General features: G+C 41.8%; 1 protein-coding gene across 1 annotated transcript; it reads left to right on the top strand.

Annotated features, from left to right (window-relative positions):
* Positions 1-14,258: 14,258 nt before the first annotated feature.
* On the top strand, positions 14,259-65,209 carry LOC140486216 (organic solute transporter subunit alpha-like). The gene is made up of 8 exons (XM_072585043.1): positions 14,259-14,449; positions 34,944-35,098; positions 39,310-39,383; positions 40,746-40,904; positions 46,929-47,040; positions 54,035-54,181; positions 62,015-62,120; positions 62,609-65,209. Exons 1-8 carry the CDS (start codon positions 14,374-14,376, stop codon positions 62,761-62,763), a joined length of 984 nt encoding a protein of 327 aa, XP_072441144.1. The 5' UTR covers positions 14,259-14,373; the 3' UTR covers positions 62,764-65,209.
* The last annotated feature ends 6,880 nt before the right edge of the window (positions 65,210-72,089 follow it).

Here is a 72,089-nt window from a genome sequence, read left to right as displayed (position 1 = left end):
AAAGTCACCGGAGGATACTGGCAGGTACCTTTGTCAGAAAGAGCAAAGGCACTTTAAGCTTTCGCAACATCGAATGTCTTGTGCAAATTTAAGTTTTGGAGTTCAGACCAAATCTTGTTAAAGATTGGTTTTGTGATCATGATATCAACCTCAATTACAACCAGATGACCATTTAATCAGATGTTTATTTTGATTGGTTCTAATTTGAATGTTGCTAAGTAATTTAACTGTTCTAAATCAGATATAGGTAGACTTTCCAGGGTGTACATTTTCCTGCATACCAGCCCAAGACTTCTCTTACTCAATTTAGGTCTAGTGAGGCTCTCACTGTCTCAAGTCCACATTCCGGCAGCAACCATAGTGCCTAGTAAAATGGATAGCATTTCAGAACTAGAGGAGGTTTGATGTTGTAATATTCCTTAACTAAATCAGTCAACACTTGAATGGTTTTAATATCTGGTACCTCATAGAAAGTTAGGCTCCAAAATAGCTGTGCGTCCACAAGCTGTCAGGAGAGTTACTTGTTGCTTGTCATTTGCCCAAAAAAATTGCATTCTTTCCACTTGGCCCAGTTTTCGACAGCAGGATTGAATAAGTCAAGCACCCAAATAATTGCATGATACCAGAAATGCAACTCAAAGATGACTACTGTGAGCTATATCTTCAGGATTGTGCTTTTCTCTCAGCGCCACTGAAATAACTCCACAGAGGCTGGTATCCTATCACCAAATCATCCTTTATTTACATGTGGGTGTCCTTGACACTGACCCAGCTCCCTCCATGCCAGCTCTGAGCGAATAGGATGTGTGACGCTCCTTATCTGTCAGCCAGGGTTCCCTGACTGGACCAGGATAACAGCCCCAACCAGGGAACTCATATTCTGTGACATTCCCCTGGCTGATCTCGTTACAATCACTACATTATCCTATTATTAAAGTCTAATGTTCTTTAAAGAAGATTGTCTGTTTAATCATGTCTCAGTATTCCGAAATATTAACTATGCTTTTTTTTCCACAGATGCTGCGAGATCTGATGAGGTTTTCCAGCAATTTTTGTTTGTTTTTCTGATTTTTAGTTCTTTGGATTTTTTTAACATTTATTGAAGACATGCTGCACCCAGACTACTTTTCCAATAGCTAAAGGTCTATAGAAGTCAAAAATAGTAACAAGTGTGAGTGATCAGATCAAAGGAAGACAACGTAAAGCTAAATGTCATTTTGTTAAAGCTGCCAAATCATTGCCAGAACTGATAGCTCTTGCACATAAAGCAGCCTTAAATTTTACCAACACAGCAAAGAGCTAAGTGATAATCAGTCCCAGTGGTTAACCTTTCCCTCAACAAATGCAACAGTTCAGTGCCAATTACCACAATAGCAACATTCATCATGGCACTATTTCCCACAGAAATCATGTTGCTACAGGAATCTACAGGCAACCTATCAATAGTATTCAGACATAATCCCATTTCACCATAGATTAAGGCTCACAGCTTCTCCAAGATAATTCTGACATTCCAAAATATTAAGTGGAACTAATATGTGGAAGTCTTGTCTCCAGTTTGAACATCCCCATATTCTCTGATAGTAAAAGGGGCAGGGCACGTATCATACATGAGGGAAACCCAGATTTAGCTGGCATTTCAAATTAATGCCAAACAAATGTATAGTCTGCCTCTATCAGAGAGGTAAAATTATTCACATTGTGACATTATTTAAATATACAGCCCTCTACAAAACTTCTTAATTTCATCAGTATGAGGTTGAAAAGAAATATGGTCCAGTACTTTTGTTGTCATACATCTGAGGACTAGTGATATGTCATTTTTATTGCTTGACTGGTTTCCACAACTTATAATTATCCTCCAGTAGACCTACATTTATAGTTTAATTGACAGATCAAAGATGTTTTTAAGGGATTAATGACTTGAGGTTTTTTTACAATGTTTTTAATGATCTTTCATGAATGGGAGTTGTAACCGATATACAGAACTTCATTTCTGTTATTGATGGATACTAGTTGAGTGGCATAGTGGATGTCCACAAAGCATGGTGGGCGAGTTGATAGTATTTGCCATTAAATTAAAATTGAGGTTTTAAGCATGAGTGGAAGATATGAGGTGGCAGCAGGACTGGAAGGTGGTTTAAGGGCAAGACAACCTATAATATGAGTAAGTAACTAGGATATAGTTGCATTGAAGTCAAGCAAGCCTTTTAAACAGTTGATCGCGACTCTGTAATCCTTGCAATTAACTCAAATCTGCATATTGGGACAGTGGGCCCAATTCTATCCATAAAACAAAGATCATGCTATATAGGGGAGTTTATCCAGAGGCAAGTGTAGCGAGCTGGGAAATTTTCTAATCCGCACCATCTCAGAAGCCAAAATCTGGGCCTATTTGCACAATAAGTCTGTAGTGACTGACTTGTTCTTTGTAATCTGTAACAGTGCAATCATTTTGTTCATGTGTGACTTTCTGGGGCTATGTATATCAAGTAATTTGAATGCTTGTGACCTCTGATTTTATGTAAATAAAGGTTTTGGACAGTAGCCATTTTACAAACTACATTTCAATCTTTATAGTGGAAATCCATGCCATAACAGCTCCCAAGTTACATGAAGATGTATTTATTTAGCTGATACAATTCTAAAAAAGTTGTACTCCTCTGCAGGTAATTTAAAAGTCACTTCATTGTATAAGCACTTCTAAGAAAGCAACAAAAGAACTTTACAGATCTTGTTCCATATCCTTTCAATTGGGATTTCTATTCCATCTTAACTTCCACATCCCAGATTTCTTATTCACAGTTTGTGTAAAACAAATGTGTAGGTTTTCCATGTATTAAGTAATTATTTTATTGATACATTTGTGGTTGAACTTTCCATTGTTTTTTTTTCTGTTAAGAATGATTCATGATTTTGTTTCTAAATTTGCTTCAGTGATTGTAGTCTCTTTTTGAATCAGAATGCTTGTGTCCCACTCCAGAAACTTGAGCTCATAATATGTGCTGACATTTTATTAGGATACGGTGGCAGTGTTACATTGTGATTCACTTGAGGTGTTAAACTGTGGCCTTATAGACCCTCTCAGACAGCGTAGCTTCTTTTTTTTACATAGTTACTGTGGTCAGGAGGCAGCACCTTGATTTATAGTCAACTTCAGGGTTAACATATCTGTAATCTCATTTAAAAGGCTGCTATGATTTCTTTAGAGACCTGTAACTTTTGAAAGGAAATTCCAAGTTCTACTTGATAGCTGAAAGAATAACAGGTCAGGATTACACTTTTAAAACTAACTTTCTCCTCTTAGACTTGATGCACATCACGCACACCATTGAATTACAACTTACCATAAATAGTCCACAGTTGCTTGCAGTTTCCAATGGGTTCCCATTTTCCCACAGTCCCACAAAATATTTTCAAGTAACAGTCTCCAGGTACTTTTGCAGAGATGTTGAGAGTTAAAAATCCACCTACAGTAAAGTCTGTTCCAATGATCCTTATTCCCCTGCCCATATCAGAATAAACCTCCAGTAATCTGTCAAAGGATGCGTGTCATCAGTGAATGGCTATCTCCTTCCTGGATCTGGTTGTGGTAGCTCACACAGTTTGGCAGCCTTTTCTCTCTGCTGCTTATACAGAGCTGCTATCCATTGCTGACATTCATTAGCTTTCAGGGAAATGTATAATCTGAACTCAAAAATAACTTTCTCTGTCCTCTTTCCCATAACAACATGAAACACATTAATCTTGCATCCAAGTAGAGATGCTAAGTGGTTATAGGTAATCTCAAATCATCTTTCCTAAGAGTTTTCCTAATCAATGTGTACAAAGATGTTATGACCCTCCTCCAGAGCAGGTGGGACTTAAATCTGGCCTCCTAGATCAAAGAGCCACTACCATTACATCATAAGAGCCCTAATTGTTTTTTATATATCACAATATATAGGTGTCTCTGGCCAGGCCAGCCTAATTCATCTTAGAGATATTTTTAATTAAACTGTTCAGAGATGTTAAGACACCATTCTAGAGCAGGCAGGACTTGAACCTGGGCCTGCTTAGAGGTCGGGACATTACCATTGTGCCACATGAGCCCCCAATTCATCTTCGATACAGTTTCACAACAACACAAGTATTACGCCGTGTAACAGCCATTGTAGATATTGACTAATTAACCTGCGTAGAGCTGCTATTACTTCTGGACTAGGTGTTATTTGATCTTGGGCATTCTGGCCCAGAGGTAAGGAAGCTGCCACTGCACCACAAGAGCCTGCTAACTCAACTTAGATTTTTCATCTAATTTCAATCTGTAAGATTCTGTTTATAAACTGCACGGATCCCATTTCTACATTTTGTCAACTTATTCAGACATATTTTGGCACACCTCTGCAGTTGGTGGGATCAGGACCCCAGGCCTCCTGGCTCTGAGTTAGGGACAGTAGCATTGAACTACAGAACCCCCAATTCCCCACATACGCTACTCATCTTAAATATTTTCTAATCAATCTGTACTAGAAATGGTTCATTCTAGAGATATTTTCCTAACTAACCTATTGAGAGATGTTATGACACACCACTGGAGTAGGTGGGATTTGAACCCAGGCTTCCTGGCCCAAAGGTAGGAATTCCACCACTGCACCACAACAGCCGCAAACTGACAGATACTTTCTAATTCAACACTGTTACTGCACCCATCTGGAGCAAGTCAGACTAGAACCCAGGCCTCCTGGCTCAGAGTTAGGGGCACAACCACTTTGCCACAAAGCCCTAGGGTTCATCTTAGTTTTTTATAGTTAATCTGTTCAGTCATGTTGTGACACATCTCTGGAGCAGATGGGACTTGAACCTATGCATTCTGGCTCAGAGAATAGGGATACAACCAGTGTGCCTCAAGAATCCTATGGTTCATCTTAATTTTCTTTTCTTTCTATTAACCTATTTTCCTAATCAATCTGTTCAGAGAAATTATACCTACCTCTAAACCACAAGAGAGCCCATGGTTCATCTTAATAAACCTTCAAATAGGAGAGGATGGTTTTGATCAATCAACCTCTGGATTATGGGATCAGGGTGCTCCTGCTGCACCACTTTGCTAGCATTGTTCATCTTCGAAATACATGGACCATGTATAGCACACCGGTGTACAACATTATGTCAATAATACCTTTATAAGCCTTTGAGAGACTTTGGGTCTATTCATGGCAAACCCAGAGATAACTTTCACTGTCTTCAGTCACTAACAAAACACTTCATATTAGTTAACCATGATTTATGGTAACAAATCTACAGTGTCTTTCTTTAAATAATCCACCACGTCCAAATTAATTTTATCTTCTGAGGTTAAACTGACTGGCCTAAGTTGCAGGTTTATCTTGCATACTTGTTTTTTAATAAAAGTGAAACATTTTGAAATTCTCAAGTCCTTTAGTATCAACCTATACCTAAGAAGAATTATGAGAATATAGATTTTTGTTCCATCAACCGCATGGCTGTGAATTCAACTCCTGCCCTCAGAACATTAGTTTTGATTTATAGGTTACTAGGCCAGTGAAGAAATCACAATGCAGCCATCTCTTTCAAAAAGACTGAAAGCAAAAATGAAAATAAACCCCAATACCCAGTGACTGGTTTGGATTTGGGATACACGACTTGAGACAGTATTTCACACAGATACACCATGGCTTTCAAAAGAGTTTTAGATAATCCTTTGATAAGTAAAGATTTGTAGGGGCCCCAGAACTAGGGGTTTGGAACTAGCAGAACTGCTATTGCAGAGAACTGGAAAGGACATGAGTGGCCAAGTGGCTTCATTCTGTGCTATAACCATTACAATTTACCAATTCTAAACATAAATGTTGATGCAGTTGAAACATCATTTTGTTGCAGTAGTTCTGTTGGCTTTATAGTATTAACCTTTTATTTGAAACAGGTAAGAAATTCAGACAGAAATGACAGGCTATCAGTTGTAATTTAAAGTGAAAAGATTCAACGTGGCATGGTTTTGTCTTCGTCAAATACAACAGAAACACGCTCTCTTCTGTAATATTCAAACCAGGAGTAGCTAAGATTACAAGTCGAGTTTTTGATAAATTTTATTTTAACTAAGTGCCTAGTTTATTATTTAAGCTAGTGGCTTAGTTGCTAGATAAAAATGATTAAGTCTTAGATATTTTATCCTAACTTTTGGGCTCATAATCTGAGATTTTGTGTTTCTTTGATGGAAATGGAAGATCATGAAATATATGTAAATTATTCCTTTTCACATATTGGTCCAATTTACTTTTGAAAGCCAGGCTTGAATCTGCCTCATTCTGAAGGAGTGTATTCCAGATCATAGCTACACTCAAAATAAAATAGCTTTTCCCCATGTCGCAATTGCTTTTTTTAGCAACCACTTTAACTTTGTGTCCTCTGGTTCTTGGTTGTTCCACCAATGGAATAATCATCAGCTAGAAATGTCACTTAAATGATCTATCTTGGCCTTTACCAGAGGTCCCATCATCAAAGATGCCAATCTTCAGCCATTTTAATCACTCCATGTACTATCAAGAAATGGCTGAAGACATGAGGTACTGCATAGCAACATTTCATTTAAGCTGCACAGTCACACAGCCACTGGGGGGCTCCATGAATGCTGGCCAGCATGCTAGACATATTGGCTTCCACCTGCAGAAGTTGCTGCTGTGCATGGATGGGAAGAAAATGTTATAGGGTATATTGCTGCATCAACTTCGGACCCTGGCAACAACATTTGAGCAATAGAACTGAAGATTTATTCTTCAGAACAAGCCATGCCCCAGTTACTCTGTTCCAGGGCAGCTACAATATAGGTATCTACCTGCCAATGTGCAACATTGCCCAGCTATGTCCTGTTCACAAAAATAAATTTACCACTTTTACCATTGTATCAGTAACTCTCAATGAGATATTCATAAATGCATTCAATGATCAGTAAAGTGGTGGTAGAGATTATCAAGCAGTACTTGCAAAGGAATAAGGAATATTTACTCATTAATGCACATTACATGTGTGCCTCAGCTACTCAGCTCTTAACCTCATTGCAGTCTAGATACAAACATAGACAAAAGGCTGAACTCTCACGGTGAGGTGACATCAAGGCCGCATGTGGCATCAAGGAGTCCTAGCAAAACTAGAGTCAATGTGAATCTGGGTGAAAATATGCCACTGGTTAGAATCATACCTGGCACAATGGAAAATGGGTGTGGTATTGCAGGTCAGTCATCTTAGCTCTAGAGGTTCCTCAGAGTAGTGTCCTAGGCCTAACCATCTTCGGTAGTTCTATAAATGATCTGCCCTCCATCATTAGGTCAGAAGTGGGGGTGTTCCCTGATTATTTGCCCAATGTTCACTATAATTTACAACTCCTTAGATACTGAAGCAATCCATATCCAAATGCATCAGGATTTGGACAATATCCACGATTGAGCTGACAAATAGCAAATAATATTTGTACCACACAAATGCGAGGCAATGACCATCTCCAACAAGACAGAATCTAACCATCACACTTTGATTTTTTTTTAAAGATTAGATCCTCTACAGTGTGGAAACAGGCCCTTGGGTCCAACCAGTCAACACCGACCCTCTGAAGAGTAACGCACCCAGAACCATTTCCCTCTGACTAATGCATCTAACACTATGGGTAATTTAGCATGGCCATTTCACCTGACCTGCACATCTTTGGACTGTGGGAGGAAACCCACACAGACACAGGGAGAACGTACAAACTCCACATAGTCGCCCAAGGCTAGAATCGAACTTAGGACCCCGGTGCTGTGAAGCAGCAGTGCTAACCACTGAGCCACCGTGCCACCCCAAAGACATTAATGGCATTACTATCACTGAATCCCCACTATGCACACCCTGGGAGTTACTTTTACAAAAACTGAACTGGACTGGCCATTAAATGCTGTGGCTAGAAATGTTAATCAGAGACTAGGAATCCTCAGTGTGTATCTCAGCTCTTTATTCCATGAAATCTTTCCACTACGACAAGGCACAAGTCAGGACAATGATCCCCAAATGTCTGGATGGATGCAACTCTAACATAAGAAGATAAAAAACAGGTGCATGATTAGGCCATCTGGTCCCTTGAGCCTGCTCCACCATTCAATAAGATCATAAGTCAACTCTCTCAACTCCAGAATCAACCTAGTGAACATTCTCTGCATCCCCTCCAGTGCCAGTACATCCTTTTTCAAGTAATGAGACCAAAACTATACACAGTACTCCAGGTGTGGCCTCACCAGCACCCTATACAGCTGCAGCCTAACCTCCCTGTTTTTAAATTCCATCCCTCTTGCAATGAAGGACAGTATTCTACTTGCCTTCTTAATTACCTGCTGCACCTACAAACCAACCTTTTGTGATTCATGCACAATGACATCCAGGTCCCTCTGCACAGCAGCATTCTATAATCTTTCACCATTTAAATAACAGCCCATTTTGCTGTTATCACTCCCAAAATGGAGAATGTCACATTTACCAGCATTGTACTCCATTTGCCAGACCCTTACCTACTCACTAACTTACCTAGATCCCTCTGCAGACTTTCAGTGTCCTCTAGGAGAAAGTGAGGTCTGCAGATTCTGGTGATCAGAGTTGAGAGTGTGTTACTGGAAAAGCCCAGCAGGTCAGGCAGCATCCGAGGAGCAGGAGAATCGATATTTCAGGCCAGAGACCTCCATCAGGAATAAGGGCTCTGGCCCGAAATGTCGAATCTTCTGCTCTTCAGATATTGCCTGACCTGCTGGGCTTTTCCAGCAACACATTCTCCACACTCAGTGTCCCCTGCACACTTTCCTCTACCTCTCATTTTACTGTCACCCGCAAACTTTGACACACTACACTTGGTCCTGAACTCCAAATCATTTGTGTAAATTGTTGAACCAACACTGATTCCTGAGGCATACCACTAGCCACTGATCACCACCTGGAAAAACACCCTTTTATCTCCATTCTTTGCTCCCTGTAAATTAACCAATCTTCTATGCATGCTAATACATTAGCCATACTACCGTGCATCTTTATCTTATGCAGTAGCCTTTTGTGTGGCAGCTTGTTGAATTGCTTCTGGAAATCCAGATACACCACATCCACCAGTCCCTGTTGTCCACCATGCTCGTAATATCCTCAAAGAATTCCAGTAAATTAGTTAAACATGACCTGCCTTCCATGAACCCATGTTGCAACTGCCCGACGGGAAAATTTCTATTCAGATGTCTCACTATTTCTTCCTTGATAATAGATTCAAGCATTTCCCCACTACGGAAGTTAAGCTAATGGGCTTATAGTTACTCTCTTTTTATCTACCTCCTTTTTTAAACAATGGCATCCCAGTGCTGTTTTCCAATCTGCTGGAACTGCCCCAGCATCCAGTGAATTTTGGTAAATTACCATGAGTGCATAATTCTATTTCCCCTGCCATCTCTTTTAGTATCTTGGGATAAATTCCGTCAGGGCCAGAAGACTTGTCTACCTTTAGCCTCATTAGCTTGCCCAAGACTAACTCTTCTGTGATAATGATTGTTTCTAGGTCTTCATCTGCCATAGCCTCCTTGTCATCAATTATTGGCATATTATTTGTGTTTTCCACTATGAAGACTGACACAAAATACCTGTTCAGCACCTCCGCTATTTCCTCATTTCTCATTATTAAATCCCCGTTCTCATCCCATAAGGGACCAATGTGTACCTTAGCTGTTCTTTTTTGTTTTATATATTTGCAGAAACTTTTGCTATCTGTTTTATATTCTAAGCTAATTTACCCTCATAATTTAACTTACATTTCTTTGTGGCTTTTTTTGTAGCTTTCTGTTCACCTTTAACGATTTCCCAATCCTCTGGTTTACCATGAATCATTGCCACTTTGTTTGCATTAGCTTTCAATATGATACCCTCCTTTATTTCCTTCGTTATCCACGGCTGATCATTCATTTTCTTACAGCCCTTCCTTTTCACTGGTATGTACTTTTGGTGAACTCTGTGAAAATCACTTTGAAAGTCCTCCACCTTTCCTCAATTGTCCCATCACCCAAGAAGCTTGACAGTAGATCAAAGCAGTCCACATGATTGGCACCACATCCACAAACATCCAGTCTCTCCAGTACCAATGCTCAGTCGAAGCAGTGTGCACTATCTACAAGATATACTGCAGAAATTCACCTCTAAAACCTTTTTAGACAGCAGCTTCCAAACACATAATCACTACCATCTAGAAGGGCAAGGGTAGCAGACACGTGGGAACATCACCTGCACTTTCCCTGTCAAGCCACTCTAAATCCAGATTTGGAAATATATTGCTGCTCCTTCATTGTCACTGGGTTAAACTCTTAGAACTCCCTATTGGCATTGTGGGTCTACCTACACCAAACAGATTAATGGTTAAAGAAGGCAGCTCACCACCACCTTCTTGAGTGTAACAGATGGGCAATAAATGCTGGTCCAGCCCTTGCCTTCCCCATCCTATGAATGGAATAAAAGTTAACAGAATCAGATCAACACCTGACAGCAAAAAAGTCTAGGGCTATGGGTAAAAAGGGTTTGGAGTGGAGTTGAGTTGCTCCTGCTGGAAGTTAGTAATGGTCTCTGTCTGTGCCATAACAATTCAATATGTTAAGCCCTTGGTATCAATAAAAATAAGCCACAAACATAATTAAGCACAACATTATTAATGTGATGCAGTGCATTCAATCTGTACACTTTAGGGACCGAACAACACAGCTTATACTTCATAAGTAGATTAGCTACACCGTGTGGCAGGCTTTCTCATTGTCAGAACTGAATATTTCTGTGCACCCTTAATACACAATACAAGAAGCAACAATGACCTTTAGAAGTGAATTGATTGCATTAAAAACCTACCATACCTCATCTACTACATGTTATATAGATTAATCTGCATTAAGGTCAACCCCCAACACATCCACAAAATCCCCTACACTCCCATTCTCAAGTTTAAGATTGGAGATGCTGGTGTTAGATTGGGGTGTACAAAGTTAAAAATCACACAACACCAGGCTATAGTCCAACAGGTTTAATTGGAAGCACATTAGCTTTCAGAGCTCCGAAAGCTAGTGTGCTTCCAATTAAACCTGTTGGACTATAACTTGGTGTTGTGTGATTTTTAAATTCTCGAGTTTAGGTTGCCTTCCAGCCTAGAGACTGATCTGAAGATGATATCTGATCTCATTTTCATGTGGTTACCACAAGGATACCTCTGTCCACAGCCTCAGGCTTAGGAATTCTGATCAGACCTGAGCCAGGGCCCATTCTTTCTTTCTGATATGAACCTCCCAAGTCCTAGCCTCAGTTCCAGAAATGCCTCTGCCAAGAGTATCTTCATTTCCAATCTCAGGCTCACTTTAACCTGTGGAATTTGTTGCTTTAAGTCACCAGAAAATAAGAAGCTGATTCTATTCTGTTTTTATTGCAAAAAATACTTTACTCATAAAATAAATCTTTATATACACGGTTACGAACGCAGTTCAGTTCTGTATCGTCTTCGTATGTGGAAAACGAACAAACATTGGAGTTTGATTTTCTCTAGAGTTGCAACAAATCCAAAGGCAATTCTTATTTATGCAAGATACAACTTAGTGTATTGAGGCACTGGGAGGATCCGATAACTGAAAGGAGCACTATTGTACTTTGGCAGAAAGACTTTAATTGCTAACCCATCTGATCAGTCTCCTTTCTACTTTAACTTAGACTGGGTATTGGTGCAGCTCCTCGGCCCCCTCACCTGGTTATGTTCCAAACCTCCACTCTCGGTGTGCCTCACTATCAGGTTCCCGCCACCACCCGTGACCTCCGGAGATTTAGAAATATGTTCAGCAAATAGACATTACTAGAATATTACTCTTCTCTCGGCAACTTGTGAAAAATCAACAGGTTGAGAACTCTTAGTCAGAGTTGCTTTTTGAGATAGCTGTAATGTTCTCGGGCCGAGCTTCTCATTGGCCAGTCCATGTGGGGCTCCTGCAGCTTTCATGGGATATACAATGTTAAAAATCATACAGCACCAGGTTATAGTCCAACAGGTTTAATTGGAAGCACTAGCTTTCGGAGTGTCGCTCCTTCATCAGGTGGTTGTGGACCACCTGTGAGACTATAACCTGGTGTTGTGAAATTTTTAACTTTGTCCACCCCAGTCCAACACCGGCATCTCCAATTCATGGGATATGGTATTCAGCCTTTTTCAGCCTCTTTAGCTGTCTGGAGATATGGTTAAAAATCTCACAACACCAGGTTATAGTCCAACAGGTTTAATTGGAAGTACACTAGCTTTCGGAGCGACGCTCCTTCATCAGGTGATTGTGGAGGGCTTGATCGTAACACAGAATTTATAGCAAAAATTTGCAGTGTGATGTAACTGAAATTATACATTGAAAAATTGATTGTCTGTTAAGCCTTTCATCTGTTAGAATACAGTGATAGTTTCACTTCTTTCATGTTTAAATCACAAAACCTTTTTTTTTAAAGTTGCATTCTCGGGTTAGCTGTTAACAATGGTGATAGGTAGACAATATGTTGAAGGTGTTAGCCCCCTGTGTTCTCTATCTATGCCATGATGTTTAGATTGATTCTAATCTAAAAAGTGAGACAACAGAGGTTTACATAAATTCATGCAGTTTATGAGCTCAGAGTTCTACATGAATGCATGCAGCTTTTGAGCAAAGTGCAATGTAACTCTGCAAGTACAAATTCACCCCACAAACACATATGTGTGCATGTGAGTCTTTGTCTGTGTGTGTGTGTCTGTCTGAGGTGGGGGTTGTGAGTGTGAGAAAGTGTGTGTGTGTGTATAGTGAGTGCAGAGTGTCTTAAGTCTGTAAGGAGATGCATGTGTGAGAGTGAGAATGGGTGTGTGTCTATAAGGGTGTGTGTAGGTGTCTGTGTGTACCTGTGTCCGTGTGTATGTGAGAGTGTGTGTGTGTTGGAATATCTGTGTGTGTGCGTAGTGCAATGGTGATCACCTGTAATGTGACATGAACCCAAGGTCCCGGTTGAGGCCCTCCCTATGGGTACTGAACTTAGCTATCACCCTCTGCTCGGCCACTTTTCGCTGCTGCCTGTCCCGAAGTCCACCTTGGAGGATGGTCACCCGAAGGTCCGAGGCTGAATGTCCTGGACCACTGAAGTGTTCCCCAACTGGGAGGGAACCCTCCTGTCTGTTGATTGTTGTGCGGTGCCCATTCATCCGTTGTCATAGCCTTTGCTCGGTTTCCCCAATGTACCATGCCTCCGGGCATCCTTGCCTGCAACGTATAAGATAGACAATGTTGGCTGAGTCACATGAGTACCTGCCATGTACGGGGTGGGAGGTGTTCCCATGCGTAATAGTGGTATCTATGTCCACACTCTGACATGTCTTGCAGCGTCCACCGTGACAGGGTTGTACGGAGTTGTCCTGAGAGCCGGGCAGTTTGCTACGGCACCCTCCTCTAGGTTATCTCTCCACGCTTCAGGCCCCACCCTCCTCTAGCTTATCTCTCCACGCTTCAGGCTCACTGCCTTTATTCCTGATGAAGGGCTTTTGCCCGAAACGTCAATTTCAAAGCTACTTGGATGCTGCCTGAACTGCTGTGCTCTTCCAGCACCACTAATCCAGAATCTGGTTTCCAGCATCTGCAGTCATTGTTTTTACCTTGTTGATTTTAACCCTACTGCGAATCCTCTTGCAAGGATGCCTGCCTTGAAGAAGTTTTCCTCCTCTCTCTACAAGAATCTCAGGGAGTCCCTCTCCCACTGCAACTCCCAGGTACTCTATGCTACTTTCTCCCCGCCCCCACCCTCCTCTAGCTTATCTCTCCACGCTTCAGGCTCACTGCCTTTATTCCTGATGAAGGGCTTTTGCCGGAAACGTCGATTTCGAAGCTCCTTGGATGCTGCCTGAACTGCTGTGCTCTTCCAGCACCACTAATCCAGAAGATGCTACGAACAATGATCAACCTGTTGGACTATAACCTGGTGTTGTGTGATTTTTAATTTTGTACACCCCAGTCCAACACCGGCATCTCCAAATCATGGAGATATGGGGTTGAATTTCAATGACCGCATTCAAATGTTTTTGCTTGTAATCTCAGATTGCCTGAGAGCGTTTTGTACGGGATGTTTACCCTATGACCTGGTTAAGTAATGAGTGTTGAGGGCGTTTGTACGTTTATGTTTACCTTCGGGAGAATGCGAACGTGTGGGAGTGAGAATGGGTGAAGGTGTGTGAAGAGAAGGAACAGCCCCACATTGTGCAGCACTCGCCAGCCTGATTTGGACAGCGGTGCTGAGCCTGCTCTCAGTCTCACTGCTGACTCCTCACAGACAGTTCCTGTGAGTGTGTGTGTGTGTCTTGGAGAGATGTCTGACGGAGCAAACCAGAGCCTGGACATTTATTGCGGCTCCAGCCCACCCAGGGCCGTGGATATTTTAAAGAGTAAGTAAGCAAGTTGGCTTCTGTCCAACCCTTGTCGGTCTACTCAGTGGGGAGCGGTGTTTTGTGAATCAGCCACTCGATACCAGGAGGGTGAAGATGCTGCTCAAATCCTGCAGTTCTCAACCTGAGCAGCTGAACTCAAACTGGTCAATGGAAAAGGAGCCTAGGGAGTCACGCAGAGCAACAAAGAGCCCGGGGACAGCCCCAGCTCCAGTTCAGGGGGTTGGGGAGGTGGATGAAAAGGGCCAGAGTCCCGGTGCCTCCCCAGCCTCAGGGAACACTCCCTTCCTCAGGAGGCACTCGGTCTGAGGAGCGGGGCTGCGGCTTCTCCCAGCCCCTGTCACTGCTAACTTTCCGGCCTTTTGCTCGAAGTTGCTGCTCTGCTCTCCTGAGTTGTCGGAGCTGATGTGGTGAGAAGCTGTAATCGAGCTGTTACTGAACTTTGCTCGATTAGACACACGGAAATCCATCCAGTCTTGCACCAGTCATACCGTTCTCTGATCTAGTTTTCACCCGTTCATGTGCAACTCTTTCTATTCCGTCCTTTTCAGATTTGTTGATGTGGATAACTCCTTAATTTGCTGGTCACAGCATTTGCAGACCATATACTGTTCCAGTTTATACAAGTGCTAAACTTCTCTGCTGTCAGTATTGTAATTTGCAGCTATTTCAACGATATAACGAGCAAATACATTTTCAATTATAATGCCAGTATCAAGTGGTTTAGTTCGTGTAATGCGGTTTGAATAGACTGCCTGGATTTGATCCAAACACTACAACTTGTAGCCACTTTGCAATGATTTCTGGCGAGAATGATTCGAGGTCAGAAGTGGTAGATTGTGAATGGATCGTGAAATCAGAAATTGGCAAGGAAAATTATGGAGTTAATATCGATGGCTTCTGGTTGACCAGCTCCTTAAGCAACTCTTTATTGCGCACCTTTATCATTGATAATCTTCTGCTGTCCTTAGCCCCTCTTACCTGTCCTCCTCCCCACTCTTCCTCCACCCTGATCTTATGACTTACATTGTTTAAATTCCTCTTGCTCATTTGACTTTCAGATTCCTGTTTTCTCTGAGCATCAAGTCTATGATTATGTACTGGGCTGCACTGCCAGCTGCTTCAATTTACAAACAAAACACTTTGATCATCTTTGAGATATAGAGTGATACAAAGAAGGTATCAGATCTGGCCTTATCTGTGATTGTTTTATTAGTGAGACCTCTTGAAATAGTAATGTCAGGGGGATTGGTTGTGATTATGGGTTGGAGAACTTACACATGAAGAGAAATTACAAGAAAAGAGGGCAGAACTTCAGGAGACAGGATTTGGTGAGTTATGAAGTTGGTTGAAATCACTTTTTCACTCAGAGGGTGGATTGAGCTGCGAGAGAAGTGGTGGAAGCCAGTACATTTGCAACATTTAAAAGGCATTTGGATGGGTATATGAATAGAAAGGATTTGGAGGAATATGGGCCAGATGCTGGCAGGTGGGACTAGATTGGGTTGGGATATCTGGTCGGCATGGACGAGGTGGACTGAACGGTCTGTTTCCATGCTGTACATCTCTTTGACTCTATGACTGAGGATGAGGAGTCATTCAGTACAGATACTGAGGGAGGAAATGTCACTTATTATCTCTCTCTCTCTCTCTCTCTCGTGCTCTCTCTCTCGCACGCTCTCTCTCGCGTGCACTCTCGCTCTTGCGCTCTCTCTCTCGCTCTCTCTTTCGTGCACTCTCTCGTGCGCTCTATCTCTCACGCGTGTGCTCTCTCTCACACTCTCTCTCTTGCGAGCTCTCTTTCAAGCACTCTGTCTCGCGCACTCTTTCTCTTATGTGCGCTCTCTCTCTCTCTCATGCACTCTTTCACTCTCTTGCACGCTCTCTCTTGCTCTCTCTCTTGCGCACTCTCTCTCTCATGCGTGGGCGCTCTCTCTCTTACACGCTCTCATGCACACATGTTCTCTCTCTTTCACGCGCGCTCTCCCTCTCTCTCTCTCTCTCTCTCACACACACACACACACACATATATCTCTCAAGTTCTCCAAGGATCTATTCCTGGCTCCCTATTTTCCATGTACACGTGGTTCTTTCATAACATCATTGGCGTGTCCATAAAGACTCTTACACGTTTTTATAGGTGCATCATATCTGGATGCACCACAGCGTAGTGTGGTAACTGCTCTTCTCAAGACTGCAAGAAACTGAGGAGTCGTGAATACAGACCAATCTATCTCACAAACCAAACCAGATTCCCATCCATTGACATCACCTGTACTTCCCGCTGCATTGGGAAAGCAACCAACATAATCAAAGACCTCCTCCCACTCCAGTTATACTCTCTTCCACACTTTTCTGTCAGGCAGGAGATAATAAAAGTTTACATACATGTATGAACAGATTCAAGAACAGCTTCTTCCCCGGTGTTATCAGACTTTTGAATAGACCTCTTTAATGTTAATCTTGCTCTCCCTCTGTTCCTTTTCCGCACCTGTAACATTGTATCCTGTACACTGTTTTGTTACCCTGATCCACTTGTATGGTATGATCTGCCTGTAAAGCACATAAGACAACACTTTTCACTGTACCTCAGTAAATGTGACAGTAATAAATCAAATCAACTCATCCAAAAACACACAGTTTCCACATGCATTATTGATATATATTCCACATCTATCATTTCACAGCTTCTTTCAATCATTCAGTTCTTTTTAAATTAACAGACTGATTTTCTGTTATTAAATATTAAGTGAGCAGAAATTTCCTGCATTGAAACACCAGAAAGACCAAGGCAGTGATTGCTAATGATACAGAGTTGAGTGAGAATGTAAACTGTGAAGAAGGCACAAAGAGGCTACAGATTGAATGTATTTGCGAGCAGTCAGTAATGAGACAGATGACATTTTCTATGAAGTTATTCACTTTTTGGTAGGAAGAATTATAATTTAAAAATAAACAGTGAACAGGGAAAAAGGCAGGAGATTGGCACACAAATGCTCACAAATAGCACAGACACGTTGGGCCAAATGTCTCCTTCTGCGCTGTAACAGTTCTGTGATTCTGTAATACTGTGAAGTACAATTTTTCAGTGGTAAGAAAGGGTTTAATTTAATCTCAAGGAAATCTGAGTATCCTCTTACAAAACAAATCAGAAATTTAGCATGCAGGTCCAGTAATTAGGAAGTCAAATAGACTGTTGACTACCATAAGGAATCTGGAGTGAAAGAGAAAGGATGTTGTGTTTGAATCGTAGAGGGCTTTGGTGAGACCACATAAAGGTTTGATCTCCTTAAGTAAAGAAGGGTAAAGTTACCTTGCTGTTAGTGTAGCAAATATTTGTTCGATGATTCGTGACATTGAACGATTAGCCCATGAAGTGTTTTATAGGCCTCTAGTCTGTAGAGTTTAGAATAATGAAAACATTGGAAAAGGTGCAGAGGAGATTTACTGGGATGTTGCCTGGTCTGGAGGGAAGATCTTATGAGGAAAGGCTGAGAGACTTGGGTCTGTTCTCATTGGAAAGAAGAAGGCTAAGAGGGGATTTGGCAGAGACATACAAAATGATCAGAGGATTAGATAGGGTAGACGTGAAAGTCTTTTTCCTAAGAAGGTGACATCAGCTTGTTAGAGGGGGCATAACTACAAATTGAGGGGTGATAGATTTAAGACAGATGTCAGAGGCAGGTCCTTTACTCAGAGAGTGGTAAGGGCATGGAATGCCCTACCTGCCAATGTAGTTAACTCAACCACATTAGGGAGATTTAAACAATCCTTGGATAAGCACATGGATGAGGATGGGATAGTGTGGGAGGACAAGCTGAGAATAGTTCACAGGTCGGCGCAACATCTAGGGCCAAAGGGCCTGTTCTGCACTGTATTGTTCTATGTTCTATGTTCTATATCTATTGAAACACATAACATTCTGAAAGGATTTGACAGTGTAGATGCTGGGAAGTTGCATCCCTTGCCTCCTAGTGTGTAGCACTAGAGGGTGTGGTCTCGGAATAAGCAGTCATCATTTAAGACTGCGATCAAGTGAGGAATCTTGTCATTTTCTTTACTCAAAGATTCTGGATGTTCATTGTTTAACATACTCAGCTGGAATAAATAGATGTTTGAATGCTGGAGAATCAAACTATATAGGAATGGGATAGGAAGGTGGAATTGAGGCAAAAAAAAAGAATGATTACTTGAATGTCACAGGAGATTTAAAAGGCCATATGGTCGAATCGTGTTCATAGTCTTCATGCTTGTATGTTCATTATCCTTGGTCCCCATCACAAACTCCATTCTCTAGCCACCAATTGGCAGTGGTCTGAGGCTGATCCAGTCTGTTCTTAATGTTAGTGTCATATTTAACCACAAGGACACCTTCTGACCACTGCCCTGAGATTATCTACTTCCAACTGTACCATCACCCGACTCTACCTGTGTCTCAGACCATCTGCCAATGAAAACCCTATGTATGCTTTTATTACTTCTGAATTTCAAATGCAGCCTTCTGCAATCTACCCTCTGTAAACCTGAGGTCATCTATACCTACATTGGGTCTCTTTTATATATTTCCCCTCTCACCCTAAACCTATACCCTCTATCTCTGGACTCCCCACCCCAGGGAAGAGACTTTGCCTATTTATCCTATCCATGCACCTCATAATTTTGTAAATCTCTATGAGGTCACCCCTCAGCCTCTGAAGCTCCATGGAAAACAGCCCTAGCCTATTCAACCTCTCTTTATATCTCAAATCCCCCAACCTTGGCGAGATCCTTGTAAATCTTTTCTGAATCCTTTCATGTTTCACAACATCCTTCTGATAGGAAGGAGACCAGAATTGCACATAATATTCCATCAGTAGCCTAACCAATGCCCTGTACAGCCGCAACATGACCTCCCAACGTCTGTACTCAATACTCTGACCAATAAAGGAAAGCATACCAAACGCCGCCTTCACAATCCTATCTAATTGCAACTCCACTTTCAAGGAGCTATGAACCTGCACTCCAAGGTCTCTCTGTTCAGCAACACTCCTGAGGACATTACCATTAACTGTATATGTCCTGCTAAGATTTGCTTTCCCAAAATGCAGCAATTCGCACATATCTAAACTAAACTCCATCTGCCACTTCTCAGCCCATTGGCCATCTGATCACGGTCCCATTTGTACCAACCTACAATAAATGGATTTCAGCTGTTTAAAAAGGCAATTCACTATCTTCAAGGGCAACTAGGGATGGGTAATAAATGCTAGCCCAGTCAGCAATGTCTACATCCCATGAACGGAAAATAGAACAGAGAATTGACATTATCTGCTACTGATTGAGAGTTCTCTTAGTTAGTTTGCAGTTTATGACTAAATTCATTTTCTGTTGTATTGAATCGTACTGGAGAAATCAACAAATTCTATCGTTTGAGCCTACTCCATCCCAAGAGTTTCCAGGTGACTACATTCAATTCTGCAGAGAAATATGGATGGGGCTTCTTGCAGTGTTTTCAATAGGTCACTTAAGGTGACCTAGAGATCACTGAAGAGTAGTCCAAATATTACAGGTAGTTGTGAAAGGAGTTTGTGGGAGGGGAGAGAGAGGTGTGGGCTCCATGTGAGGCAGTGTTGCTTTTGACTGAAACAAAAACAGCAAGTGCTGGACAAGCTCAGCAGATCTGACAGCATCTGTACAGCGTACCCAGAGTTTTGTGTCCAGTAACCCTTCTTCAGAACTGCTTTTAACTGTACTGCTGGGAATGCAGTTGAATTACACGGGTTCTGTGCTGGGGACTCTGAGAAGTCAAGTTGGGATTTGTATGGTTCTGTGTTGTTTGAGTTCAGGAAAAAGTTTTAAGGATTAGTACATAGCAAAGTGTTTGGGCCAGGCCTCACGAAAATACCTAGGGGCTATGAGAGCTCATAAGGAGCAGTTGTTGAGCCCATTCATGACAGAGCAGGTCTTGAGAAGGGATTTCACTGCCAGGTCAGCAAAGGTGAAGAATTTTAATCCCACATGAAGTTAAATGAAATTTTAACGATCCAGTGTATTTTAACATCTGGGGAGAATTGCTGAGAGATCTGTTGGATCAATCTTGATCATATTTGCTGTTTGATTGCAACTTTGGGTATTCAATCACAATCGTATTTACTACATGTTAATTCTAGTGTTAAAGTGTGGAATCGTGTGAATTTAATCTCCACTGGATAAGTGGAGTCTCCTGAATATATCACCTGTCTACCTTTTTTTTAAGAAAAGTTACTGGTCCCTAGCTAGACAGTAATGTAAATTTTGGTAGTCTGGTCTGGAATGATAAAAAAATTATAATTTGGAAGGTCCCAGTCAAATTTTCAAACATTGAATAAATAACACCTTGAGAAACACTTGCTACTGTTCCCACCTACAACCAGTTCTGAACTTTAGTACAGTTTCTGAACCATTCCACTTGACGTTTTGTGCTCCACCCTCATCAGCATAAACATTAAAGCAATCAGTTGAACATTAACTAAAGAAAATAATGCATATTGCAATTTTTTACATTGAGTCACATCATCCAAGTTCTGTATCTTTCAGTAGCAAAATGACCCTCCTGAATGTCTCATTTTTCTCATGGAAGAGGAGCTGTCAATATACAAGCTAGAACTATTCCTGGTACCATCAGGATATCTCAATCTTTCACAGTACTAGTTTACTGTGATCATCCTTCAGAGAGCAGCATGGTGGTTCAGTCGTTAGCATTGCTGCGTCAAGACTCCATGGACTTCGGTTCACATTCCAACCTTGAATGAGTGTCTGTGTGGAGTTTACATGTTCTCCCCATGTTTGCATGGGTTTCTTCCAGATTTTCAGCTTTCCTCCCACAGTCCAAAGATATGCAGGTTACATAGATTGGCTGTGTCAAATTGCCCCTAGTGTCCAGGAAATGTAAGCTAATTGGATTAGCCTTGGGAAATGCAGGTTTACAGGGATAAGGTGGGGGGGGGGGGGGTACTGGGTCTGGGTGGGATGCTCTTCAGAGGTCAGAGCAGACATGATGGGCTGAATGGTCTCTTTCTGCTCTGTAGGGATTTTATGATTCTTCAATAACATCATAAGTATTTCCTCTGACACCAATTTGCCTGCTCTGGAAGATACCAATTCAACCATTATAGAAGATATCAAATCAAATTACACATGCATTGTTTAATTACTTTTATTTTGTTTTTAAAAATCCATTCTCTATTCTGGCTGGAATTTTTATTCTGAGAAATAAAAAACTAATTCTTCCAATAACTGAAACTTTTTCCATAATCTTCACAGCTCTTTGAATCTATTTTCATTTGAAGTGTCTGCAACAGATATATTTCTATATTTCACAACATTTAGAACTTATAAAAGGACATAAGAATAGAAGAAATAGAAACTGAATTTGGCCCTTTGAGTTTGCTTTGACACTGAACAAGATCATGACTGATCTTCCACTTCTCTTTCTCACACTATTCCCAGTTCCATTAATTCATTCAGTGTCTTGAATGCATCAAGCTGTAACTTGAGTTCAGACAATGAATGGGCATCACAGCTTTCTGGAACAGAGAATTCCAATGATGTGCAACACCTTGAGTCAAGAAATTTCTCATTTCAGTCCTAAGTAGCTGACCCTTTACTCTGAGTTTGTGACCCTATTATCGTACAGTCCCCAGCCAGAGGGAACATTTTCTTAGAGCTTTCATTGTCCCTTAGTCTAAATAAAGAACAAAGAACAAAGAACAGTAAAGCACAGAAACTGGTCTTTTGGCCCATCAAGTCCTTGCTGACACATGCACCTTTCTAAACTAAAAACATTTTTGCTTCTACGCGGTCCATATTCCTCCATTCCCTGCCTGTTCATGCGTCTGTCAAGATGCCTTTTAAACGTTACTATTGTATCTGCTTCAACCATCTCCTCTGGCAGTACATTCCAGGCACTTACCAGTCTCCGTTTTAAGAAATCTGCCTCTCGCATCTCCTTTAAATTTCCCTCTTTATCTTAAACCTAAGTCCTTGAGTAATTGCCATGAATGCCCTGGGAAAAAGACTCAGATTGTCCATTCTATCCATGTCTCTCATAACTTTGTAAATTTCTGTCAGGTCATCTCTCATCTTTTGACATTCAAATGTAAACAAACCAAGTTTGTCCAACCTCTCCTCACAGCTAATACCCTTCAAACCAGACAACATCCTTTTCTGTACGCTCTCCAAACCTTCACATCGTTCTGATAGTGTGGCGACCAGGACTGTACACAAGTTTCCAAATATGGCCTAACAAAAAAAAAGCCCTCCTGAGTGACAGTAACAAATCTCCCTGTCAGGATATTGATACATCTCCAGTTTAGGTGCAACTGTCCTTCTACAGGCTCCACCTGCTGCCTTATTTTTGTGCCTCTCAATTCAATTGCCTCTCATCATCTAAATCCCAGAGAATGTAGGATTAATCTCCTCATCTAGAAACCAATCTAATAAACCTTTCTTCAAGAATGTGCTTCCTTGGGTAAGAAGATGAAAACTGTATCTGAGACTCGAGCTGTAGCCTCACTACTGGCCTGTACAATTTTAATAAGATTTCTTTACTCTTATCCTACAGTTCCTTTGTAAAAACAATTTGTGTTGCCACTTGACTGCTGGATCTATTGTTGGCCTTCTGTGATCCACGTATAAGGATACCTAAGGTCCTCTGAATGTAGACATTTTTTAGTTTCTCTCATTCAAAAGTACAGACTATTCCTGGGTTGTGAATGGGTTCTATTCTGGAGTCAGTTTGCAAGTCTATTTGTATGCAAGTCAAAACACAATGCAGGATAATATAAAGTACAGGAATTGTTAATATGTTGGGTCTTTTAAAATTACTCCCCTGTATGAGATTCTATTTATAAGTCTTAATTCAAAGATTCCACATACTCTGTTTTTTGTATTTTCCCACTAAATTGGTTAACTTCATACTTTGTCACATAGTATTCCTTAACCTTGCCCACTCTCTTAATCTGTTCCCTCTGCACCCTATTTGCAACCTCCTCACTGCTTACTTTCCCAGTTAAAGTTGTATTTCCAGCAACATTGAATACACAAATCTATGCCCTTATCCTACTCATTAACATAGATTGTAAATGACTAAAGTTGAAGTGTTAATTTTTTTGGCACCCCACTGATTACAGCCTGGATTAGTGGTGCTGGAAGAGCACAGCGGTTCAGGCAGCATCCAAGGAGCTTCGAAATCAACATTTCGGGCAAAAGCCATTCATCAGGAATAAAGGCAGTGTGACTGAAGCGTGGAGAGATAAGCTAGAGGAGGGTGGGGGTGGGGAGAGAGTAGCATAGAGTACAATGGGTGAGTGGGGGAGGAGATGAAGGTGATAGGTCAGGGAGGAGAGGGTGGAGTGGATAGGTGGAAAAGGAGATAGGCAGGTAGGACAAGTCCAGACAAGTCATGGGGACAGTGCTGAGCTGGAAGTTTAGAACTAGGGTGAGGTGGGGGAAGGGGAAATGAGGAAACTGTTGAAGTCCACATTAATGCCCTGGGGTTGAAGTGTTCCTAGGCGGAAGATGAGGCGTTCTTCCTCCAGGCGTCTGGTGGTGAGGGAGCGGCGGTGAAGGAGGCCCAGGACCTCCATGTCCTTGGCAGAGTGGGAGGGGGAGTTGAAATGTTGGGCCACGGGGTGGTGTGGTTGATTGGTGCGGGTGTCCCGGAGATGTTCCTTGAAGCGCTCTGCTAGGAGGCGCCACAACTCAAACATGTTTTGTTTAATCATACTCTGCTTTCTTTCTGATGACCAATCCCAATACATGCCAATATCTTACTCTCATTGCATTGTGAAATAATCTCTTGGTAGCACTTCATTAAATTTTTTTTTTGAAAATCCAAATGTACTCCCTCAGCCATGCTCCTAAATACATCTCCAAAAAGTTCTAACTGATCTGTCAAATTCAGTTTTCACTCTGCTTAATCATATTATGAATTTTTAAAAGTGCTGTTATGACATATTTCATAATAGATTCCAGCATTTTGACTATTGCTAATGTCAGGGTAACTGACCTTTAGTTTCCCACAATCATTTTTTTTCTTCCTTTTTTAAATGTTAACGTTACATTTTCACCTTTTAAATCAATGGAACTATTTTGGAATCTAAACAATTGCAGATGATGAAATTAGATTAGATTCCCTACAGTGTGAAAAGGCCCTTCGGCCCAACCAGTCCACCCTGACCCTCCGAAGAGTAACCCACCCAGACCCATTTCCCTCTGACTAATGCACCTAACACTATGGGCAATTTAGCATGGCCAATTCACCTGGCCTGCACATCTTTGGACTGTGGGAGGAAACCAGAGCACCAATGGAAACCCACATGGACATGGGAGAATGTGCAAACTCCACACAGACAGTCGCCCAAGGCTGGAATCAAGCCTGGGACCCTAGTGCTGTGAGGCAGCAGTGCTAACCACTGAGCCACCGTGCCACCCCATCTAGCTATTATCTCTAAAGCTACCTGTTTTATAACCTTAAGATTCTGATTATCGGGTACAGTGGATTTGTTGCTAATAATTCCGTTCATTTTCTCTGTTAATATTTTGTTGATCGTTTTTTAAATTGTCATTTTCACTAGATGTTTAGTTCACCATTGTTTCTGGATTTTTTGTGTCTCCTATGGGGAAAACAAGTATGAATTATTTATTTAATATCTCTGCCATTTCCCAGTTGCTTATCTGCATTATAATTTATCTCTGCCCCTAATGACAACAAACATACTTACAAATTTAGGGCAGATATAGTTGTTCAGTGCGGTGAGCTTGCTCCACCAGTTGATAAGATCATGGCTCATCTGAATGTGTCTTTTACTTTCCTGTTTACAGTCTAGGTTCTTTGATTCCCTTTTAGTTAAGAATCTGTACACTCCAGATTTTAAAATATTCAATGACCCTGCCTCCACCACTTTCTGGAGAAGAGAATTTCACTAACTGAAGTTATTCTGACAAAAAAAAATGCTTCTGTTCATCTCTGTCTGAAATTGAGGTCTCTTTTTTTCAAAAACTGTGTCCCCTAGTTTGAGACTGTCCTACAAAGAGATACGTTACTTCAGCATGTACCCAGTCAACATCCCTTAGGATCTTGCATATTTCAATAAGATCATCTCCCATTCTTCAAAACTGCAAGGGTTATATGCTGAAAATATCCAACTTTTCATCACAAGATAAGCCTCTTCATTTCAGGAATTCATCAAGTGCATATTCTCTGAACAGTTTCTAATGCAGATTAATAAGGAGACCAACACGGTCAATAGTACGTACTCTCCATTTTCAATTCTCTATCCATACTACTCTCAAATGTGAGCTCTTATCTTAGGTAGTATTTTCTGATTCACCATCTTATAACATGTCTTATGAAAATCCAAATACTCTATAGTAGATCTACAGACCCCTTTTATTTACTTTTCTTGCTTCTACCCCAAAGAATTTTTTAAAAAAACAAAGTCAAACACAATTGCCATCTCACAACCCATGTTAACCGTGCCTGATTGCACTGTGATTTTCGAAGTGCCGTCCTTAATAACAGATTCCAACATTTTGAATTTGATGGATCTTGGTTAATCAATTTGTACCTTTCCTGCTTTCTGTCGCTCCCTTTTTCTAGTACAGTGGATTTGTGTTTTCCAATCTTTTTCCTGAATTGAGGAAGTTTAAAACCAATGTATTTACTACTTCAACAGCCATATCTTTTAAGATTCTCGGAGAAACTGCATGAGGACCTGGAATGTTTTTTGTAATTCTTTTATGGGATGTGGGGTGCTCCTGGTCAAGCCAATATGTGTTGCCCAGCCCTATTTTCCTTTGAACTGAGTACCATGCTGTGTCTTTTGTGGCTAGTTTGAGTGTTAATCATATAGGTGTGGATATGGAGTCAATTTTGGACCAGATGTCCTTTCTAAGATGATACTAGTGAACCAAATGAATTTGTTTTACAGGGATCAATAACAATTGTCATGGTAGCCATTATTGACACAAGCTTTATATTCCAGTTTTAACCAATTAAATTTCATCAGCTGCCATGGTAGGATTTGAACCTCTAGCCCTATAGCTTGAACTTCTGGATTACTAATAATGACATTACCATGATGCCTCCATCTTCCCTGACAGCCTTTGGTTCCAATAATTTTCTCAATAGACAATAGACAATAGGTGCAGGAGTAGGCCATTCTGCTCTTCGAGCCTGCACCCCCATTCAATATGATCATGGCTGATCATCCTTAATCAGTATCCTGTTCCTGCCTTATCTCCATAACCCTTGATTCCACTATCCTTGAGAGCTCTAACTCTTAAATGAATCCAGAGGCTGGGCCTCCACTGCCCTCTGGGGCAGAGCATTCCACACAGCCACCACTCTTTGGGTGAAGAAGTTTCTCCACATCTCTGTCCTAAATGGTCTTCCCCATATTTTTAAGTTGTGTCCTCTGGTTCGGCACTCACTCATCAGCTGAAACATGTTTCCTGCCTCCAGAGTGTCCAATCCTTTAATAATCTTATATGTCTCAATCAGATCCCCTCTCAGTCATCTAAACTCAAGGGTATACAAGCCCAGTCGCACCAGTCTTTCAGTGTAAGGTAGTCCCGCCATTCCAGGAATTGACCTCGTGAACCTACGCTGCACTCCCTCAATAGCCAGAATGTCTTTCCTAAATTTGGAGACCAGAACTGCACACAATACTGCAGGTGTGGTCTCACCAAGGCCTTGTACAACTGCAGAAGAACCTCTTTGCTTCTATACTCAATCCCTCTTGTTATGAAGGCCAGCATGCTATTAGCCTTCTTCACTACCTGCTGTACCTGCATGCTTACCTTCATTGACTGGTGTACAAGAACACCCAGATCTCTTTGTACTGACCCTTTACCTAAATTGATTCCATTTAGGTAGTAATCTGCCTTCCTGTTCTTGTCACCAAAGTGGATAACCATACATTTATCCACATTAAACTGCATCTGCCATGCATCTGACCACTCACCTAACCTGTCCAGGTCACCCTGTAATCTCCTAACATCCTACTCACATTTCACCCTGCCACCCAGCTTAGTATCATCAGCAAATTTGCTAATGTTATTACTACTACCATCTTCTATATCATTAATATATATTGTAAAATGCTGCGGTCCCAGCACTGATCCCTGCAGTACCCCACTGGTCACTGCCTGCCATTCCGAAATGGAGCCGTTTATCACTACTCTTTGTTTCCTGTCAGTCAACCAACTTTCGATCCAAGTTAGCACTTTGCCCCCAATACCATGCACCCTAATCTTGCTCACTAACCTCCTATGTGGGACTTTATCAAAAGCTTTCTGAAAGTCCAGGTAAACTACATCTACTAGATCTCCCTTGTCCATCTTCAGACTTACATCCTCAAAAAATTCCAGAAGATTAGTCAAGCATGATTTCCCCTTCATAAATCCATGCTGACTCTGACCTGTCCTATTACTACTATCCAGATGTGTCGTAATTTCATCCTTTATAATAGACTCTAGCATCTTTCCCACCACTGAGGTCAGACTAACTGGTCTATAATTTCCTGCTTTCTCTCTCCCACCTTTCTTAAAAAGTGGTACAACATTAGCCACCCTCCAATCCGTAGGAACTGATCCCGAATCTATCGAACTCTGGAAAATAATCACCAACACATTCACAATTTCTCGAGCCACCTCCTTTAGTACCTGGGATGTAGACCTTTCTCAATACCCTTCCTGTGTTGATTTTAATTGTTTTAAGTTTTCCATCCCTTTCACCTTTTTTTATTATTAGATTAGATTCCCTACAGTGTGGAAACAGGCCCTTCGACCCAACCAGTCCACACTGACCCTCCAAAGAGCAACCCACCCAGACCCATTTCCCCTTGACTGATGCACCTAACACTACGGGCAATTTAGCATGGCCCATTCACCTAACTTGCACATCTTTGGACTGTGGGAGGAAACTGGAACACCTGGAGGAAACCCATGCAGACACGGGGAGAATGTGCAAACTCCACACAGACAGTCACCCGAGGGTGGGACCGCACCTTGGACCCTGATGCTGTGAGGCTGCAGTGCTAACCACTGAGCCACCATGCCACCCGATTACAGTCATTTCTACTGTATTTCTATCATTTATGCCTTCTGGACTGAAGACAGATGCAAATAGTTTATCCACTATTTCCTTTATTTTCCATTATTAATTTCCCAGACAGTCTCTCAGAGGACCAATCCTCACTTTAGTTGCTCTTCTGGCATTGTGGTATCTGTAGCTGAACCTCTGGCTCAATGACTCTGTGCTGAAGCTTCTTAAACCGCAGACATTTACTTGAGAAATGTTTGTCTTAAATAACACCAGCATCCAGAAACATATACATTCTACAGCCAAAACGCATCATAACATTTGCTTTCACTAATCTCTGCCTAGTCATTATTTATGGAAGCATTTGCAAATTATTTTATTTCTCTTACTAGTCCAGCCCCATTTCTCAACCCCATTTTCCCATTTTCTCCCCATAACCTCTGATCACTGTGACAACCAAGAACCTATCTATCTCAGTTTTAAATATGCTCAGTGACCTGGCTTCCAAAGCCTTTTGTGGTAATGAATTCCATAGATTCACCACTCTCTATCTGAAGAAGTTTCTCTTCATCTCTGTTGTAAAGGGTCTTCCCTTTACTCTGAGGCTGTGCCCTCAGGTTCTCATCTCTCCTGCCAATGGAAACATCTTCCCAATGTCCTCTCCATTCAGTATTCTGTATGTTTCAATTAGATTACCTCCTCATCCTTCTAAATTCCATTGAGTACAGACCCAGAAAACTCAAATGTTCATCTTATGTTAAGCCTTTCATTCCTGGGATCATTCTCGTGAACCTCCTCTGGACCAGCTCCAGGATCAATACATCCTTCCGTAGGTATGGGGCCCAAAATTGCTCACAATTCTTAAAAAGTGTGCTGACCATTGCCTTATGAAGCCTTAGAAGTACATCCCTGCTTTTAAACTTTAGACCTCGAAATAAATGCCAACATTGTATTTGCCTTCCTAACTACCAAAGTTAACTACCTAACTACCAACAACCTGTAAAGTTACCTGAAGAGAAACCTGGAAAACTCCCAAGACTCCATGCACTTCAGATTTCTGAATTTTCTCCCATTTAAAAAATAGTCTGTGCCTATTTTCCTACCAAAGTGCATGACCTCATACTTTCCCATGTTGTATTCCATCTACCACTTCTTTGCCCACTCTCCTAACCTGTCCAAATCCTTCTGCAGCCTCCCTGCCTCCTATATACACCTGTCCCTTTACCTATCTTCTTATCGTCTGCAAACTTAGCCACAATGCCCTCAGTTCCTTCATCTAGATCATTAATGTATAAAGTGAAAAGTTGTGATCCCAACATTGACCCTTGCAGAACACCACTGGTCACCGGCTGCCATCCTGAGAAGGTCCCTTTTATCCCGACTCTCTGCTTTCTGCCAGATAGTCAAGCTTCTATCCATGCTAGTGCCTTGCCTGTGACAACGTGGGTCCTTATCTTACTGAGTAGCCTCCTGTGCAACACCTTGTCAAAGACCTTCTTGAAGTCCAGGTAGATAACATCCATTGTCTCTCCTTGGTCTAACCTGCTCATTACATCCTCAAAGAATTCTAACAGATTTGTCAGGCACGACCTCCTTTTGATGAAACCATGCTGTCTTTACCCTATTTTACCACACATTTCCAAGCATTCAGAAATCTCATCCTTCACAATGGACTCCATAAGCTTTGATCATCCTTTGCCGAATTCTAAAATTGTCTTATCCCTCAAGCGCACTACTCTTTTTGCAAATATAATAAATCCTTCCTTTGAGCTAATCTTACCAATCTTCTTGTTGGCATTGGTTGGACCACATTTATCTCTGGGATCTTTGCACCTTAAAAGTATATATATCAGTTATTTGAATACTAACCATTACATGTCTACCATCATAACTTATAATTCAGTTTCCCAATCTATCCAAACCAACACATCCCTCATAGCTATGTGGTTTGATCTCCTATCCAAGGATTGGGAAAAATCTAAATTGTGTCTGAACTAAATATAATATTTAATCATATTGTGGTATTTTTCCTAAATGTCCTTTGCCATCAATTTATCAATTATCTCTTTCTCGCTGCACACCACTGGATCAACTACTTGATTCTTTGACATACTGATCTTGAAAACTGTCTTGTATGAGTTCCCTGAACTTATCCTCCAAACTATTACTGTAACTTTGGTTTCTCCAGTATATGTAGAGGTTAAATACCACTTATTGTTGTAAGTTGCATCCAAAGTTTCCTGGTTAACATTTTGCCCTCGACTACAACTATTGCTAGCGAACCCATAAACAACTGCCAACAATGCTTTCTGTCCCTAGCTATTTATTTAGTTCCACCCAAACTAATTTATCTTACTCATTTTCAGAGTTAAGTTATTTCTCTCTGCTCATTTCTCATCTTTATTAAAGGGTTACCTCTCCTTCTTTTCCCTGTCACTGTGGTCTAGATTCTGCATCCTGAATTCAGCTGGTTGGGCTGGGCAAAATTAGGACTTTCTGCATTGAGGCCTTCCAACATACAAGGGGGACTCAATGACATGCACCATATCAGATGCTGTGGGTGGTATAGAGTGGCACAGGAAAACAACATTAAGTTTTTTTTTGTCATAGAATGCTTACAATGTGGAAACAGGCCATTTGGCCCAATGACTCCACACCGACCCTCTGAAGAACCCACCCACACCCATTCCCCCACCCTATTGCTTTACATTTCCTCTGACTAATACTGGAAGCAAATAGCAGTGCTGTGGTGTTAAAACATATTGAGCAGCCATTTCAGTAAAATTGGAGTATAGAAAATGGACTAGGTAAAAACAAGGACTGCAGATGCTGGAAACCAGAGTCTAGATTAGAGTGGTGCTGGAAAAGCACAACAGGTCAGGCAGCATCCGAGGAGCAGGAAGCTTTTGCCTGAAACATCAATTTTCCTGCTCCTTGGATGCTGTCTGATCTGCTGTGCTTTTCCAGCACCACTCTAATCTAGTATATAAAATGGAACTTGCCCATTTCATCAACATTTTTACTATTATAGATGTTAACATAGCATATTCAGCCATGTAGGAATTAGAATGTAGCAGAGAATCTTACTGTTAAAAGCTCTGAAATATTTGATTACAGAGCTGCTAGGGGAGAGTTTCAGAGTAAAGAAGGTAACAAGTATCGTGAGTTGGACCTTGGTTAAGACTGAGCAGTGTTATGTAACAAACTCACTAGCATTGTTAAGTTGGCCACCATAAGAAATTCAAATCTGTAAGACAGTGGATGTAAGGAATTAGAAGTCAGCATGATTTAGCCTGCAGTTAAAGTGTGTATGTGGCTAAAAGAATTGGAATTTAATTTGGAGTCTTGGGTGGGTGGGGGGGTGGTGTGGGGGAGAGGGGGAGTGGGAGAGTGGGAGAGGGCAGGGAGGCAGTTGCTTCCCTTACGGTTCTCTAAGGTTTCAACGACTCACAACAGCACAGAACAATAATCAGGGATATTGATCCTCATTTGGAAATGTACATTCCAGTTTACAAGTTACATTGTATGTTTGGTTTTTTCCATAGCAGTAAAAGTCTTTCCAAACACCTTTTCTTCCCTCAGTGATCCTTCTTCAAGCACAGGGATTTTCCCAGCAATTCTATTCTCATTTGTTTTTGATATACAAACACCTTTTCCCCAACTGCTCGTGGTACACCACAAGTTTGCCAAAACCATACACGTTTGTTTTTACAAATGAATACAGTTGGATTGGTTGTATTCCATCTGAAGCTTATTTTTAACATGTCAGTATTTTATCAAATATTACCTCTTGAGCTGGAAGTGCACTTTTAAAATTTTTACAAGGTGTGGGCATCTCTGGCTAGCCAGAGTTTACTTTCCGTCCTTAATTACCCTTGAGAAGATGGTGGTGAGCTGCCTTCTCGAACCGGTATTCTGTTTACTTTATAACTTCACTATTTGCTGATGAGCATTTCTACACATTTCATCAGATGCCTTGGTCAGATTTGAACCCATGCCCTCAAAGCTGTTCCCAATGCATCCTAAAATCCACACTCAATGCTACATGTTTCCCCAAGCAGAGTCTAAATGTCTCTCTCCATCAGTACCACCTCATGCTATCTCAAATCTTTCTCAGTTCTCTTATTTTTTTGTCTCAATCAACATTTGAACAAGAAACTTTTCCTTTCAGGTGTTAAGGAACACAAGCTCCAAAAACGCACAGGTACCAATGTCCCTCTGGATTCTCCCTTCCCTCCAACTCTATTCCTTCCTTTAATCTTACCTCATACCATTGTATTCATTCTACCCTATGAACAGTCTACCCTCTCTGCTTCAAACTGCAGTGTCTCCATCCAGCACTACCCTCCTCCTGGCTGAGCTTGTTCTCACTTTGAATAACTTCTCCTTTAATTTGTCTCACTTTTTCCAAGTGAAAGGTATGTCAATGTGTATCTGCAGCAGTGCCAGCTTTGCCTATCTGTAGTTAGATATGTGGAATATTCCTTGTTCCAATCCTACTTGGGACAGGGGGTTGAGTCCATAACTCTCTCGGATACACCAATGATGTCATTGGTGCTTCCTGCTGTTGATTGTAATTGGAAAAATTAATCAGTTTTGTTTCTGATTTCCATCTTTCTCTCACCTTCACCTCATCCATCTCTGACTCTCCCTTTTGACTTCTCTGTTTCCATTTCTAGGTAATCTGTCCCCTGATACCCATTAGAACCTACCAACTTTCATATTTACACAAATATCTTGATTCACTGCTTCATCACTTCTAACACTTCTCACCCCACCTTTGTACCTTCCCATGCATTCTGAAAGTTTAACACTTGCCCTTCCACCTCCTCCCTTTATACTGTCCAGGGCCCCTTCCAGATGAAGCAGCTTTTTACCCGGACTTTTTCAATCTTATTTGTGGTGATTGTAATGAGGTCAGCCAGGTGGACCTCTTAAATATACATTCCCTGATTGTGGCTATTATCTGGTCCAATCTGGAAGCCCTGACTATTAGATATAAACAGGAGTGCCAGAGGTTCTGTTCACTCTGACAGCTTGCTGTGTGGAGGCTGGACCAGTGTCAAGTACTATGCACATGTAAATAAAGGGTGACTTGGTGAGGGGATACTGGACTCTGTGGAGCTATTTCATTATCTATTGTAATCACTGCTCACAAATCTGTCTTCATTTGCCCAGAACAATGGCCTGGGCCTAAGGATTACAATGTAGTTTCTTTTTGCATTGGCGAGATCAAATGTAGATTCTGTGACTGCTTTGCAATACATCTCCACTTTTGTCCATAGGACTTTCAATTCCAGACCTTACAATACCTTACTATTTCAATAAACCATCTTGCTGTCATGGTAACATTTCTGTCTTAGGTCTGCTGCAGCATTCCAATGAAGCTTATTGGAGGAACAACATCCCGTTTTCTGTTTAAGCACTTTACAGCCTCTAGAACTTAACATTGAATTCAACAGCTTGATGACATGATCTTTGTTCTTCATTTTGACGACAACCCACCAAGACTCTCGGCTCTGTCTTGTTTGTCATTTGTTTGTTACTGTTACTTGGCTGATTTGTCACCATTTTATACCTGTAATGTGCTGAAAAATAGTCTTAGTAGACTCAAAACATTAACTCTATTTCTCTCTCCACTGATACTGCCAGATCTACTGAGTTTCTCCTGCATTATCTGTCTTCATTTGCCCAGAACAATGGCCTGGGCCGAAGGATTACAAGTCCTACAGTCATCGGGATAATTTGCAAGAAATGCCACAGGGAAAACAACATTTATACTGCTTGAGAGACAACAGTTGGGTTGATTTGTTGGCAAGCAGATGATCACGGGCAGGGATGTTGTTAAGGAGAGCTAATGATGTCTGTCAGTTAATTTCCAAGCTCTCTGTAATGTGTATTACTACATGTAGATTCTATCACACACAGGTGCACCACACTGTGAATCCAACTGATAATCCTAAATTGGTTGTAGATGTAATACTTCACACATTCAGGATTATTTAGCAAATGCTGTCCAATAGCAGATTACATCTAATATTGAATACTGTACTGTGAGATTTTCAAGAGTGGCTGATAGATTGTAGTCATACTTCACTTAATGTGTATACCTAAGAGATCTGCTGTTTGATATGATTCACCATTTGAAATTGACAAATATGGTATATGAGTTTGTGTTGTTGTGATGCTAGGTATATAGGACATCAGTTCCAAATACTTGTGTAATGTATAAAAGTTATAATATGGAAGTTTAAAAACATCACTGTCTGTTTATAAAATTAAAGTTAACTGTTCAGCTCCTAACCCACTACTAAGAATTTATTCAAATATACACATACATAACATTTTTCTAAATATATTAGAAATATATATTATCAAGGTGGTAATGAAAACAGTTCATTTCCATAATGGTTTTGTTTCTTTCCACAGATTTGAGTGTGTCTTCTATCATTCTGTATAGTGTACTCAGTCTAATGACTTTAGTTGCAAATCTTGTGTATTTTGAGGAAGTTATCTACCTGTTAAGAAACGTTCCTGCCACAAACCGGAGAACAACTATAATGTGGGTCAGTGGAGTTTCATCTGTGAGTACACTTTCAAACATCTAATTGAAAAATTCATACATTCCTTGCTTTTGAAGAGTGGCTGATTTTAAAGACAAAATTCTGATGATTGGAGTCATACCTGGCACATAGGAAGATGGTTGTGTTTTTGAAAGGTAGTCATCTCAGCTCCAGGACACCTCTGCAAGATAATATCCTTGTGCTTTCAGTGCTTTATCAATTACCTTTTCTCTATCAGAAGGTCAGGGTATGGGGATGTTCACTGACAACTGCATGATGTTCAGCACCATTCACTACTCCTGAGATATAGGAGTCCATGTTCATTTGCAGCTAGACAATTTCCAAGTTTGGGCTGATAGTAGTAAATAAATTTATGTCAGTCAATGACATCTCTAACAAGAGAGAACCTAATTCTTGCCTTTTAATGTTCAATTGCATTACCATCACTAAAACCCCACTGTCAACATCCTGGGGGGTTACCATTGACTAGAAATCATTCAGGGCCAAGCAGCCTGATTGATTGGCACCACATCCACAAATATTCAGTCATTGATGCTCAGTGACAGAAACTATCTACATCTACAAGATAGACTGCAGAAATTGACAAATGATCCTGAGACAGCACTTTCCAAATCCACACCGATTTCCATTTAGAAGGACAAGGACAGCAACCAGATGGGAATTTCAAGATTCCCCCTCCAAGCCACTCACCATTCTGACTTGGAAATAAATACACTTTTCCATTTTTCTGCATGTCTTGAATTTCCCGCAAGGGATTTCAAATTGAAAAATCACTTGCTCACATAAATTATGAGCAACTTGGCATAACTTGGAGATCTGTTTGGAAAACAATGAACCAAAAATTGAGGAATACCAGCATTGCCTGAAACTCAATCCTCTCCTAACTTGCTTTATCAAAATATTGTAGTGAAGTAAAGAATAGAGAAATATATGTAGGTATTCCTTGATGTCTTGTTGTAAGCTTTGATGATTGAGCAATATAATACTTTAATTAACAATGCAAATGGAAGGTGCTGACAAAGAATTTTAAAATATCTGATTGGTCGCAAAAGCCCTCAAGTAAAAGTAAGTATATGAGCTACTTATCTAAAATGTGACAAAACAGTCAAAATCAATCTGCTTTACCCATCATTAGCCATACCCCTATCCACAAAAAACGATTCAAGAATAAATTATGCACAGATACTTTGAAAATGCTGGGAATACTCAGCAGACCTCACAGCATTTGTGGAGAGAGAAGCAAAGTTAACATTTCAGCTCTTGGATTAGAACCAAAGGTCTGTCTTCTGGCTGTGGTGAAACATTGAGAAAATATGGCGAGAAAAGGGGAAAAAGAAAGAAATGTCAAAAGTTGAGAAAGGGATTACGGATTTTCTCTTTAAGCTTTAAATGGTGAACTCAGATTCTCACTACTGAGCAGCAACTAACTAATTTCCATGTACTTGCAACTCATTATTAACCTAACTCACCTTATTATAAGCCACATTTTATTCTCCTTTCACTCCCCAAAAACTAGATAGTGCAGATCCCCAACATTAAATACAACATCAGCACCAGGCAGCTGCAGCTCTCCAGTTCCTTGTTCTGGCCTTCACCCAACTCTGCCTTTACCACATTGACTGTGGATACTCAGCCACTTTCACCCCCCACTGACGCCACTCACCTGAACACCGCCGACAGAATCGCTGATGACACGCCTCCCCCCCCCCCCCCCCGTGGATCCCACAGTCACCACCTCCGACCCCCGATGCTCTGGGTGAGCATCACTTCTGTTAGTGATGTCACTCCCGGTCCCTCCACTATCATGCCCACTCCAGTTACAGGCTCCACTCCCACTCCAGGTCCAAGTTTCCAGCCCTGCTAAGTTTTCACCGTCCCCCTCACTGAGGACGAATGATCAGTCCTCATCAAAGGATTTACCTTTATCCCCCTCCACTCCCAGATCAACAAATTCAGCATGCATTGTGACGTCGAACACTTCTTCCACCGCCTCTGCCTCCAAGCTTACTTTTTCAATCAAGATTCCTACCCACCTTCAGAGGATCCCTCCACCTGCCTCCAACACACCCCAGCCCCCACACACCCTGCGCCAGTCTGTTACCCACTCTCGACCTTATTATTTCCAACTTCCGCCGCATCACTGACCACCTCAACCTGTCCACCCCCCGTCCCCCACTCCAACCACTCAAAATCACAACACACAGCCTTCCACTCCCTCTTCTCCAACCCCAGCCTCACCATCAAACCACTGGACAAAGGGGGTGCAGTGGGAGTTTGGTGCACTGACCTCTACACCGCTGAAGCCAGTTGCCAACTGGAAGACACCTCCTCCTACCGCCCCCTTGACCATGACCTCACCTCCCATCACCAAGCCATCATCTCCTAGATGTACACAGCTTCATCACCTCAGGGGATCTCCCACCCACAGCTTCCAACCTCATTGTTCAGGAACTCAACACCACCCAATTCTACCTCCTATGCAAGATCCACAAGTCTGACTAACCCATCTGACCCATCGTCTCAGTCTGCTCCTGCCCCACCAAACTCTTCTCCACATACCTTGCTGCTGTCATATCCCCCTGTACAGGAACTCCTCACATACATTCAGAACAATACCCACACCTTCCACCTCCTCCAAGACATCCATTTTCCTGGCCTCCAATGCCTCATCTTCACCATGGACATCCAGTACCTGTACACCTCCATCTGTCATGACCAAGGCCTCCAGGCCCTCAATTTTTCCTCTCCCAACATCACCACCAGTACCCTTCCACTGACATTCTCATTCGTTTGACTGAACTGGTCATCGCCCTCAATAGTTTCTCTTTTGAATCCTCTCACTTCCTCCAGACGAAAGGGGTAGCCATGGGCATGCGCATGGGCCCCAGCTATGCCTGTCTCTTTGTCGTTACGTGGAACAACCCATCTTCCACAGTTGTATCGGCACCACTCCCCTCCTCTTCCTCCGCTATATTGATACTGCATTGGCACCACCTCATGCTCCCATGAGGAGGTTGAACAGTTCATTAACTTCACCAACACATTCCATCCCAACCTAAAATTCACCTGGACCATCTCAGACACCTCCCTCCCCTTCCTGGACCTCTCCATCTCCATCAACAGTGACCAACTCAACACTGACATCTTCTACAAACCCACCAACTCACACAGCTACCTGCACTACAACTCCTCCCATCCTGCCTCCTATAAAAATGCTATCCCGTATTCTCAATTCCTCTGCCTCCACTGCATCTGCTCCCAGGAACACCAGTTCCACCACAGAACACACCAGATGGTCTCTTTCTTTAAAGACCACAGTTCCCCCTGCCACGTGGTTGATGATGCCCTCCAGTGCATCTTATCCACTTCCCACATCTCTGCCCTCGAACCCCACCCCTCCAATTGCAACAAGGGCAGAACCCCCCCTTGTCCTCACCTTCCACCCCACCAATCACTGTACATCGCATCATCTTCCGCCATTTCCGCCATCCACACATGTCATTTATTGTATCAATTGCTCCTGATACAGTCCCCTTGACATGGTGAAGACAGGACGCCTAGTTGGAGAGTGCTTCAGAGAACATCTGTGGGACACCCGCACCAACCAACACCAATGCCCCATGGCTGAACACTTCAACTCACCCTCCCACTCTGCCAAGGATGTGCAGGTTCTGGGCCTCCTCCATTGCCACTCCCTCACCACCTGATGCCTGGCAGAAGAACGCCTCATCTTCCGCCTTGGGACCCTCCAACCCCATGGCATCAATGTGGATTTCACCAGTTTTCTCAATTCTCCTCCCCCCACCTTATCCCAGATCCAATCTTCCAACTTGGCACTGCCCTCATGACCTCTCCTACCTGTCCATTTTCCTTGCCACTTATCCACTCCACCCTCTTCTCTGACCTATCCACTCCACCCTCCTCTGACTATCACCATTACCCCCACCTCCATCTACCGATCGCACTCTCAGCTACCTTACCCCAGCAACCCCCCCCAACCCCACTTATCTCACCACCCCCTCCGCTCACACAGCCTCATTCCTAATGAAGGGCTTTTGCTCAAAACGTTGACTGTCCTGCTCCTCGGATGCTGCCTGGCTGGCTGTGCTTTTCCAGCACCACATTCTCGACTCTAATCTCCAGCATCTGCAGTTATCACTTTCACCTACATCTGTTCCAATGTCTTATGGTCGTTTATATTTTCATTTCAGGTGGTGGCAACTACATCTTGTGTCGGGATGTTCATTCCTCTGGCATCAATGATCACAGATTTAACGACAGTAGTGTATGTATTTCTATTGAGTTTTCTATTGTACCAAGTATGCATTGCTTTTTAATTGTTTTCATTAAATTCTGGAAAGTAAAAATGCCTTAAAATTACATCCTGTCTAGACCAAGAATCAAGAACCCTTCAATCAAATCTTTCTCTCTTTTGTTCAAAAATAAATTGCTTACATGGTTTATGGAGATGGAATGGAATAAACTGTGCTGTCTCTGATAAGAGTTTTAAAGTATAAGATAATAACTATAGAAGATAGAGCTCACAAAAGAAAGTGCAGCTGTCTCCCTTTACAACATCTAATATGAAATAACTGTGCAGATGAACGCAACTGCCCTTTCTATAATTTCTTCTCTGTGAGGTAATTAAGAATACTTGACTCATTTAGAAACATGACTGGTAGAATGTAGCTTTAAAGGTATTTTTAATCTGTAATGGGTGATTTCAGAATTTTAAACTAGTTAGAATTTATGCTATGATAATGGAAATTTCCCACAAACTATCCCTTGGTCAAAGTGCACAGATGTTGTGATCACAGGAGATATGAATTGGAGCTGAGATAACCATACTGCAGGCCTGATCCTATTGAGCCATAGAAAGCGTGCATATTTATTTGTATGATCATAGCATTAACCCCAAGTGACAACATTTGAATTATTTTCTAGCATTCCTGGCAAAGCACTTACTTCAATCAATTTGTTCTCTCTTCCTGGCTGTCTGCCTGTAAGCAGAGAACTAACTTGCAGACACATGTTGTGGTTAAGAATTGCATAATAGTAAACTGGTGATGAATGTCTTTCCAAATTCCATTCTAAGCTGATGGTAATAATTTATTTTACAGGCAAAGCCTGAAAATAAAATGGAGGAGATTGACAATTTAATAATGTTCAGTAATTACAGATGAAAATCTATATCCTGTTACTTTGTAGCTATGCACCATTATGCCTACTTTATCCGATTTGGGATTTTTTTTGGCAAAGTAACTCGGAAATTTCTTGACAAGTCAACTTTGTAGTCTCGGTTGAGTGTAACTAATTTTTATCTCACAGCAATGATAAGAGAGAAACCTCTCACAGCATTCACAATCCAATGTAACAACTTATCAGTGGGACAAACTTCACACAGAAAATTTTGTTTTTTATATTAGCAGTTACCAAGTTTCTTTCAACTGGAAAACTTTTCAGCATGAAACATAGCAGGAGACCAGCAGGAAACTCCGAGAGAAATAATGTAAATACATGGCCATGCTAGCTGAGAAATATTTTAAAGCATTCAGGATAAAGCAACAACTAGCAAGAATACAAAGTTCATATGCATGAACCATATTTTATAGATGAATTTCTTGGAACACTTTTATCATTTCTATAGGTACTTTGCAATAGCATTTCACAAGTTCCAAGAGATGATGATAGAAGAATTTGGTGGAGATGAGGCCTTTTTGAAACGATTTGAAAATACACCAATGACGTTTAGTACAGGACCCTGCTGTTGTTGCTGTCCATGTTTACCAACTGCAAAGACTTCAAGGTGAGGTAAATATAATTTGCAAAAATGTTTGTGGAACTGTCATCTGTCATTTCTGTAATTGGCACATGTTGTTTATTCTGAGTTGTAGAAGTTAAAGTTAATAAGTGGTTTGAGTGAAATCCTTGATCAGTTTAACAAGGAGTCTGGATGCTATTCCATAGAATTATAGAGTTATACAGTAATGAAAACATCACTTTGGTCCAACTTGTCCATGCTGACTAAGTTTCCCAAACTAAACTAGTCACATTTGCCTGCCTGTATCCCTCTATAGGCATAGAGTCATTGATAGGATGAGATTGTGTTCTCTTTGTTAACTGACGGTTTTCATTGAAGTAGGTTATGTGATGTCAATCCAAACCCTTGTAGGCCAGAAAAACAAAATAATGATAAATTTCCATGTCTGGAATGGAACATGGAAACAGGAGTAAGCTACTCAATCCCGCAATCAATTTAATTAGATCAGAATTAATATGTATTGCATGTCTATTTACAACTTTCCCATCCCACAACCCATGGATTTCATTTCTTTTAACATTCTTTATCTAACAAAAATCTATCAATCCTAGTTATGAAATTTTCAATTGCCCTAACTTCACCGGAAAACTGTTACAAATTGCTCTTCTCTTTTTTGTAAATTTGGATATAACACGGTTACAATGAGAGACTCTTGTATTATTTGGGATGAAGACATATTAGGGATTTGTAAATGAAACACTTCCTATTCTTCTCAGCTATAATAAACATGACCTTGAAATATTTTATGTTGACAGAGCAAAAATTGAAAAGGTCTTCCAGACCCCAAGTTCTATTTTATGTCTCTTTTAGCTGTATTCTCAGATGCATTTTTGAAAGCATATTTGTTCATTTTAATTTGCAGCTGTGAGAGTCATAGAGTCACAGAGCCATAGAGTTATAAGCACAGAAACAGATCCAACTTGTCCATGCCAATTAGAAATACTAAACTGATCTAATCCCATTTGCCAGCATTTGGCCCATCGTCCTCTAAACCTTTCCTATTGCAAGTATCCATCCAGATGCCTTTTAAATGTTGTAAGTGTAACTGCCCCCACCTTGGGCAGCTTGTTCCATACACACAACACCTCTGTCTTTATAAGGTCATCCCTCAGCCTCTTTCACTCCAAGGAAAAAAGCCCCAACCTATTAGCCTCTCCCTATAGCTCAAACCCTCCAATCCCAGCAACATCCTTATAAATCCTTTCTGAACCCTTTCAAATTTAACAACAGCTTTCCTACAGCAGGGAGACCAGAATTGATGCAATATTCCAGAAATGGTCTAACCATTGTCCTGTACAGCTGCAACCTCCCAACACCTATAGTCAGTACACTGATCAATGAAGGCTAGTGTACAAAAATGCCTTCTTCAGTATCCTACCCACCAGTGACTCCACTTCCAAGGAACTATGAACCTACATCTCTAGGTCTCTTTGTTTGGCAAAATTCCCCAGAACCTTACCACTAAGTGTATAAGTCCTGCAGCACCTCACATTTATCTAAATTAAACTTCATCAGCTACTCCTTAGCCCATTGGCCCATCTGATCAATGTACTCTGAGGTAACCTTCATTGTCCACAAAAATCTTTGACACCTTACCAAAGTGATCATATTTCACGTGTAATTGTAAATGGTGAGTATTCATCAAAGGAAAGCATCACATAAAATCCCAATCATATTTTTGCCAGATAGTCTCACACAATGAACGTTCCAGAAGAGATCACTGATCCATAATCAAGTCCAAATCTTCCTACGTTTTCTTTCCCAGCCCAACCAGGTTCGACTCCAGCCTCGGGTGACTATCTGTGTGAAGTTTACACATTCTCCCTGTATCTGTGTGGGTTTCTTCTATGTGCTCCAGTTTCCTCCCACAATCCAAAGATGTGCAGGCTAGGTGAATTGGCCATACTAAATTGCCCATGGTGTAGGTAATTAGTCAGAGGTGAATATAGGGTAATGGAATGGATCTGGGTGGGTTACTCTTCAGTGGGTCAGTGTGGACCTTTTGGGCTGAAGGGCCTGTTTCCCCATAGTAGGGATTCTAATTCTAATCAGACACTGAGTAAATTCAGTTCCTGATTTGGACAGGCTCTTCTCATAACAAAAGTAATGGCTGAAATGTTATTGGACAGTGGTTCAGTGGCTGGACAGTTGAGATCAACCTCACCGAGGTAAGATATGGAAGCCCCAACTGTAATTTCCATTCATCAGGCTGTTAATTTACAGTCAGGACTTCTGCCCCTTTAAGGAGGGATTTCTCAGCCTATCAGATAGGTGGCAGCACTGTGAGCAGTGGCTTCTGTTGGAAGAGCAGCAAACCCAGGCCAGGCATCAGGAAGGAATTCAATTTGAGTCAGGTTAGGTTTGCCTATCTGGGGGTAGAGAGTCACTTTTGAGATTAGAAAGGACTTCTTTCAGCAGAAATACCCTCTCTCAGTGAAGATGTAGAGCAATTCTTTGTGGTCGGGACTGTGGTGCTGGAAAAGCACAGCAGGTCAGGCTGGATCCGAGAAGCAAGAGAATCAACGTTTTGGGCATATGCCCTTCATCAGGAATGAGGCTTGCGATCTGGGGGCTGAGAGATAAATGGGAGTGGGGGGTGGGGCTGGGGGCAGGTAGCTGAGAATGCAATAGGTAGATGAATGTGGGAGAGAAGGTGATAGGTCAGAGAAGAGAGTGGAGCAGATAGATGGGAAAGACAATGGACAGGTCAAGAGGGTGGTGCTAAGTTTTGGAGGCTTGGGAGTGGGATAAGGTGGGGGCGGAATGAGGAAACTGGTGAAATCACATTGATCCTATGTGGTTACAGGGTCCCAAGGCAGAAGGTGAGGAGTTCCTCTGCCTGGTGTTGAGTGGTTAGGATTTGGTAATGGAGGAGGCCCGGGACCTGCATATCTTTAGTGGAGTGGGAGGGAGTGTTAAAGTGTTCAGCCATGGGGAGGTGGGGTTGGTTGGTGCAGGCATCCCAGAGATGTTCTCTGAAATGATCCACAAGAAGGTGTCCTGTCTCCCTGATGTAGAGGAGACCACATCGGGTGCAACGGATACAGTAGATTACATTAATGGAAGTACTGGTAAATTTCTATTGGAGGATCCTTTGGGACCTTGGATGAAGGTGAGGGAGGAGGTGTGGAGTCAGGGTTTGCACTTCCTGCGCAGCAATGGAAGGTGCCAGGAGTGGGGTAAGGGCTGGTGGGGGTGCGTAGACCTGACAAGGGAGTTGTGAAGGGAATGGTGTCTCTGGAACGCTGATAGGGGTGGGGAGGGAAACACTGGTGGTGCAGTCCGTTTGTAGGTGGCGGAAGTGACGGAGGATGATGCAATGTATGTGGAAGTTGGTGGGGCGGAAGGTGAGGATTGGGGGATTCTGTCCTTGTTGCATTGAGAGGGGTGGAGTTCAAAGGAAGAGGCGTGGGAAGTGGAGGAGGTGTGATGGAGGGCATCGTTGAACACGTTGGGGGGGAAATTGCAGTCTTTGAAGAAGGAGGCCATCTTGGATTTTCTATGATGGAATTGGTCACTCAGGGAACAGACGTGGCGGAGGCAGAGGAATTGGGAATAAGGAATCCCATCTCCATTTCTGGCAGCCGATTAACTCCGGACATCTACTACAAACCCACGGACTCCCACAGATACTTGGACTACACCTCCTCCCACCCTGTCTCCTGTAAAAACACTATCCCTTATTCCCAATTCCTATGCCTCTGCCACATCTGTTCCTAGGATGACCAATTCCCAGGTAGCCTCCTTCTTGAAAGACCTCAATTTCCACTCACACATTGTTGACAATGCCCTCCAGCGCATGTCCTCCACTTCCCACACTACCACCCTTGAACAACACCCCTCCCAAAGCTAGAACCCCCCCAGTCCTCACCTTCCACCCCACCAACCTCCATATACATCGCATCATCCTCCACCACTAAGGATATATTTCCCTCCCCATCCTAAATATAGTTCCAGAGAAACCATTCTCTCCGCAACTCCCTTGTCAGATCTATGCCCCCCACACCAGCCCTCACCCAACTCCCGGCACTTTCCCCTGCCACTGCAGGAAGTGCAAAACCTGCGCCCACACCACTCCACTCACTTCTGTCCTAGGCCCCAAAGGATCCTTCCACATCCAACAGAAATTTACCTGTACCTACCTAAATGTCATCTACTGTATCCGTTGCACCTGATGTGGTCTCCTCTACATAGGGAGTCAGGACACCAACTAACGGATCATTTCAGAGAACCATCTCTAGGATGCCTGCACCAACCAACCCCACCACCCCGTGGCTGAACACCTCAACTCCCCCTCCCACTCCACCAAGTATAGACAGGTCCTGTGTCTCCTCCATTGCCAAATCCTAACCACCAGTGGGCAGGAGGAAGAATGCCTCATCTTCCACCTTGGGACCCTACAACCACATGGGATTACTGTGGATTTCACCAGTTCCCTCATTTCCCCCCTATTTTATCCCAGTCCCAAGCCTCCAACTCAGCACCACCTTCTTGACCTGTCCATTGTTTTCCCATCTATCTGCTCCACCCTTCTCTTCAACCTAAGACCTTCCCCAATTTTCATCTACCTATTGCATTCCCAGCTACCTTCACCCCCTGCCCCACCCCCCCTCCCATTTATCTGTCAGCTTCCTGGACCATAAGCCTCATTCCTGATGAAGGGCATCTGCCAGAAACATCGATTCTCCTGCTCCTTGGATGCTGTCTGACCTGCTGTGCTTCTCCAGTGCCACACTTTTGACTTTGATGTCCAGGACCTGCAGTCCTCACTTTCTCCCAATTCATTGTGGAGCCCAATTAGGTGGACCCCCATCACCTTAGCCCACAGGATAGTGACCAGATAACTTATTAATGGTGTTGGGAAGTGGCCCTTAAATGTCTACCCATCATTCTTCATGTCGCCCACAAAATCCTGGCCAAAATTTCATATTAGGAAGTCTCTGATGCACAATACCATAATGTGACAAAGCTGCAAAGATGACTTTTCTAATACAATATCCATATGGTGAGCTCCTAATCATTGTTGAGTGATGTTTGTTTGGTTCCTAACAGAAAACCAGTTGATTCTAATCCTGTACTGTTCATTGGCTCTGTAAGATGGTTAGAAGTATACGAGTTAGCATGCTATCATTTCAAAGTAAGAATATTGCTAATGTAATATAAGGTGCCATAGTCCACAAAAGGACCATAGGCAGTTCTTTTCATTAGGGAAAAAGAGACAGTTATTATATGAGGTGTGCTCAAAGGTAACACGTCCACAAGCCTGGGCTAAAATGAGGTACCACAAACAGTGCAGGGACAGAACCCACAGTGTTTGTATTATTCTGTGCATCACTCTAGTCATCTAACCAACTAATATAACTGATCTTGATAGTGTATTAATTGTATTATGATACATGAGTGAAGTGTATTATTTAATCAAATACCTTGAGCATTTGTAATAAGAAACTACAATTTATTTAATTTCAAAAGAGCACAAAGGTTTTGTGGCACAGTGATAGTATCCCTACATCTAGGCCAGAGGGTCTGGGCTTTAGTCCTGCCAGCCTCCAAGAAGTGGCAGAACATGCCCTAACAAGTTGATTGAAACAAATATAGGGAGGAACTTATTTCCATGGCCAGTGGACACCGTGTGGATTTTGCCCAATATTTGTTCCCCAATCAATATCCATACAAAGAATATTCTGGTTATTGTTATATTCCGGTTTATTGGGGTTTGATGTGCACAAACTGTTGGCAGCATTTCCTACATTCCAACTGTGACTACACTTTTTGAAAGTGCTTAATTGTAAATACTTTGAGACTTTCCAAAGCCATGAAAGATGCTACATAAATTCAAGTCTTTATTTTTCTTCAGGAAATATTACACAAGGTGCTCCATGAAGTGGTTTGAGATAAGTCACTTGTTGGATTACAATGTTAAGTGTAAATGGGAGATGGATCTGATGATTTACATATCCATCTAAAGCTGTTGTTTACATATATTCATGTTTTTAAATTTCCTTTCAGGCGCTTGATGTTCTTGCTGAAATTGGGAACATTTCAGCTTGCTTTCTTACGGCCAGTCCTAATGATCTTCACATTAGTCCTTTGGGTTAATGGAACATTCATCCCAGATGACGTATGTTCTTTTTCCCTATTGATTTACATGCTAATAGATGAAAAGGATGAATAAAAACGCTGGTGATTAATTGACAAATTTTATTTACAGATGGCCATTGACACGTTTCCATCTTCTGAGCAGCTAATTGAGCAGTACCTTTTATAAAGCTGCAACCTTTTAAAAATATGCATCATCATTTTTCAATATCTCTGCAGTATAATGTTCAGGGAAGATGGACAGTGGTTGTAGAGAATGTTCCGAAAAAAGAATTGTGCTGAAAGAATACTTAGACCTCTAAATAGATCTCCATTTCGTTATGTCTCACCATACATTGTTAGCCAAATATTAGCAGTATGTTTCAAAGCTGTTGTCCATATTTGATCAATTACAAATTACCACTGTAACACCAAAATAGATTGATCAAGTGTAGCCCAGCCACCACTATAACCATAACAGGCTGATTGAACTTTTCCATTTCACAATTAATTTTTTTTTAAAATTCACTTGTGGGACGTGTGTGTTGATGGCTGGCCAGCATTTATTGCGCATCCCTAGTTGCCCTTGAGAACATAGAACGTAGAACTGTACAGCACAGGAACGGGAACTTCGGCCCACAATGTTGCGCCGAACATGACACCACGGAACATAGAACAATACAGCACAGTACAGGCCTTTCGGCCTTCAATGTTATGATGACCTTTTATCCTACTCTAAGATAAGACTAACATACACACCTTTCATTGCACTATCTTCCATGTGCTTATCCAAGAGTCACTTAAATGTTCCTAATGTATCTGACTCTACACAGAGAGTGGTGGGTGTGTGGAATACACTGCCAGTGGTGGTAGTAAAGAACCTACCTCTGAAATCTCCTCTAAACCTTCCTTCAGTCACCTTAAAATTATCTTCGAAATCGACGTTTCGGGCAAAAGCCCTTTGCCCAAAACGTTGATTTCGAAGCTACTTGGATGCTGCCTGAACTGCTGTGCTCTTCCAGCACCACTAATCCAGAATCTGGTTTCCAGCACCTGCAGTCATTGTTTTTACCACCTTAAAATTATGCCCCCCCCCATTTCCACCATTGGAAAAAGTCTCTGGCTACCAACTCTATCTCTGCCTCTCATCATCTTGTACACTTCTTTCAAGTCACCTCTCATCCCTCTTCGCTCCAATGAGGAAAGCCCTAACTCCCTTAACCTTTCTTCATAAAACATGCCCTCCAGTCCAGGCAACATCCTGGTAAAACTCCTCTGCGCACTCTCTAAAGCTTCCACATCTTTCCTATAATGAAGTGACCAGAACTGAACACAATATTCCAAGTGTGGTCTACCCAGTTTTTTATAGAGCTACAGCATAACCTCGCGGCTGTTAAACTCAATCGCTCAGCTAATGAAAACCAACGCACCATATGCCGCCTTAACAACCCTATCAACTTGGGTGGCAGCTTTGAGGGATATGGATCTCACATTGCCAAGAATCCTGTCTTTAACCCTGTATTCTGCATTCAAATTTATCCTTCTAAAATGAATCACTTCACACTTTTCCAGGTTGAACTCCATCTGCCACTTCTCAGCCCAGATCTGCATCCTGTCAATGTCCTGTTGCAATCTACAACAGCCCTCCACACTATCCACAACTCCACCAACTTTTGTGTCATCAGCAAACTTATTAACCCACCCTTCCACTTCCTTATCCAAGTCACTTATAAAAATCACAAAGAGCAGAAGTCCCAAAACTGATCCCTGCAGAACACCACTGGTCACCGAGCTCCAGGATGAATACTTTCTATCTACTAACACCCTCTGTCTTCTCCGAGGAACCTTGTCTGAAACCTTACTAAAATCTCTGTAGATAACATCCACTGCTGTACCCTTGTCGATCACCTTTGTCACCTCCTCGAAAAATTTGATCAAGTTAGTGAAGGTGGTGTTGAGATGCCTTCTTGAACCATTGCAATCCATTGTAGGTTGACCCACAATATCCTGAGAGGGGGAATTCCAGGATTTTGACCCAGTGATGGTGAATGAACAGTGACATATTTCGAGGTCAGGATTGTGAGAGGCTCAGAGGGAAACTTGCAGGTGCTAGTGTTCCCATGTGTCTGCTGCCCTTTTCCACTGAATGAAAGTGATTGTTGGTTTGGAAGATGCTGTCTAAGGATTGTTGGTGACTTTCTGCAGTGCCTCTTGTGGATAGTCAATATTGTTGCAACTGAGTGTCAATGGTGGAGGGAGCTTATGAATGGCTTATGCCCGAAACATTGACTCCCCTGCACCTTGGATGCTGCCTGATCCGCTGTGCTTTTCCAGTGCCATACCTTTCAACTCTAGCTCTCCAGCATCTGCATTCTCACTTTTTCTGAGTTGATGGGGTACCAATCTACTGAGCTACTTTGTCAAGTTTTGATGAAACTGCACCTATCCAAGCAAATGAGGAGTATTCCATCACACTACTGATATGTACCTTGCAGATAGTGGACAGGCTTTGTGGAGGTGGGAGTTGAGTTACTTACTGCAGTATCCCTAACCTCTGACCTGCTCTTGTAATCACTCTGTTCATGTGGCAAATTCAGTGGAGTTTCTGGTCAGGATGTTGTTTACTGGGGGAAGCAGTGATGGTAACACTATTGAATGTCAAGCAACGTTAGTTAGGTTGTCTCTCGTTGGAGGTGGTCATTGCCTGGCATTTTGTGTGGGATGAATGTTGCTACTGTCAGCCCAAACCTCAACATTGTCCAGATCTTGCTGCATTTGAACACGGACTGTTTCAATAGCTGAGGAGTTGGGAATGGCGCTGAACATTGTGCAATTATCGGCAAACATCCCCACTTAGAATGTAGAACATTACAGCGTGGTACAGGCCCATCAGTCCTCGATGTTGCACCACCCTGTGAAACCAATCTGAAGCACATCTAACCTACACTTTTCCATTCTCATCCATAAGTCTATCCAATGACCATTTAAATGTCCTTAAAGTTGGCAAGTCTGCTACTGTTGCAGGCAGTGCATTCCACACTCCTCCTACTCTGAGTAAAAAATACAGTCGACACAAACAGGTGACATTGGCAGCCCATTTCTTTTCCTGTTTTTAAAAGGGCAGGAAGAGGGTGGGGACAGTGCCATTTTTACAGTGAGACCGTCTTGAAGATGGTACCTCCTTCCTCTCATTTGAACTTAAAAATCCACCCTCCAGCCTCCTTGCCCCCTCCTTCCCTCTCAAGCTCCTCAAACCCTCCCTGCTAATGCCTGGGCTGGGTCCATGATCCAGTGGGGCCTCCATCCTGCCATTGGTGGTAGTCCCAGCATGCTTGGTTATTCTAATACACTTGTGAACAGTTTCCAAATTTTCAACCTGCACAATCTGACCTAAGACACTCCTGTCCATAGTGCAATTCTCAACAAGCTCATTGAGTTCAATGAGCTATACTGAGTCCCATCTTATCATTCTTGTCCTAATTTTTCAAATCAGTTAAATGTCTTGGCCCTGATTTCCTCCTCTCACCCTCCATTATGTTGACACTCCCCTCAATTCTGAGCATCACTGTTCATTGCTGAGACACTAAACCTTCCTCACCATCCCAAAATCTCTTCCCTCCTTTGAAATGTTACTTAAACATTCTGTCCACTTTTATTTGATCATGCTTCTGTGATGTGTTTTGACATGTTTCACTATGCTAATGTCACTCTATAAACATTCTCTTTTCATTGGGCTTCGACACAAGATGCTAAAGTCAACTGAATTAGTGCATTCGCAGCATTGGGGGTAGAGTGTCCACTTGGTAGGACAGCAGGCAGTTTGTTTGTAGAAGGTAGTGATGTAGTGGAATGTCACTGACTAGTAATCCAAACGCCAAGCTAATGTTGTACATCCCACCATAGCAGATGGTTAAATTTGAATCAATACAAAGTTCCCGAATGGTGAGCATGTGATTGTTGTGTAAAAAAGACATCTGGTTCAATAATGTCCTTGTGGGAAGGAAATGTGGCATCGTCCCACTGAATGGCCTACATCTGACTCCAAACCCACAGCAATTTAGTTGCTCTTAGTGACCCTCCGGGGAATTTGGAATGTGTAATAAATGGCCTAGCCCATATTCTATGAGCAAATTCTTTAAAAGACTACTGGTTTTCCCCTAGCGAGTGTAAGAACTGGGAGGTTTCTATGTTGGAAGGCAGCAACAGAAGATCAAGATTCATCTTCAAAGTCTGTTCCAACAAAGGCTCTGAAAGGGCTAGTCAGAGCCAATGTTAGAAAATTAAACTTTAACTGGTCAGATCACAATTTGAGATCGACAAGAAAGGAAACTACAACTGTACATTCAGTTCACTATTCAAATAGTACAGCTTGTATGTTCTGGAAAGGGCTAGGAACTAAAAATAGCTAAAAATATTTGCTTTGTCTCACGTATTCTGCAAAGATGCACTAAATCTTTAATGTTTGTGACAGGTAGTTCAGAGAGAAGGCTCACTATTCCATTTTAACCTGCCAGAATGCACAGTTGTACATCTAGATTTTGGGTAGTAAATTAAACTTAATTATGATGGACACAGGTGGACTTACAGGAGATATTAAACCAAGAGACCATCTAAAGGGTAAATGAGGGATTATACCACCTGCAACTAATAAAACTGCCACTTCCTCCCAGCTTTATTTAACAGCATATATTTACCTTCAAACATGCACTGGTGCTTTGAGTTTGAGTGGGTTCCATTTGTTTGTCCAGGTCACAGATACTTAAATTTGCTTAATAGCACAACCTAATGTCCCCAAACCCATGTCACTAGGAATGGAAAGCAAATAGACTGAACATCATTAATAAACATTCGGGTTTTGGGTTACTGTGCTAACTCCAGCTGCTGTGCTGAATATGGACTTGTTTCATCATACTTAGCCTGTACTTTGATAAACAGAAATATACTCTGTACATTATACAAAGTTTTTTGGTCTTCATTTTTGTTATCCTGAATCTAAAGTAGATTGAGGTTAAAGTAGTTCCTACTAATTCCAAAATCATAATTTATTTTACTTTTAATTGTGTTCTTGCTTCAATAGTAGTCAGTTACAAATAAATAAACCATGAAGCAATATCTATCCTGAAATAAGAGCAGCTAAAAAACAGCGTTTGTACCTTATCAGGTTCTGATTATTATTATGGCATCTATGAAGGTGGTCTCTTGGTGATTACTGATTAAAACTTCTGACTTTATGATGGAGGGAAGGACATTGATGAAGCAGCTGAAGGTGGTTGGGCCCAGGAAACCACCCTGAGGAACTCCTGCAGAGATGTCCTGGAGCTGAGATGACTGATCTCCAATAACCACAGCCATCTTCCTATGTGTCAGGTATGACACCAACCAACGGAGAGTTTGCCCCGGTATACGATGATTCCAGTTTTGCTACATTAGTATCAATGAACACTCCATTGAATGCAGCCTTTATGTCAAGGGCTGTCACTCTCTCCTCCCCTCTGGAATTCAGTATTTTTGTCCATGTTTGAACCAAGGCTGTAACGAGGTCAAGAGCTGAGTAGCCCTGGCGGAACCTAAACTGGATGTCACTGAGCAGGTTATTGCTGAATAGGTACTACCTGATAACACTGTTGATGACCCCTTCCATCACTTTACTGATGATCAAGAGTAGACTGATGGGGTGGTAACTGGCTGGGTTGGATTTGTCCTGCTTTTTGTGTACAGGACATAACATGCATAATTTGTCACATTGTTGAGTAGATGTTAATGTTGTAGCCATACTGGAGAGTTTGGCTAGGGGAATGGCAAGTTCTGGAGCACAAGTCCTCAGTATTTTCACTGGATTGTTGTCAGGCTATAGCCTCAGTATCCAGTGCCTTCAGCTGCTTCTTGATATCATATAGGGTGAATTAAATTGGTTGAAATAGGATCTCTAATGCTGGGGACCACTGGAGGAGGCCAATATGGATCATTCTGGCTGTAGATTTCGGTGACTGCTTTAGCCTTATCTTTTGCAATGATGTGCTGAGCTCTTCTATCATTGAGAGGATAAGGATATTTGTGGAGCATCCTCGTCCAATCAGTTGTTTAATTGTCCATCTTCAGGAATGCCTGATGTTGCTCTTGGCATGCCCTCCTGCACTCTCCATTGAACCAGGGCTGATCCCCAGCCTTCGTGGTAATGGTTGAATGGGAATATGCTGGCCACAAGGTTGCAGATCGTGCTGGAGTACAATGCTGCTGCTAATGGCTCCTAGGTCTTGAGTTCCTAGATCTATTCAAAGTCTTCTCCATTTAGCATGGTGATAGTGCCACACAACACGATTTGAGGGCATTCTTAATATGAAAGCAAAACTCCACAGGACTGTCCGGTGGTCCCTCTTACTGATACTAAGATAGACAAATGCTTCTGCAGCTGGCAGGGTGGTAAGGATGAGGTGAAGTATGTTTTTTTTCCTCTAGTTGGTTCGCTCACCACCTGCTGCAGACCCAATCCAGCAGCTATGTCCTTTAGGATCCAACCAGCTTGATCAGTCGTGCTGCAACTGAATCACTCTTGTTTGTGGACATTGAAATTCACCACCTAGAGTGCATTTTGCACCATTGCCACCCTCAGTGCTTCCTCCAAATGTTGTTCATGTTGGAGGAGTACTGATTCATCAGCCAAGGAAGGATTGTATGTAATAATCAGCAGGAGGTTTTTTTGCACACATTTAACTTGAAGCCATGGGCCTGATGGGGTCCAGAGTCAATGTTGAGGGCTTCCAGGACAACTAAGTCCCGATTGTATGTCACTCTGCCATCAACTCTGCTGACTGTGTCCTGCTGGTGGGACAGGTAATATTTAGGGATTAGTTATGGTGGTGTCAGGGACATAGTCACACTCACAGAATCATAGCTTACAGACAATGTCAGGAAGTTGCTTAACTAGTGTGTGTGATTAAATGCAACAAACATGAAACAAATAATTTGTAGGATAGAGCTGAGAATGGTTACATGTATTTTCACTGAATGTAACAAGTATATGATTTCTTATTTTGCAGTTTTCTCCTAGTGGACCTGCCTTATGGATTAATATTTCCCTTGGTGTGTCCACAGTGTTTGCACTGTGGTCACTTTCAATTGTATTTTACAAAGTCAAAGGTGAACTTAAAAATCAGAAGATTATGCCCAAGTTCCTCCTTTTTAAGGTAGATTGAATTCTGCATCTTGCTGCTACTTAATGTTTGCTTTTCATTTGAATGGGAAGAAATGTTAGGGGCTAAATTAGTTTGAAGGTCTTTGGACATAATAAATAATGCATTATTGTAGAAAATAAACAGAATTATCGAATATTAACTTTTTAATACACTTGCATAAATCAATAATCATTTTATCAACTTATTTTTTGGATATGTTCTGACATGCCTCTGTAACCATCACACCCTGGGACTTGGACACAAACATTCTCACCTAAAGCTAGGGGCATTACCACTGCATTGCAAGCCCACCATCTCCAGCTGCATCAATAATCTTCTCTATATCATACTATTAGTAGTGGAGATGTTCACTGATAGGTGCACAATGTTCAGGATCGTTCATACCTCCTCAGATATTGATGCAGTTCTTGCCTATATACAGCAAGACCTGGACAATATCTAATAAATGGCAAGTGAAATAACTGTACAGAGGTCGGTATACCATTACCAAGTGACCCTTTAGTTATATGTGCACAGTACATAGGCTCTGACCATCCTGCTCAGAGTCTTAGACTGAGAAGATCTTCCGAATCTCCTGTTTCTCCCTGTCAACCAAGGCTTCCTGACTGGCCCAGGTTAACCCAATCAGGGATCTTATAATCAATGATACCCACTTGGCCCTCCTTCCAATCACTACAGCAAGTAACATTCATGTCATGCAATGACCATCTCCAACAAGAGAAGTTAAAATTATAATGAGCTTTAACGTCTCTTACTCAAATAAGTACAGTGAAAAGTTTACAAGTCACCATTTATGACACCATCTTTGCTACAAGGGTACCAAGGTATAGATTCTTAAGGACAAATTCTTAGGGAAAAAAATAGAAAATAAATAAATAAATAAATAGACCAGCATTGCAGATCATAAGAATAAATTTGAAGAAAAAGAAATAAAAAGTTCAGAATAACAGTCCTTTCAACCCAGTCCATACTGATACCTAGTCTTAAGTCCACGCCAGGCTTTGACTCCAGCCTGTGCAGGGCTTTACGATGAGGCTGGGAGATCACTCTGGAATCATCTGGAAGCTGGAAGGCCACAGTGAGGCCATGCTGGGCTGGGAGACCTTCCACACCAGGCCTCTGAGAGATGGCTATGCCAGATGTGGAGATGTCCATGCCAGGCTGGGAGACAGCCACACCAGGCTGCTGGGAGACAGCCACCTTGGGATACTGGGCTGCCAAGAGATCATCATGCCAGGCTGCTGAGTGACCACTAAAGCAAAAATAACAAGAAAAGAAATAGATGGAGTGGACAAGTTATGGCTGAAGAGTCCTACTCTGTCACCATCTAACCATCATCCCTTGACATAGAGTGACGCTATCATTGCTGTAGATGTAACTATCAACATCCTATACGTATAAGAGCAGGTCAGAGGCTAGGAATTCTACAGCAAGTAGACCATCCCCTGCCACCCCAATGCCTGATCACATTTACAAGGTATCAGTCAGGAATATTATACAATACTCTCCACTTGCCTGGATGGGTTCAGGTCCAACATCACAGAGGCAGCTGCTTGATTGGCCTCCCATCCACTGCCTTCAACATTTGCTCCCTTCACCACTGGTGCACAATCTGTACAACCTTCAAGATGATGTACTGTAGTAACACACTGGCTCCTTTGACAGCATCTTTAAAGCTGTGACCTTGACCACTTAGAAAGAAAGAAGGGCAGCAGATGTCTTGGAAATCCACCAGCTATAGAAAGTAGAACACTTAAAACAAATACTTGAATTTATTCACGTGGTCATTAATGTGATTCTTGATTTCTTTTCTTATTCTATTCATTTATTTAAGCTATTCAAAAATGATCTTAAATTTCTTTTAACTGACTGTATTGTGACATTTTATCAGTAAAAATCCATGGAGTCATTGGAACTAATTAAGTCCTCCCAAAGGAAATGGACATCCAAAATAAACAAAGCCTTCTGGATTTTCAAAGACACCCTTATATATGGAGTCAAAGATCTTAAGAAGCATATGTTCTCATGGTTCAAATGTTACATGATCAAAACACCTATGCCGTGTATTCAAAAAGAATGGGTACCCAATGAACACAGTCCACCAATTTCTCAGCAACAAACCCAAACAAGCAGACAAAACACGCCCAGAAACCCTAGCCACTCTCCCCTACATCAAAGACATCTTGGAAATGACTGCCACACTACTCAGACCCCTTGGCATCATGGTAGCCCACAAACCTACCAACACACTAAAACAGCAGCTAATGAACTTGAAAGACCCTATACAGACAATGAGCAAAACTAATGTCATTTACAAAATACCACGCAATGACTGTAAGAAACAATACATTTGACAAACAGGCAGAACACTAGCCACCAGGATACATGAACACCAACTAGCCACAAAAAGACATGACCCTCTCTCACTCACATTTGGATGAGGAAGGACACCACTTTGACTGGGACAACACATCCATCCTAGTACAAGCCAAACAAGGACACACACGAGAATTCCTAGAAGCATGGCATTCCAACTGGAACTCTAGCAACAAACACATCGAGTTAGACCCCATCTTCCACCCCCTGATAAAAGGAACAGGAAGTGACTTCACCACAGGAAATAACATCACCACAGGAAATGACACAATCAGCCCAAAGAAACCCAAACATATAAATAGAAAGCAGGAATTTTCAGCATTGCTTTGCATGAGGCCCACTGAAGATGTTACCTAATAAGGTAACAAAATGTCTGGAAATGAACCTCCAAGCTCAGCGAGCAAACCTACATCCAAAACCTCAACCTGAGCTACAAATCTTCTCAAACCTCGCTTACACTAACAAACTTCCCAGGATTCCATCCAGTAAGAGTTGGCATGCTCATCCTCTCTCTGGCTGCAGCCACAGAAAACAAAGTGAACAAATCAGCTTCTAAAGGATCACATGAAGAGAATGTAGAAAGTTAGGCAGCAATTTAAAAAGTAGGTCATAGCGTCATGGAAACAGACCCTTCGGTTCAACCTGTCCATACCGACCAGATATCCCAACGCAATCTAGTCCCACCTGCCAGCACCCGGCCCATATCCCTCCAAACCCTTCCTATTCATATACCCATCCAAATGCCTCTTAAACATTACAATTGTACCAGCCTCCACCACTTCCTCTGGCAGCTCATTCCATACACGTACCACCCTCTGTGTGAAAAGGTTGCCCCTTAGGTGTCTTTTATATATTTCCCCTCTCACCCTAAACCTATGCCCTCTAGTTCTGGACTTCTTGACCTCAGGGAAAAGACTTTGTCTATTTATCCTATCCATGCCCTTCATAATTTTGTAAACCTCTACAAGGTCACCCCTCAACTTCTGATGCTCCAGGGGAAACAGCCCCGGCCTTTTTAGCCTCTCCCTATAGGTCAAATCCTCCAACCCTGGCAACATCTTTGCAAACCTTTTCTGTACCTTTTCAAGTTTCACAACATCTTTCCAATAGGAAGGAGACCAGAATTGCATGCAATACTCCAACAGTGGCCACCCTTGAGTGTAATAATATCTGGATTACTCCTAGTGCCATGAGCTGGTGAGGGTAGGAATAGGAGGACAGAGCAGATGTATGCATGGCTGAGGAGCTAGTGCAAGAGAGAAGGATTCACATTTTTGGATAATTGGAATGTCTTTTAGGTACGAAGTGACCTGTATAAGAAGGATGGATTGCACCTGAATTGGAAGATAGCTAATATCCTATTGGGGAGATTTGCTAGAGCTGCTCGGGTGGACTGAAACTAGTGGGGGAGATGGTGAAGAAAGTGATCAATCTGACAGGTACATGTGGGAAAAAGAATAATTCAATCAGACAGGGCTGGTAGGAACATAGTAGAGAATGAGATAGGACTGATAAATTAAACAGCATTTATTTTAATGCAAGAGGCCTAACAAGTAAGGCAAATGAACTCAGGGGATGGTTGGGAACATGGGACTGGGATATCATAGCAATTACAGAGATGTGGCTCAGGGATGGACAGGACTGGCAGCTTAATGTTCCAGGGTATAGATGCTACAGGTAAAATCGAAAGGGGGCAAGAGAGGAAGGGGAGTGGAAATTTTGATTAGGGATAACATTATGGCGCTACTTAGGGACAATATTCCTGGGAATATATCCGGGGAAGTTATTTGGGTGGATGATCGCCTTAATAGTCAGTGGGAAACTGAGAAACAAATTTATACGGAGATCTCAGTTATCTGTAAGAATAATAGGATGATTATGGTAGAGATTTTAATTTTCCAAACATAGACTCGGACTGCCATAGTGTTAAGGGCTTGGATGGACAGAAATTTGTTATGTGTTTACAAGAAAAGTTTCTAATTTGGTATGTGGACATATCTACTAGAGAAGATGAAAAGTTGACCTACTCTTGGAAATTAAGGCAGTGCAGGTGACTGAGATGTCAGTGGAGGAGCATTTTGGGGCCAGTGACCATAATTCTATTAGTTTTAAAACAGTGATGAAAAAGAATAGACTAGATCTAAAAATTAAACTTCTAAATTGGAGGAAGGCCAATTTTGACAGTATTAGGAAGAACTTTCTGAATTTGATTGGGGGCGGATGAACACTGGTAAAGGGATGGCTGGAAAATGGGAAGCCTTCAAAAATGAGATAACGAAAGTCGAGAGACAGTATGTTCCTGTTAGAGTGAAGGGCAAGGCTGGCTGACTAGAAAAATTGAGGTTATGGTCAAGAATAAAAAGGAACCATGTTTCAACCATATTTCAGGTACAGGCAGCAGAAATCGAGTGATTCCTTAGAGTATAAAGGGAGTAGTGGGAGTACACTTAAGAGGGATGTCAGGAGGCAAAAAAGGGACATGAGAGAGCTTTGGCAAATATGTTTAAGGATATTCTAAAGGGATTCTATAAATACATGAAGGACAAAAGGGTAACTAGGGAGAGATTAGAGCCCCTTAAAAATCAGCAAGGCCACCTATGTGTAGAGCCGCAGGAGATGGGAGGGGTACTAAAAAAATATTTTGCATGAGTGTTTACCATGGAGTAAGATATGGGATATATAGAATGTGATGAAATAGATGGTGACATCTTGAAAAATGTCCATAACACAGGGCAGGAGGTGCTGGATGTCTTAAAATGCATAAAGGTGGATAAATCCCCAGGACCTCAACCTCAACAGGACCTCAAACTCTGTGGATATCTAGGCAAGTGATTAGCGGGCCTCTTGCTGAGATATTTGTATCAGCAATAGTCAAAGGTGAGGTGCTGGGAGAATGGAGGTTGGCTAACATGGTGCCATTAATTAAGAAAGGTCGTAAGGAGAAGCCAGGGAACTGTAGACTGGAGAACCCAACATTGGTGGTGGGTAAGTTGTTGGAGGGGATCCTGAGGGAAAGGGTTTACATGAATTTGGAAAGGCAATGACTGGTTAGGAATACTCAAGATGGTATTGTGTGTGTGGGAAATTATGCCTCACTAACTTGATTGAGTTTTTTGAAGAAGGAACAAAGAAGATCGATGAGGACAGAGCAATAGACGTTATCTATAACAAGCTTCCTCATGGTAGACTGGCTGGTAAAGTTAGATCTCATGGAATAGAGGGAGAGCTAGCTGTTTGAATACAGAACTGGCTCAAGGGTAGAAGGCAGAGGTTTGTGGTGAAGGGTTGCATTTTAGACTGGAGGCCAGTGATCAGTGGTGTGCCACACGGATCAGTGCAGGGTCCACTCCTTTTCGTCATTTATATAAATGATTTGGATGTGAACATAGGACGTATGATTATTGAGTTTACAGATGACACCAAAATTGGAAGTGTGGTGGACAGTGAACAAGATTACCTCAGAGTACAATGGGATCTTGATCAGATGGGCCCATGGGCCGAGGAGCAGCATGTGGAGTTTAATTTAGATACATGTGAGGTGTTGCATTTTGCAAGGGCAAATCAGGGCAGGACTTATACACTAATGATAAAGTCCCAGGGAGTGTTGCTGAACAAAGAGACCTTGGAATGCAAGTTCATAGTTCCTTGAAAATGGAGTCACAGATAGACATGATAACGAAGAAGGCATTTGGCTTACTTGTCATTATTGGTCAGTGCATTGACAATTGGAGTTGGCAGGACATGTTGCAGCTGTACAGGATATTGGTTATGCCACTATTGCAATGCTGCATGTAATTCTGGTCTCTCTGTGATTGGATGGATGTTATGAAACTCAAAAGTGTTCACAAAAGATTTACATGGATGTTGCCAGGGTTTGACAGTTTGAGCTACAGGGAGAGGCTGAATAGGCTGGGATTATTTCCCCTGAGTGCCAGAGGCTGAGGGGTGACCTGTTCGAAATTTATAGAATCATGAGGGCATGGATAGGGTAAGTAGACAGGGTCTTTTCTCCAGGATGGGGGAGTCCATGGGGACATAGGTTTATGGTGAGAGGGGAAAGATTTTAAAGGGACATAAGGGACAACTTCTTCATGCAGAGGGTGGTGTGTGTATGGGATGAGCTGCCAGAGGAAGTGGTGGAGGTTGGTACCATTACAACATTTCAAAGACATCTGGACACGTATATGAATAGGAATAGTTTAGACTGATATGGGCCAAATACTGGCAAATAGGACTAGATTTATTTAGGATATCTGGTCAGCACGGACAATTTGGACCAAAGGGCCTGTTTCCGTGCTGTACGTCTCTATGACTCTATGACACAGACAGCAAATTTAAAACCAAGCAAATGCGTAGTGTAAGGCCACAGCCCAGGCCTGGATACTGAAAGACAAGGGGTCATTTCCTGCATTTCAAAGTAATCGATTAAGAAAAGTAATACAAAATATACCCTATAAGACTGGGGAAAAGACCCTTTTATTCACCTTATCCATGCCACTCATGATTTCATCATGGTTTATTATGTAAGAAAAGAATAAGGATTGAGTGAAATGGGATGTTTCTGTGTTGTCATTCTTTATGTTCATGTGTTGGATGTGAAATAAAGCAGCTTAACAATTCATATCTATTTGACTCATCAAATGTTTGTCTCCCATTTGATGCATGTTGAGGGAAAATAGTAAATACATAATTCTCAATTTGATCACAAAACCATCTGATTGCATGATTCGATTTTGGGTGGTCCCAATTTTCCCTGTCTGTATTGACAAGAGAATTGACAAGAATGTTCCCTGGAGAATAAACTAGCTCCTAAAGTTTTGACAAGCACCATGTTTTTCTCTGAGCCAGTTTTAGTAATTAATTAACAAATTTCAATTTCTGTCCTACAGGTTTGCTTAACATGGGCAAAAAACCAAAAGGGCTGGAAACTTGAAGCAAAAACAGAAATTGCTGGAAAATCTCAGCAGGTCTGGCAGCATCTAGAATCCCTATAGTCTGGAAGCTGGCCATTCAGCCCATCAACTCTGCACTGACCCTCTGAAACGCATCCTACTCAGGCCTACCCCCTACCTTATACCTACATTTCCCATAGCCAATCCATTCCACCTAACCTGCATGTCTTTGGAATGGCGGGGGGAGGGGGGAGGAATCCCACACAGACACAAACTCTGCAAACTCTTCACAATTGCTTGAGGGTGGAATTGAATCTGCATCCCTGCCACTGTGAGGTAGCAGTGCTAACCACTAAGCCACTGTACTGCCCAGAACTGATAAAGAGTCTGAAGATTCTGAAGAAGGTTCACTGGACCCAAAACATTAATTCTGATTTTCCTCTACAAATGCTGCCAGGTCTGCTGAGATTTTCCAGCAATTTCTGTTTTTGTTTGCTTAACATGGTTTATGTTATACTCTGTGATTTTTAATTTTCTGTTTTTTTTCTTTCTACAGATTTCATTCATTCTTAATCAACTGCAAGCTTTAATTATCAATATAACAGCATCAGCAGGTAGTATAGCCTGTGCACCTCCGTTTTCAACTGCAGCCAGAGGAGCATGTATGTTATTTGTAAATACAATTTTATTTTAAAACTACAATGCCTTGTAAATTTCTACTTGAGGAGAATGCATGAAAAGTTTTCACTACTTATCAGTACTAATTTAAATTATTCTTATTGATCCTACTGATTCATATGTTCCTAAGTGGTAGAAGTTAAGGATGGTTGGAATGAAAGCATGTACTTTACAAACAGACAGAATATGCTGGAAAGTCAATACGTAAAACAGTTTCTTGGAAACAAATGTTTTTTTACAGATGCAAGGTCTCAATAGAATTAATGTCAGATCAGAAAGAGGCTAGAACACTGTGGCCTATTGTCAAATCTGTGTTTGCTGCTAGCTATACTGAATACTAATAGCACAGCCTCACAAAACTGCTTGAATTGTTTTTGTACTTTTACACAAAAGATTTAGGTAACCTCTACTGTGGTTAATCTTTTGGCCACTTAATTATTCAATTAGCTAATTGCTGTTCAATCTTTTCCAGACATGAATCAGCAACTTCTCATCATGGAAATGTTTCTTATCACTTTATTATCACAAATCTACTACAGGAGGAAATACAATGGACAAGAAACAGATGAAACGCGGCCTGCAGTAAAACCACAAAATACTCGAAACGATGTTATAGTGATACCATAACAGAAGGTGAAAGCTCAAATGTGTAAAACAGCAATAAAACACCTTCCTCATGACAAGGATTCATGTTACATCATCAATCGTTTCTCACTACTTGTTTAGCCCTTTTCCAATCACTACCCTCTCAATGCAATAGCTCCAATGCATTTGGTTTGATTCTCAGTGATATTAACACTTGCAGGAACAACTGACGTATTTTTTGTCTCCACAAGTGACTTTGTAGAGCCATTCTTACTGCTGTGTGGTGATACCAGTGAGCATTGTGAATAGGGGTGGAGGGAATTGAAATGACCCAGCGATCTGAACCATGGCCAGATCAGTAGTATTTGTGGGAATTTTATAGATTTAGTAGAGATTGGGGAAAGGATGTGTTGTTGGGGTGATGGCAAGCTTCCTTTAATAATTGTGTTCTTTTGCTGCTGTTATCATATATGGATTTGGGAGGTTAGAACATGCCAGATGATTCCCAAAATGGATTGACATGGTCTTCAAAGCAATGAAAATTAACGTGTTAATTCCTCGACAGTTCACTCGCATGGTATTTGCAGATGGATTAAGGCTGATTCCTTGATCAGGCGCTCCCAGCAAGATGTAGTGTTTGTGAATTGCATTGGACAGGAAATTAGGAGCTTGTATCCTGGATTTTCAGTTTATTAATTCAAGTGGATGGACAATCTGGGCCAAGGACCTGTGTTTTCCTGATCAGCATTTCCTGTGAATGCAATTTCTTCACTACATCACTTCTTGAGAGAGTCTCCCCACTTCAAAGGTAAATGTAGGGCAAAACAGTTCCCAGCTGGGACAAGACTGAGGATGCTATTTGACGCTTGTACACCTTGCTAGCTTTGGAAAATGAATTGAGATCATTGTTTGGCTTTACTGAGTATCACACTGAAGGTGAAATATACTTTGTGATTATTAATATACATTTATCCAATTCAGTATGTTCAAAATGTCTCAACTTTGGTAGCTAATTGTAGGAGCCCAAATTTAAAACATTCTAGAAGTTAAGAAAATATTTGTCAAATTGTAAATTTTTGCCTCAAAAAGCACAAGATTCATGATATTTTTGTTTCAGAAACACTTTTTTCCCTGAGGTTCTCTTTGTGGAATTTCTAAATCACTAGTTCCTCTGGAGATGGATATTACATTCTTCCACTAACTTGTTTGAATCAAATGGGAGATAGGGATCCACCACGTGGTCCACCCTTAGCGCCTGTTGTCACCCTTAAGTGTCCAGATAATGAGTATTTAAGGAACCTAAACCCAAGGGGGAGAGGCTAACACCTGACCAAGTTAGCTGTGTGTGTTTCTGCTGTGCAGAGCAAGCATGCGGTTAGGTGTTGGGGGGGAACCTCCGCACCCTGGGACAAACAAAGGCCTACTCATCCACTTCCAAGGTCATCTCCTCTCTCTCTCTCTCTCCCCCCCCCCCCCAAACATCTGAATCTGGTCACCCATAGCCCTTCCCTCTTAATACCCCCGCTTCCACCTACCACCTAGGCCTGGCAACACCTTGGGCTTAACTGTCAGTCAAGGTTCCTTGATGTGATGAGCTTCCTATAATCCAGATGGCACTGCTGAGATTAAAGAGTCTCTGCCAGTCAATTGGCCGGTAATTGTCTAACATGTGACTTCCTCCTGAGGGATGAAAGTACTCTTTCCAACCACAATATTGTTCACACTGTAAGATGGATGGGCAACAACTGTTAGGGTTCTGGCAGGGAGAGAGAAGAATCAAGGACTTGAATTACCTCTTAGAGGCTTACCAAGATCTGAATTTTAGTTTTTAAGAGATTGCACCAAAAGAAGCTCTTATAAATTAATTACATAAATTCCTAAAAGCTTGCAAAATAGCATGGAAGAAGAAGCAAATTCTGTGAAAAGCTGGTTTACTTCATTACATGATAATGCTACAATTGCCATTGAGTTACCACTGAAAACATTTTATACGATGTGCAAATGACAACATACTGTGAAAAACTGATAATTTATATATTAAGGCTAGCTGTAAATTAGATCTGTTTGTACAAAAATTGAATGTTAATTTAAACCATTTGATAGTGCAATATCTTGGCATGGGAGTCAGCATTATCAGAAATTATTAAGGTTTTATCCCATCATCAAAATCAGCAGTTTTACAGAACTAATTCTGTAAAATTCTGATACCTGATGCAAAATAAATGTGCACTGTTTCACGACATTATGTCTTCACAGTTATACTGTAATGATCCCCAGACAAACAGAAATGGTATTTAAATTAATATTTTAACAGAACTATTTTGCAAAAGAGTGTAAGTTTAAGTGGAAAATACTGACTATGGCTGCATATGAAAGACAAGTGCAAACAGTATGTGAATGAAGTGTTAAGTGATCCACTGTATGATACTTATTATTTCAATACATCTCTTATCCATGCATCGTTAACTTATATGTACAATATTAATTTTGCTCCTGTTAATAAACTAAAACCAATTCATTTTAAGTTATGCTGGTTTTATGGTTAAAATAACACGTAGCATGTGACATTAATGGGGAAGACACATAAAAAGCTAAGGGCAAGAGGCCTGGCCTGATGTAGGCAGTACTACTCATCTGCTGGTTCAAGGCTCAAGTTATGGCTCCAGCAGGCAACATAGTTTAGTGATAGTTCCCTTTGCTGAAGCGAATTTGCATGAAACCTTGTTCCTCAACATTCCTGATGAAGGGCTTATGCTTGATTCTCCTGCTCCTCGGATGCTGTCTGACTGGCTGTGCTTTTCCAGCACCATACTCTTCGAATCTGATCGGCAGCACTCTGCAGTCCTCACTTTTTCCTTGTTCCTAAACAAGGTTGAGTAGATTCAGTGTTCCTTGAAGATCCTCCGTTCATGTGACTTCCTGACAAGTGCCCTCCTCCACCTACTTCAAGCAGTTGTTGATGCTCTGAGGTCCTTTTATTGCTGCTGTGCCAACCCCATCAGCCCTGAAGCCAACCCTACAAGACTACTCTTGACCGCAGCCAAACTATTTTTGAGGCAGCCAACAATGAGATTTGAATACCTAAAAGATAAAATAATTTCTTGAATGTGGAGTAACAGTAAGGCCCTAGGACTAAATAGATTCTTCTGGCTTAACTAAAATGACTACTTCCCACTCCTAGTAACAACTAGTAATTGAGATGTAAGATATCATGCAATAAATGTCACATCCTTGAATGGGAAAGATGGCATTACAACTTATTGTTCCTGTGGGTCTTCACCCTAGGGTTTTCCTCATGCTATATCTGGATGTTTTGTGGACTAATAACCACATTGACTATTGTAGTTAATCAAAAACTCCATTATCGTTGTATCATTCAACAACCAGGATAGTAAAAAATTAACTATTTGGAACTCATTCTCTTTTGAATATATCCCATTGGCTTGATATTATTTAATGTGCAGCAGTTCAAGTGGGTTTTAGTTACACAATCAAGTTTTGGAAAGCTACTAGAACCCATAAAACAAAATGTCTGTAGATATTGGTCACACGTTTGATTGTGTAGCACCTGTATTTTCAGCACCATGGTTGCCAATTGCATTCAAAGTAATATCAGATGGAAGCTTTTTGCACTGAGCACCATTTCGGGTAACTGGGTAAAGCAAACACAAGGGGCGTGTGTCAAAAGTATACGAAGTATGTGGATCCTGTGTCATTCAATTGATTTGGTATCATAATTATGTTTTCAATCTTAACACCCCAACTAATTCCCACATATAACATTGAAGCTGATTGTGTACTTAGCAGCCCAGTTAAAGGTTTAGAAACCCACTCAGGTTAGGTACTATTGATTTCTGTTAGCTGTTGTAGTGTTGCTGATAGTGTCTGTTGGTTTGCACAGTTACTGCAGTGTCCTGTTTAATTCCACAGGAAGTAGTGATGCATGTGGTCAGGTCCCTCGTTCTGATTTCAAGGATTCTGCTGAGCTCACGTGTTTCAAGTGAGAGGTATTGTCTGGAGCAGGAAAGGGAGATTGAGCAGAAATGGCACTGGAGAGAGTAAATTGCTGAACGAGGGAGAAAAGCTATTAACAGGAAGTCATATACTACCCATAGACTACTTCCACCTCAATCACAGCAGCATCAGTGTGTCCACTTCACTAAGGTGGTGCTCACTGAAATCTTCCAGCTCTTGCAACCATACTTGCAGCCTCAGAGCAGGATGAATATGGTCATGGAGATGACACTCTGTATGCAATCCACAGAGAAGTAGATGGTTAAGGCACATGGCTTCACTCGGATTGTACAGTTCACATGGCACACAGTTCCATTCAGTGAACATATATTGCTTTGCAGGTGTGCAAGTAAGTTCAGAGATGGAGCATAACAGCAAAACGATTCCACTCCCTCAGTATATAGAGCACAGGTCAATGCCAGGTAACTAGCAACAATCATTTGCCTTTATTTTCCAAAGGTTCACTGTACTGTTAGCAATTGAGTCACCATGAGAAACTAGAGGCAGGCCTCTGAATGACAATCCAGCTTATGACTCCAGTGCGTGATCCCTATGTATCCTGTATTCAAAGAATACATGGCTTATTGTTGAGAAGACCATTGGGGTGTTTAATAAATGCTTCTGCTGTTTTGGATGAGTTCTGCAGTATTTTTCTGAATGCAGCTCTTAATTCACAGTGATCTGTTGCATACCAGACAACCTGGATATCATGAGGACACAGCCTTATTACTGGGCATGTGCTGAGAAGGTGAGGAGGTGAAGGCATCAACTCAGCCCCTTCTTGGTTGGGCTTTGCATTGTGTTCCTTGTAAACAAAATCCTAATTCTTTATGCAAAAATAGTTCCATTCCTTCCCTTTTATCAGAAGCTGAGGCCACAACATTGACAAAAAAGTCACCACAAAACAAAAGTTTGAAATTAACTTTACCAATCAAACCATAAATATTCAATAAAACATCTAATTAGTCAATCTTGTGTATTCACTTAATGCTTTCCTTATGTGTGACTTTGTCTGTCCCAATGCTTTGACAAGGTACTATCTCAATGGCTAAGGCACGGCTGGTGGAACACTGCTGACATTCAATAGCAGAGGTTACAGCTAGCCATGCAGGATAACCATGTATCAGTCTACGCCTGAAAGACATGGCTTTGGTCTGCAGAACTTCAGAATGGAACAAAACAGTATGGGTTGGCTGGAACAAAGTGTGTGGTGCTGGTAAAGCACAGCTGGTCAGGCAACATCTGAGGAGCAGGAAAATCAATGTTTTGAGCATAAGCCCTTCATCAGGAATGAGGCTGAAGGGTTTATGCTTGAAAAGTCAATTGTCCTGCTCCTTGGATGCTGCCTGAACAGCTGTGCTTTTCCAGCACCACGTTCTTTGAAATTGATGTCCAGCATCTGCAGTCCTCACATTCTCCTGGGCTGGCTGGATGGCAGCTACCAACAAGAGCATGGGTCAGATGGCTGTTGTGGAAGGATGAATTGCTGCCATTCCCGACCATGTATAAGCAGCTTTTTGCTCCCTTGAGCAATTGTCACTCCCCCAGGTGGTGCCTCCTTAATCTATGTCACATGTTTATAGATTACAGGGCTACTGTAATTCACAGCAAACTCCTTTGAACATCAGTATTGCCAGTAATGATGGCTTCAGTCTGAGCTCCAGTGCAGCAGCCAGATATTGCAACATAAGCAGAGATTTCCCAAAGGAAGTTGAAACATCATCTATCAAATGCCATATAATGGCTATTCCAGTCATGGCCTATATTCATGCTGGAAACAATGAGTTCCAAGCACAATGTAAAGCCATGCTCAAGGTTGATATACTCCTCCACACTCCTTGAAAGTGAGTGCAGACTTCCTGGTAGTTCTGCAGAGGTACAAAAGTTTTTCAGTCTGTTTACATATCTGTATGCCACCCTTTTTGAATCCTCAGAGTCCTCAGTAATTCATGTCTACTTCACCCACCAAATAGTGTCCCATTCTTTCTCTTCGCTCTGATTCTAGGACACTTCTGACTCACCATGTGCAAATCTTCCCTCTAAGCTGCTCTAAACTACTCACAGTGTCAGTATCTGAGGTAGTGGCAGTAAGGCTAAGAATGATTATCAGTATCTTTATCCTCTTCCACAATTTGTTCCTGCAGCACTATCCAGTCAGGTGGCAGTTCTTGGTATCTAAAAGGATAAAGGCTCAAAGGGAGAGTTGCTGTGAGGGAGAGGGGAGAAAAACAAGAGGTAGATTATTGCATCATACAGTGGCACAGTGGTTAGCACTGCTGTCTCACAGTGCCAGGGACCCGGGTTCAATTCCCCACACCGTGTCTGCATGTGTTTCCTCCCACAGTCCGAAGATGTGCAAGTTAAGTGGATTAGCCCATAATGTCCAGAGATGTGTGCATTAGCCAAGGAAAATGCAGGGTTACAGGGATAGGTGGATGGGTTTGGACAGGATGCTCTTTAGATGGTCATTGCAAACCAGTGAGGCAAATGGCCTGTTTCCACATTGTAGGGATTCTATAGGGGTGTGTGATTTGCAGCAGTGCAAGAGTGAGGCGAAGATATGGCTGTTGGATATAAGTGTTGATTAGTAGTGGTTAGAAATGGTGGTGTTGCATTAAGCAGTGTTTGAGACTTGTGCAACTGGTTTGACATTTGTGCAAATGTCACTAGTATGTGACATTTAAACATGCATTCTCTGACCCTGACTACTTATAGAGTCATAGAGATGTACAGCACGGAAACAGACCTTTCGGTCCAACTCGTCCATGCTGACCAGCTATCCTAAATTAATCCAATTCCATTTGCAAGCATTTGGCCCATATACCTTTAAACCCTTCCTATTCATGTACCAATCCAGATGCCTTTTAAATGTTGTACTTGTACCAGGCATTGAGCTTCTCAAGCTCAGGTCCTTGGGACCAGGCTGCTGGCATTTGTATTTGAAAGTTTCGTGGAGATAGAAGATTTTTTTCTTTGTTTCAATCTCTCGGTGTACCCGAGAAATCTGTGGGAAGCTAGAGAAGTGATTGCTGGGCCTTTTGCTGATACATATTTGTATCATCGATAGTCACAGGTGACGTGCCGGAAGACTGGAGGTTGGCAAACATGGTGCCACTGTTTAAGAAGGGCGGTAAAGACAAGCCAGGGAACTATAGACCAGTGAGCCTGACCTCAGTGATGGGCAAGTTGTTGGAGGGAATCCTGAGGGACAGGGTGTACATGTATTTGGAGAGGCAAGGACTGATTAGGGATAGTTAACATGGCTTTGTGCGTGGGAAATCATGTCTCACAAACTTGATTGAGTTTTTTGAAGAAGTAACAAAGGATTGATGAGGGCAGAGCAGTAGATGTGATCTATATGGACTTCAGTAAGGCTTTCGACAAGGTTCCCCATGGGAGACTGATTAGCAAGGTAAGATCTCAGGGAATACAGGAAGAACTAGCCATTTGGATACAGAACTGGCTCAAAGGTAGAAGACAGAGGGTGGGGTGGAGGGTTGTTTTTCAGACTGGAGGCCTGTGACTAGTGGAGTGCCATAAATGATTTGGATGTAAGCATAAGAGGTACAGTTAGTAAGTTTGCAAATGACACCAAAATTGGAGGTGAAGTGGACAGCGAAGAGGGTTACCTCAGATTACAACAGGATCTGGACCAGATGGGCCAATGAGTTGAGAAGTGGCAGATGGAGTTTAATTCAGATAAATGAGAGGTGCTGCATTTTGGGAAAGCAAAATCTTAGCAGGACCTATACACTTAATAGTAAGGTCCTAGGGAGTGTTGCTGAACAAAGAGACCTTGGAGTGCAGGTTCATAGCTCCTTGAAAGTGGAGTCGCAGGAAGATAGGAGAGTGAAGATGGCATTTGGTATGCTTTTCTTTATTGGTCAGAGTATTGAGTACAGGAGTTGGGAGGACATGTTGCAGCTGTACAGGTCATTGGTTAGCCCACTGTTGGAATATTGCATGCAATTCTGGAATCCTTCCTTTCAGAAAGATGTTGTGAAACTTTAGATTAGATTAGATTACTTACAGTGTGGAAACAGGCCCTTCGACCCAACAAGTCCACACTGACCTGCCGAAGCACAACCCGCCCAGACCCATTCCCCTACATTTACCCCTTTACCTAATACTATGGGCAATTTAGTGTGGCCAATTCACCTAATCTGCACATTTTTGGATTGTGGGAGGAAACCGGAGCACCTAGAGGAAACCCACGCAGACATAGGGAGAATGTGCAAACTCCACACAGAGAGTCACCTGAGGCGGAAATTGAACCCGGGTCTCTGGCACTGTGAGACAGCAGTGCTAACCACTGTGCCACTGTGCTGCCCACTTTAAACTATTGTAGCTTTCTTTCCAAGCAGTTTATAGCTTTCTCTTCAATTTACCCTGCAGTCCCTTTGATTGGAATGCACCATCTCCTGTTCTTAATTGACTTGTTCAATTTCCTTGTAGAAGTGTGGTTTACCACGATCTACCCAAACTTGAAAGGATTCAGAAAAGATTTACAAGGATGTTGCCAGGGTTGGAGGATTTGAGCTATAGGGAGGGGCTGAACAGGCTGGGGCTGTTTTCCCTGGAGCGTCGGAGGCTGAGGGGTGACCTTATAGAGGTTTACAAAATTATGAAGGGCATGGATAGGATAAATAGACAGTCTTTTCCCTGGGGTCAGGGAGTCCAGAACTAGAGGTCATAGGCTTTGGGTGATAGGGGAAAGATATAAAAGAGACCTAAGGGGAAACTTTTTCATACAGAGGGTGGTACGTGTATGGAATGAGCTGCCAGAAAAAATGGTGGAGGCTGGTACAATTGCAACATTTAAGAGGCATTTGGATGGGTATATGAATAGGAAGGGTTTGGAGGGATATGGGCCAGGTACTGGCAGGTGGGACTAGATTGGGTTGGGATATCTGGTCAGCATGGACAGGTTGGACCGAAGGGTCTGTTTCCATGCTGTACATCTCTATGACTCTATGACTCTAATGGGATGCCAGCATCAAATAGATCTTCTCCCCTTTTTCAGCATTCCAAAAGGGTTGTTACATTTGTGTCAACAAAGTCACTTTTCAATCATCCCCAAAACTCTTTCACCATTCCATAGTGCCCTCCTATGCAAATACAGGACATCTAATACCCTTTCCCTTCCCATGATTCAAGTCCCAGAAATTTATTTCAGTCGCTCAGTTATAGGAAGTATATAATTGAGCTGGAGAGGGTTCAGAAAATATTGACCATAATGTTGCCAGGTACGGAAGGTTTGAGTTATAAAGAAATGCTGGATAGGCTGGGACTTTTTTCACTGGAAAATAGGAGGGTGAAATATGACCTTATAGAGATTTATAAAATCATGAGAT

The sequence above is a fragment of the Chiloscyllium punctatum genome, chromosome 15 (assembly GCF_047496795.1).
Source record: "Chiloscyllium punctatum isolate Juve2018m chromosome 15, sChiPun1.3, whole genome shotgun sequence".
Lineage (NCBI taxonomy): Eukaryota > Metazoa > Chordata > Chondrichthyes > Orectolobiformes > Hemiscylliidae > Chiloscyllium > Chiloscyllium punctatum.
This window is presented reverse-complemented; position numbering and strand designations above follow the sequence as displayed.

What these genes read in the sequence shown, in the direction of transcription:
- LOC140486216 (XM_072585043.1), top strand. Translation starts at nt 14,374, where the DNA reads ATGTCTGACGGAGCAAACCAGAGCCTGGACATTTATTGCGGCTCCAGC. An exon ending in CCAACTGCAAAGACTTCAAG is followed by an intron (nt 40,905 to 46,928) that starts GTGAGGTAAATA and finishes ATTTCCTTTCAG; the next exon opens with GCGCTTGATGTTCTTGCTGA. An exon ending in CCAAGTTCCTCCTTTTTAAG is followed by an intron (nt 54,182 to 62,014) that starts GTAGATTGAATT and finishes TTCTTTCTACAG; the next exon opens with ATTTCATTCATTCTTAATCA.